This window comes from Zosterops lateralis, assembly GCF_965231275.1.
Source record: "Zosterops lateralis genome assembly, chromosome: 1".
Taxonomy (NCBI): domain Eukaryota; kingdom Metazoa; phylum Chordata; class Aves; order Passeriformes; family Zosteropidae; genus Zosterops; species Zosterops lateralis.
The window spans coordinates 27,452,076-27,524,164 of NC_139762.1; the positions used below are offsets into that span (position 1 = coordinate 27,452,076).

Sequence of the window (72,089 nt, forward strand, 5' to 3'; positions counted from 1 at the left end):
TCTTTCAAGCACATATGTGTGTTAACAGTAGAGCACTGCAAGGCTGCTAATTGCAAAGTCACTCTGGAGGTTATGTTTTAAAAATCCACTAACTCTGAAGAATTAGGACAATCTTCAGCAGTCTAGCAAAACCTGTATCCGTATAACAAATTTATATGTGCGTCTTTCTTTTCTGTAGTAGGAAAGAAGTGTATTTTTCCTCATCCCTTCTAAAAGTGACTACAGATTGCCTGAAAGACAGTTATCAACCATACCTAGTTTTGCTTGGAAAGGAAGGCCATCGTTACAAACACCTAAAGATAATCCCTTAGGAGTACAACCATCATTTTACAAAAATATGAGTAAGATATGATACTCTCCAATAAAATTTTGATGCTGTACTCTAATGCTCTGATTTATAGTTACTTAATATTGTGATAAATATTCTTGCAAAATTATTTACAGTGGTAGATAAAGTGTCTGTTGTTTCAAAACTGAGACAATATGACAAGCCTTTGAAGCGATTTTCATACAGTTTGAGTCCCTTAGTCTTGGAATCTTCAGATGACATTGTGACAGCATGTAACACAATTTAGAAAAAAAACAGCTAAAAGAATAAAACAAGCAGAGGGAGCATGAATCTTGTCTAAGATCATGATACATATTCTCTCTAAATGTGTGTGTGCATATATATATATCTATATCTATATATCTCAATCAGATCCAAAACCATGACAGATTACAGAAGAGTGCAGAATAGAAAATCTAAAAGCAGAACTTGTGGCTACAAAAAGGATTAAATTAAATAGAAAAGATAGATGTAAACAATAACAAGGCAAAACAAAAAGAGATTTTGAAAACCAAGTTCCTTAAGTCCTTGCCAAATACAGAAAAAAAATCCTGGCAGCCTGCTGGGGAATCTGTAGCACTTATATACAGATCAAGATCTAAAATGAGTTCTCAAGGAGGATGAGGATGCCACAGAGAAAGAGAATCAATTATTTCACTCAGTGTTTTGTTTAGAGAGGCTTATGACAATCTAGATCCTATCTTCTGGGTAGGATAGGACAGATTAATTATTTCAGCTTGTGGTGCCACCATTTAAACTTTTAGAAAGAACTGATGGAATGAGTATCAATATCTCCATAACTAGATATTTTTTGTGAAGAAATCAACATAAAAACTGCCAGAGTATGAGATGTGGTTTGTAATTTATCTACTGAATAGCCACTTCACACTAGGAAAGAAGCAAGGTTGCAAAAACAGTAACAGATTAAAATTTAGGGAACTGCAGTCTAGTAAGACTGAAGTTTTTAATGAGTAAATTAGTTGAAACTACAGTAAATAATAGGTTCAGTAGACATTAGACATTTCATATGATGATAAAGAATCAGATGGCTTTTCTAGAGGGAAAAGAAATTTATTAATCTACAAGAGTTCATTGAAAAATCAAAAAACATGATAGAATATTTGGTTTTACTCACATTCAGGAATCTTAACATGTTCCCTAGCAATGAATCTTAACCAGCCATGAGCAAAAGCAGTGTTCCAAGGGATTAACAAAATATAAGAGAGGGGATTTTCATTTGCTTTGGAAAAAGGAGGATATTAGAGGAATCCTGAAGAGAGATGTTCTGGATCAAGTTGTATTAACTACAGTCAGAAGTGATCTGGAAAAAAAAAAAAAAAAAGGTGAATGAGAAACTTGCTAATAATGCAGTTTCTTCAGGTATATAACACCAGTTTCAAATATTAAAATCTTCTGCATTTCTGAGTGCCAATACGGAAGCAAATTTATTTACTGGATGCAGACCAATCACCCTGAAACAAAACAGAATACTGAACATGCATGAATTATGGTGGAATCCATCTTCTTTGTTGCTAAACACATCTCAGAGTGCATCTGAATTGTTTTTCCAAAGAGACAGATGTATATTACAGTTCATAACGGAAATTACAGAGACTGGAACAGAAATCCTTAAACCCAAGAAACTAGTGATGAACTGCTAGCATGAATTTTATTCTATTTCAGTCAATCCCTTCTCAAAACGGTATAACTGAATTTGATACCTTAAAAGGAAGTATAATCTGTATATTTAGAGTTATTGAATGACCTCTGCATGGGAGGCGATGAAGCAAATTAGAAATCAACTTGAAAAGGAGACATGACAAGGTGAGGTATTTGATAGAATACTTGTCATGAAATACTTCATTAAGTTTCAAATATTTTATCAAAGGATTTTGGATGCCAAAAATATAATTATATTAAAGGGAAACTAGAACCAATCATGAACTATTACAGGTAGTCATCAAGATGCTCTTACTTATGAACCTTGGAAAGTGGATGGGTTTATCAAAGGGATTAGCCTTTTTAAACATAATTTCTCTATAAGAAGTATTACTATCATTTATTCAAGTGTCACTTTGGGCTAAAAAAAGACTATTTTGACTTAAAATGGCTGTTTGTATGCCTTTTTTGAGCATGAAAAGATATAAATATTTTTACATTGAACAGTTCAGCTGTTTTTATGAAAATGTCTTAGAAATTCTCTTTTTCAGATGCAGTACAGTTATACATATATGATGGCAGAAACTAGAGGAGGTTTTGTGTTTGTATGGTATTATACCTCACATATTTCTGATTTAGAAACAGTTGAGAATGTATTGCCATGATGGATTGGATGCCAAAAACACTCACATGAACAACAATAGATCACAGGTGATGAGCATCAAACTCAGGTATAGGGTATAATACTGGTTCCTCAATCATTTATGATGCAGAATAAAATAAAAATCATTCAAGCTGATAGCTAAGTCTATATTAAATTTTATTCCTAAAAATGACACTGTGAAAAATTTTGACACTGGGTCAGGTGTCCGGAAATCCTTTCAGTCTTCGTGTCCTGTTGAGAATGAGATCAAGAGGGATGTCGTAGCCTTTTTACCCAGGTATTACCAAAATTTTAATGAAAACATACTAAAATGTCTCCTGGTGCCAGTGAATAACAGGCTTCATAAATAATTAGACTCCCTGGGATATTTCAGTTCGACTGCATAAAATGCTTCGCAAACATGGGCAGAATTTATTTAGAAGAGGTAAAGTTACTGTGATTTTAACAGAATATGGTATAAACTCCTTTCTAATCTTGTCTTATCAAATGGCAGTGTATTCAGAGGGTTAATGGAGAGTTATATAATATAGTCATATAAAATATGAACATCGGTTCCGCTGATGACACCAATACAAGCTTTCTTAGCTTTTTCATACTGAAAATGCAAAATGACTATTAAAGTGTAATGGCACAGAACATCTTGTTTAAAAAAAGAAAAAGCCCTTTACAGTATTCTTGTTTATAGATGATATTTATTGCCTTTGTATTCTTATGGTGCGCTTCTAAGTCAATTGAAATACAAGTGCTAATGAAACCTCCACCATAACACATTCATTCTTTTTTACACCAAATGAGTCTACTACAAGATGTAAATGACTTACATATATCTGCTTCTCAGGTTTTATTGTTTTAGGTTAATTTATTCACTGTAATATTCTTAATGAAAGTAATGACTCTTCCAGTAGTTTGTATATTCATATATTGCAATTTTATTAAATCATGCTGTGAAAGTTCACACTGGCTGCTTTAAACATTCCTGAAGTTTCATGCTATACTTAATATATAAATGTAATCTTCTAGTAGATTATCAGCATAGTGTATTTTGTTATCCTTTGCTCTTCCTAATTTGTTCACACCAGGGTGTATCAGTGTGCTCTTACAGACAGGGCTGTAACATTCTTATGCATTTTGTTAGCACATTTTGTTAGCAAACACAGATAAATTCTTCAAAGCAAAGCCAGCTTAACATATATAATTATTTTCAAACGTATTTTATTGTTATGGAGGTTTAGTGTAAATTTGCTGCTCCAGATTTTTTTAAAAAATTCTTATGTCAGCTTCAGTATTGACTTTTCCTTTAAATGCTCAAAATTAATCTTTTCAGGGCAAATTAAGAAATAAAAAAAATCACGTGACTATCATCCTTTCACCTGCCTTACACAACTGTTAAATTCAGACTAAAACCAACATGTAATCTAAACTATTGGATAATACAGCTCTACTTGACCAAAATCTCCTAGAACTCTTTTATTACATAAACAGCTTGCATTTTTAAAATTATTAAGCTTGTTACTTCATCAGTACTGGCAGCTCTCACTTTTTAAAACCTTGTCCAAACACAAATTACAAAACATCAGGCTTCTAAGAAGGAAGAATTAGTAGGAACAGTGTGCAGAATAAAAATCTGATTATCAAAAAGCTTAAGTGAGCTGCCCAAGGATACAGCAGGCAACAAGAACTTCTGGTATCAATAAACCTTTTCCAAGACACTGGACTACATTTAAGCCCAGGACAATCTATTTTAACAGAAAATTGAGTGTTGAGATATATGCTTACTACCTGTACTATAGTTCTAAGACAATATTACCAAATTGTCTGAATATCTTCCATGTGATGTCATGCATCATATACAACTCAACACAAAATAATGTTCTCTTCCTTAAAACAGCATCAACCACATCATTATTCTCTGCTCTTTCCCAATATGTAACTTCCCAGGTTTTGTTCATATAAAAAAAGGCAAAAAAATTGTTAAATAAAAGGTTAAAAATGCAAAAAATTAATCCTTAAGAAAGCTGTAAGTAGCTGTTAGTTTTTTACTGCATGTTCTTCTCTTGCTTCCTCTACGTGTAAAACAGGAACTACTCCATGGAAGTAGTAAAAGACAGCAGTACTCACTGGTATGTCCCCTGTGTTACTGTTGAAGTACTGCAAACAGCCTTCACCTTCCATCCCATCCTATGCCACTATGAAATTGAAGTGTGATGGCATTGATAATCAGTTGGATAGTGCAAGTTATATTTTAAAGTAATAAACTGCTAAAATAAAACATACACTTCTGATTGTAGTGACCAAAATGTGCCCTGCCATGAATGTCAATTTTTTTACATTGCTTTTTTTGTGAGATCCTTCACATGGGGCCAATCAGCCTTATGTAATTACAAATACAGGTGCTCCAATAAGTGTCCATAGAGTTGGAAGGAACTTTTCATAGATGGCTTGTCATTTAGATGAAAACCATTCTGTTTTTTTGCTCTTGACTCTTTTTCTGGTTTTTCCACTAATGTTCTGAGACTCCCTTAGGGATTTTAGATTGATAGTCAAATCCATAAAGTAAGGTCATAAAAGCTTGGTGCTACCTAACTTCTTGGTGCCAGCCTCCAAAGCAAAATCTATGTGAATCATTCTACAGGAACTGGAAAAGTTAGCATAGTCTATATTATTTCTACATGCACTTAAAATATCTTTTAAATTACAAGCTAAACATTAATTATCTCTTGCTGTGTAGATTAATGGTTGTAATATTGTAAATTTGAAATGACACATTCCTAAATTATTTCCTTCTCTTAAGAGTCCAAACATAGAGACCTTGCTTTCCCATTTTATCATAGTGCCCTGATACGTATATTATTATGTATCAATGAATCTCAACGTATTTCCAGACATGGAAGTCTAATCAGCTGGATTATCCATGAAAAATAACAAAAAATATATGCAGAAAAATCCAAATCCCACTCAAAGCCACGGGAATGTCTCTGATATCTTCAGGGGACTTTGGATTCAGCTGTCACTGGTAGGTGAAGGATATGGTTATACTTTGGAAGAGTCATAAATATAATTTGATCACAATCCTGTTAGAAATCTTGGATTGTCTGGTGGGCATGCTTTATTCTGAGGTACGCCTTCAAAACATTTTGAAACGTGGAGCTGTTCACATTTTAGAAACAACACCTGCAATATAATTTGGAGCTATTTCTATGCAAAATCAGCTTCCTGAACAGCCCAAGATAAACAGTTTCAGGTTTTCAGTGTAACTGCTAGAAACCGTTCATCTATTTTTCTTCTGTCCCTTCAACAAAAGAACAAGCAATGCAGAACAACATTCTCTCTAAATGTTGAAATCGTCCAAAAAATATATGTGTGGGAAGTTCTCTCAAAAGAATTATTTAACATATCACTCCTTTGCTCAGAATGTATCTTCTATTTTCCACATTATTTATTTCATATTAGTAGTAGTTTGATGGAAATTGCTGTCTGCAACTCTGTTTATATAATATAATAAGTAATATATTATGAGCACTGAAGAATATATTATGGGCACCTCTTTTAAAGTTAGAGCTTCTTTCTAAAGTTCTTCATCAAAAAGAGTGATTTGGTTCTGGACATTGGAGTTTTTCTGCCTTAGAGTCAGTGATTACATCTCTCTGTCTGAGACAGCTGGGTGCCTGTCAATGCCTGCAAATCTAAGCTTGAATTACTAAAGAAGTTTAGGAATCCAAAACCCACTGAAATCATGTCATAAAAGCACCATCAGGAATCTCTGCTTTAATTATCAAAGATATATGGAGAACAGCCCCAGTGGAAAAAAAACAAACTAGCCATGATTTCCAAAGTGCTGGAATACATATAAAACCAGAGTATTTCTGAGACAGAATGAGAAATATTTTGATGAGAGTCATATTCTATTCAGAACAGATAAGTATACTTTCTAAATACTTATACGGCATTTTTCATCTTCCTAAGTACTCTGCTGATGTTAATTAATCCTCACAATGAGGTGGCTGATAAATTAAGGTGGATGAAGAATTCACAACAATTAATTTATCTAGGAAATATATTTATTTACCTTAGTGGGAAGTGCTCAAGAACAGCCAGGGAGTTTTACTCACTTATTTGTACTTCATAACAATTGAGTTAAAATTTTATGCAAATGTAATTCAATCAGTGGAACTATTTAATGTGGCTGGGTTTGATGAAGAAGCTTCAATAAAATAGCTGTCTGATTTGCGTTGCTCTTGAACCATCAACACTCCCAGGCTCCCCACATACATCTTGTACATGCCTGCTCCCCAGTAACGAACAAAGACCTAGCTATGTAGGTTGGTCTGGGGGAAGAAACCTGTGATTTTAACTGGATAGGAGCAATGACAAACTTCCAGTTGATCTTGGATATGAAGGATTGGGAAACTTTCCCCCAGAACACATCATGGTGCTCGCACAGCTCACTTTCAGTCAATGTACAATGAATAGCACCCAATTTAACAGCTCTCAGATTTAACATTCATGGACATTGCCTGGCATTAGCTGGTATTTAATATTTGTAGACTCATCATTAAGATGAGCTCCCCATGTTATCTTAACCTGCAGTTCCTGCTACTGCTGCTGGTTGTATGTTGTGACTTGCAGCTACAGACCATTACACGCTGCATGAGAGCCCCAGCGGACGGCAACACACGTAATTCACAGCTGCTTGCTCTGCTTCGAGTCAACCTACTCCTGCTTCTTTGGCACTACCATTTTAAAAGATAATGTCAGAAAAAGAAACAAAGAGGCAGCACACTGCTGACGGAACAAAAAAATTTATATTTTTCCAGCACTTTAAACAGCAGGTGAGTTATATATGGAGTAAAGTAGGAAGGGTACATGGCAGCTCATAAATTTGTCATGAGAACTTCTGTGCTCCTTGCCACAAAATTACATTGTGGGTAATGGGAATATTGCAGTGGAACCTATAGAAATATTGTAATACTATGAGATTTTGCTAAAGAAAGCATCTCATCATTTGAGAAAGAGTTCTCAATTCTGCAGTGGAGAAAAAGACACCTCCCTGTAAAAGTGTACCTTCTGTAATAGCCAAATATAAAATTTCCATTATGAGAAACAAGTGTGCTTGAGAGCAGAAAATGAATGCAGGCAGGAAACAGTTGTGGTTTCTCTGCAGCACAGAAATAAATTAATTGCAAAAGTAAAGTGAAAATACAAGAATAGTAGCAAATCTTGGTCTTCTTTCTGAGGTGCCCAAGTTAAAGGTCTACTCAATAGAAAGAAACAGGCACCTTTAAGAGAAATTTTGCATACTGCCAGCAGAGATTAATGCCATTTATTTCTTTTTGCTTACCCTACAGAGATCTCAGGTTGACCAGGTTCCTAGGTGCTTCTCTTGGGTAAGAGGTGAGAGTGTAGAAAGCCTCCCTCTAAATCAGCTTTGATTTGCCCAGAGCTACCAGGGAGATTTCCTGGTGCTGGAGAATTTGTCCTGCTGCACCACGACAGAGTGCTGCTGGAGAAGGGAGCTTCTCTGTGCCCTCTTCTCTGCATAGTATTCACATAATAAAAATAATAAAAACCCATATAAGAACAGGCATTAAATACTTCTATTTTTTTCTACTTTTTGCAACAAAACCTTTAAAAATTGTACTTAAATCTTTGAAATTCAAAATAGGTCCTTTGAAATATTTTCCTTAAATGGAATTCAAAGCTTCTAACTAGCTTTTGATTTCTCTGCTATATACTTTGAAGTGATCATAAACACGACATATACTTGGTTATCTTCCAATGTACCTCTCCAGCATTAGAACAAAAACAAGTTTCCAGGCTGAAGTCAGATTGACCCTGGCTTTACCCTATGGTTGAAAGAAAGGTTTAAACCTAGTCCAGTTACAGCCATGGAAAACGGAAAACAATTAAATGTTTCCTAATTGCATTATCCCCTATTTTTGAAGTTAATAAAAGCATAATCTATTTGTACCTGCCATCTGCCTTAGGAGACAGCAGAAGATAATGAAAATATTTTACTATCTATTTTCAAATTATAAGCTGTTGTTTCCAAAGAAAGTCAAACCCCATGTATATTATCACTTTATTGTTCTCCAGGGACTGCAGTCACTATAGTGATTGTAATTACATGGCTTCATTAACTTTCTACATTCTACCTGTTATGGGGGTTTCACATTAAGAAAATTTGCATATACAGGAAATGAATACCGTTTGCAAGAAGCTAATGTCATTAAACATTTAAGCAGTCTCTCTCAAGTAAACAAGGAATTTTTGCTAGAAAATCCTTTTAGTGTGCATTTAAAACCAATGCAGTCTCAATTGTCACTTTAAAGAAAAACATACAAAAAGCATTTAGAGTAAGCAAGAGCCATCTTAAGAAAACTGCTTTAAATTTGGAAATAATTCAATTACTCTCACAATCATTACAATGCATAATCAGATGTAATATCCTCCTGTCAGATTAATACTAAGTCATGGTTAAGAGGGTGTATGTGTGCTTATGATATACTCTAACCAGTGACCTATATTTTAATAGCACAACCCAATGACGACTTTCATTTTCCATCCAGTAATTGCCTAATTTTTGCCATCAACAGATTATACATAAAAAAAACCTTTTGATTTTTATTTAAAAATTATATTTTTATAAAAAGCAAAGAATCAATAAGAACAGAAATTTAACCCTGTGCTCTAGGAAGTGTCATGGGTTGACCCTGGCCAGATGCCAGGCACCTACAAAAGCCTCTCACTCACTCCCCTTCTCAGCTCTAGAGAGGAGAGAAAATACAAGGAAGGGTTTGTGGGCTGAGATAAGGACCAGGAGAGATCCCTCATTAAAGACGATCAAGGGCAAAACAGGCTCAACTTAGAGATATGAAGTGAATTTATTACTAACAAAATCAAAATCAGTAAAATAAGCCCTTTAAAACACCTTCCCCCCACCTCTCCCTCCTTCCAGCTGCACCCCCTACCCCAGCAGTGCAAGGGGACAGGGAATGGGGGTTATGGTCAGTTCATCACCTGTGGCTTCTCCTGCTGCTCAGGGGGAGGAGTTGTTCCCCTGCTGCACCGTGGGGTGGCACAGAGACAGTTCTCTGTGAATCTCTCCAGTGTGAGCTCATCTCACCAGCTCCCTGTGACCTGCTGCAACGTGAGCCCATCCCGTGGGGAACAGTCCTCCCCAGACTCTGCGGTGTGGGTCACTGCTCCATGGGCTGCAGTCCTGCAGGGACAGGCTGCTCCAGCCTGGGAGCAGGGCCCTCTCTCCATGGGCCTCCCACAGGATCACAGCCTCCTCCAGGCACCCACCTGCTCTGGTGTGGGTTCCTTCTCCGTGGGCTGTGGGAGGATCCTGCATCCCCATGGCTCTCCACGGGCTGTGGGAGGATCCTCCATCCCCATGGCTTTCCATGGGCTGCAGGGGCACAGCTGCCTCACCTCAGGCTGCACCACAGCCTGCAGGGGAATCTCAGCTACAGCACCTGGAGCACCTCCTGCTCCTCCTTCTGCACCAACCTTGGTGTTTGCAGGGCTGTTCTCACATGTTCTCACTTCCTCCTCTTAGCTGGCTGGAATTAAAACTACGCCACAACTTTTGTTTTGATTTCTTCTTAAATGTGTTACCGTAGAGGTGTTACCACCATTTCTAACTGGCCCAGTTTTGGCCACTGGCATATCAGTCTTCAGAGCCATCAGGGATTGGCTCTGCTGGATGTTGTGGGAGCCTCTAGTAGCTTTTCACAGAAGCCACTGCTCTGGCCTCCCCACTACCAAATACCAGGCAATTCAAACCCAAAACAAGTAGTAATACAGATGTTTCTTAGTCTGTCACATTTTCATTTCATGAGCTTGATGCAAGCCCACCAATACCAAAGGACACGGGCTTATTTTTTGTTTGCTTGAGCCAGTTTTTACTCAGCATACCTAGCTGCTGACTTCAGTAGATACAAAATTTTAGAAACTTTTTTTGGTTTGAAGCTTTTGCCTAGTCCAAAACTCTTACTCTAGCATTCATTATGCTTTAACACGTGTGCCTACCTCTTTTAAAGTATCTGATCTGATTCTTATTTAATCTCATTCTGTGTTGTGTTTCTAACACTGCGACCATAGTTGTTGTCTTTTGACTGTGATGTTCACATTTCTGAGATTTTTTAAATACTATACCAGGAAATACCAGTGGAGCACAGGCTTTATTGTTTCCTTTAGGAATCTTACAGCTCTATGCAATTTTTGGGGACAATTCTTTTGATGTAAGTAATTTTCTTATACAATGTAGGGGAGAATAAAATGCGTAACTGCCTTTTGTAGATTCTACTTTAAGGAATTCAGAGGTTCCAAAGTGAAGAATAGATATTCTAGTACCTAATTTATCGGTGCTTATTGGTTCTCATTCTTCACACTTTCTCCTTAGTATCTGTCTGAATTAGACTTTATCTTTAAACTTCTTTCTTTTTCTAATTTTCAGTAAAGCAAAAATACCACAAAACTTTTTTTTTCCCCTGGGCTATTATTGCATTTATATTTGGTCAGCACTCTTCTGTTGAAAAATGCTGTAAAAATATAAAGCACAGCCTGGAGCTGGACTTCATCCTGCTGATGTGAGCATGAAAAAAAAAAGCATGAGAAGGTCCACCAAGTTCCTTGTTGTACCAGCTCTGAGTGCAGTATCTATCTTGTCCTTACTCTGAATACAAGGATTATATTAAACTGGTAGCCATCCAGCCATTTTGACGGGGGAACAAAGAAAGAAGTAGACCAAAATATTAAGAAGGAAGTCTGAGGTTCATCTGTGAATCAACACAGGTGGTTAAAGAAGCTTCTCTTGTTGCATGAAGTAGTAGCACACAGCTAATCAAGACCATGGATTTTGTGAAAATTTCCTGATCAGCTTTAGTAGGAAATTCAGTGCATAAATTCTCCTGTGGTTATTCCAGTTAGGTGTAGTGGTGTGGTTTTGGTTTTATCAGTTTTATTTATGTATTTTTTCTTGTATTAAGTTCATTTTTATAAGTTATAATGGTTTTATAAGTTATAATGGTTTGCCCCATGCACCCATATTCCACCCTTTTTGGTTTTACCCCAACCCCAGTTCTATGCCAGTCAGAAGTTATCCAGCCCCTGGGCCTTGTCTGTCACTTTGGGATCTCTCCCAAAAGTCTGGAAAGTTCCAGGAAAAACCCCAAGTGATTGGACAAGACTTCAGCTGTCTCCCCACCTGAGTTATTAATTTGTTACTATGTGTGTCATTTATCCAGAGAGCCTTGCCCCTTTGGCCCCTGATTTGTCCCCAGTTAGACCCATCCCTGAGTTCCTCCCCCCAGTAAAAGGTGCTGCATTTGGGGGTTCAAAAATATTTTTTCCCTCGCTTTTCCCCCCGCTGCTTCTGCTGAGGGGTGTCTGCTGGGGCAGATCCCCTGATGAATAAAGCCAGCAGTTAACCCTGAACAGCCTCCTCTTTTTTCCTGCCGTCGTTGCTTCACTCCTTCATGCAAGACAAGAACTCACAGGGGTCGGTGAGGTTCATCCTGCTACCGAGCCGTGCCCTTCACTGTTTGAGGTGTCAGGGCTGACTGAGGCAGAGAAAGACGCCTCAACAGTTAGGCTGTCTTATTTTGCAGGGAAACAAATGAGAAGCACTCACACAAGCTCTGAGTAGCTAAGAGTGGTGAAGTTTTTGGGCAGTACAGTTGGTCTGTGCTGTAAGGCCTTCCAGTCTGGCTGTGCAGCACCTGGTCCTGGGCTCTCTCCTTTTCTCAGGATGCCCTAACATTGCAGGGAGAGATGGGCTTGGGTGAGGGAAGAGTTTTTCTTCTCTCCCCTCCAATGGGGTCATGAGCTCAGTGGGAAGAGAGGGAAATGTAGTAAACGAGGTGGTAATGACTCAGGAACTACAGTGTGAAAGGGCTTACATGTGAGGGAAGTCCCCAGTACTCAAACCCTTCTTCCAGAGTACAGCAGATAACCCATACATAACTTCTTCATAACTTCTTTGAGTTTAGGTTTTCTTGCCTTTTCACCTCAGGATTGTTAGTTATTTCTCATTTATGAGCTCATTTTCTTGGTAGGACCCAAATGCTTCCCTTTTTTTTTTTTTTTTTTTTTTTTTTTTTTTTTTTTTTTTTTTTTTTTTTTTTCCTTTCATTTAATGCCATCAAAGTTTTTTTCACGGATTGACCTCACTTTCTCTCAATTGAGAATTAGATTTCTTGTTTGCAACAGTTCATGTTAATGGCTTCTCTTAATGGCTTCTCTTACATCCTTGCCTTTGGCAGTATATTCTTCAAAATATATGATGTACAGAAGTGACTTTCCAATTCCATACTACAAGTACTCAGACATTGTTTGAAATATATTGGTTTCCTAGATTGCAGCTATTGATCTAACTTTGTTACTGGAATGTAATGGTGAAAAAGCTTTCTTCTCTCAGCTACGTAATTTTTTTCCCTACATCTTGCTTTGCTTAACTTATTTCCTGACTTACGAACTCTGTTTTTTTTTTTTTTTTTCATTCTCAGCAGTTATACTTCCTTTCCTTTAACAGCTGTTCTTAAGGAATTTCACTGTTGTATATTTATCTGTGAGCTAGACTGTTTTACTCTCTTGGTACCTGCTGTCTTTACTTGAAGCCTCTAAACCAGTAATTGGTAACAAGTTTCTCTCAGTGGGTTTTACACACAGCTGCAAGGCAGAAAATAAACAGTTCTTTCAAGTTTACACTCTTATGGTTACAGCTGTATACTAATGACTTCCCCAGCTTGCTAATGCAATTTTTAAAGAGATATCATCCTTTTGCATTAACAGATTTCTAACAGCCTTACCACAATTAAGGCATTACCTTGTAATGAAAGCGGTGAGAACATGACATCAGAACAATTTCCTTCCTAATTAAAGTATCTAATTAAACTAGTCAGTGGTGTGTAAGTCCGTAGCTTTTCATCAAAAAGCAATTCACATCCCAAAAGTTTTTTAACTTATTATAATTTATTTTAAAATTGTGGTAGGAATGCCCAATACATTTTCACTCCTAATTATTTCAACACTTAAATAAAAAAAATAAATTGTAGAAAAAAATTATAGTGTGATTTAGGATTGTTCAGAATTTTCATATTTTTTGAGCAGAAATATTCAAGTACATATAACAGGTGGAATACTTTTGCTTTTACTAAAAATGTATGAACATAAAGGCAGTAAAAACAAAGACAAAAAAATCAAAATGCAGTCTTTAACTAAAGGGTTCTGTGCTTTTCTTCTTAAGTCTTTGACCAAAAAAAATCCCCAAAGAAACACTGTTTCTTAGAAAGTCTGGGGAGGGTAAAATAAATGTTTATTCAGGTATTCCAATCTTAATAAGCTAAATCATCACCTAATACAAAGAGGAATGTGTGTTTTGCTGAAAATACAACTTATGCATAAACTCTGTGTATATGCGTGTGTGTGTAGATAGAAAAGAAAAATAAAGTTAAATAGAATTAATGCACCTTTTGTAACTATAGTAGTTCTTTTAAGTGTGGGTGTTTTTTTTTTTGGTTTTTTTTTTTGTTTTTTGTTTTTTTTTTTTTTGGTTTGGTTTGGTTTGGTTTTTTTTTCACCTTCTAAAGAAATCTTTTCAAAGGTTTCAGAGATTTTTCTCTCAAGCTATTCCATTACTGGCATCTAGTTTGGTTTGGATTTTTTTACAGAATGAAGCAGCAATTTTAGCTTGGTCTTGTTTAAGCTTTATATGTGACTTTCATCTCCTAATAATACTTCAAAAGCTTATTTAACAAGCTCAAAAAGTATCCACAATATTTTATACAGGTATGCAAATCAGACTACTAAAGGCTTGGGATGCTGGGGAAATGTGGTTATTCCCATCATTAATATAGTAGCAAGAAGAAAAGATTCATCCCTACTGATTTTGAATGGTGGACATTGTGATTGTACAATGGAAGAGGGATAACCTCCTGACTTGAGAGAGTACCATGGTTGCTGATATTCCTGTATTCGTCTACCCCTAGCACTGCAGCAAAACGGCAAAGTGCTCAAGGTCACATGGAATTGAGTTTGGGCTCTAATTTTATGCTCATTCATGTCATATCTATAAAATAGGTCTGTGTTGCTTGTTAAAACAATGCTCTGTGCAGGGCATCTTGTAAGTATTTTGGAAAGAAGTATAAATCCTTTGTCTTCCTATGTCAAGAACAAAAGAAGAAACACCTAACAGGAACAAGGAGGATCTGGTACCAACTGCAATGTCTGAGTTCCTCGACTGCAGCTGTCCATGGCATGTTGATGGATGGGAAGGCAAGGCCAAGGTGTGAGAAACCAAATGCTCAAGTGCATCGTCACACAGTGGCTGTGTGTTAGCATAAATTTGAATTTCCTTTCTAAGAAGCGCGTGCAAAGCTGGAGGAAATACTATATTAAAACATTCACTCCGATGAATTGTCAGCAGACTATATTAAAATACATCCTACCAGATACTCTCCCTTTAAATTCTGTTAGTCAAAGGCAGAGAAATGAGACTAAAAACATAAATCCACGATAACTGCAGATTTAAGAGACCAGAATGTGTTTTTACAAATTTTCTGTCATTTAGGTAACTACCACCTTCTCTAGTTCTATGTCCAGAATGCCAGAGGCAAAGTGGAAATGGCAGCTTATTTTTTTTCTTTTGAAATGCTGTTTCCATTACTTAAGATGTTATGTGTTAGATGTAAATAAATCTTTAATTTCCTGTCTTCAGGGAACACTATCTCTTATTTGACTCATTACATTGAAGATGTAATATGCATGGACCATTTGAGGTAGTAGAAATAAGATTTCCCAGAGAATGGAAAAGAAAGCATGATTTTTAAAGATTTCATTCAGTAAAGTATTCTGAAGGGCATTATTTTGTACTTTTTTATTAGTTTCAAGCTAGGAGACACATGTTTATATTATTTTAAATAAAGTAGTACTTTTGTAAGTAGTATCCTGTTGAAATGACTGACAAAAGATAAATGCGTGACACCCCTACTTCCTAAATGCAAATTCTAACATCAATATTCATGGAATAGTGCAGTCAATGAAGTTTTTTGAAATTAGAAACATCATAATGGTGACAAATAGAAAACTGGACAAAACTACTACAGGTGTCATGGTACCTTTGGCTCTTGAACAGAGTATTCTCTCTTTTAATATTGATTACAAGGTAAGAAGCATTTGATAGTCTGACAAAATGAGAACACCATCAGCTTGACCACATTATACTGTTGCATATAAGAATTCTTAAGGCTGTTTAACAAATGATTTTCCCCCCCACTTTTCATTAGAGGCCTTTGTTGCCATCCAATCTTGATTTTAGAAATTAAAGCTAACAACCAGATTGAAAGAAAACAGAGACTGACAGCATGGGGCACAGTCTCAAAGCCACAACTAACAGCATGAGGCAAAGCAAACCTCAAGCTATTCCAGCTCTTAGAGAAGGAACGGGGGTGGGAAAAGCATTTGCAGGAAAACTCAATTATAACAACCCACAGCTATGGTAAAGCACTTGTGAATGTTGACACTAACGCTTTTTTCTGCTTAATGTTTTAATTAAATACCTATAAGCCAACTCTTCTCCTTAGTCAGTGTCAGAGCAGTACTTCTCTATGGATAAATGTTTACAGCAAAAACTCTGCTGAGGGTTTCAGCAAACAAGTCTCAGAGAACTGAGAAGGCTTTCAGCCGAGGCACTTGAGATCAAGAAAGCACCAGTGATTAGAAACTAGCAGTACAATAACAGGACGATTTAATCCACCCAAATGTCAGTCACTGGTTTACAAGTTGGAAATCCCATCTTCATCTGCAGACAAAAGGGCACTGGTTAGTCATCTGTTTAATTCTCTTGCTGCGGCATGTCACTTGGATGTTGAAGGAAAATCCCTTGATTCAGTCTGCCATTTCTGACAGTCTCCCTCTAGACCATATTAATAAGCTTTTTAGAGAAGTGAATAGAGAATAATCAGCAGGCAGCCTGCACTCAAAATGGAGACAGAACAGACAGCAGAAATGCCTTTTTTCCTTTCTAGTTATAGTGCATAGGTGACCCTTCTCTCACAGAGCAGCAAATAATTTAGACTAAGATTGCCTTTGAAAGCCACAACATAATTAACCACTTCATGCATGTGATGTCTGTCTAGCTTCAAAACCTGCTTTGCAATGGAAAAGATTCAGCTGCATTTGCATTAGATTTATGAAACATGTTAACAAGTAACACAAACAGATAGAAAGGCTGCCTGGCATCCCAGAATACCTGGGGAATTTCAGTCAGAAAACAAACATGTTACTCTTTAATGTAGGCTCACATCTCATTATAAAATCACAAGTGGAATGAGACACACTTCGCCTTTGTAACTGTGTTTCCAGGAGGCAGGTAAGTGTGGTGCTACAGCCAGTCCTGCTAAAATCTGCATGATTTTAATATATTTTGAAAGCAAATAATTTGCTAGATAATGGAGGTCTTGCTGTGGACATTTCCTGTTTTTCTCTATTAATAATTTCTCTATTGCCAGCTGTAAATTGATATTGTCAATAGCTTTGCTTAACCTATTGTGCTCTGGCTGTTTTAGTGTGTGGCTGAAAACAAAACTGTTTCAGGGTAATCTTACTTTCTTTTGGGAAGAATTAGCTGGTAAGGCATTATTAAACACTGAGAATGAGAAAACAGAAGCCTTGGAGCCCTAAAACCCCTTTTTATTTCACTTGAAGATGAAGGAAGTAAGCACTATTGAAAAACAAGTTCAAGATATGCACTTAGAGACAAGAAAAGTGAAAGGAGGTTAAAGGGAGAAGGAAAGAAATGTAATCCTGTATGATGTGGTAAGATGTAGGTAAGGCTCGGGGAGGAATTTGTCAAGCAGAAAATTGACAAAACCTGCTATTAATTATTGTGCTGATGCTATCAGTGGCATTACCATAATCAAAAAGTGAGGCGTGAACACAATTCATGAGGCACTAGGTCGCTTGGGGGTTAAATCATTTATTCTCAAAGGAGATTTCAAGAAAAAAACCATAATTAGCAGTAAGACAGAGCACAAGAATTATTTTATATAGCCCATGTCGTCAGTACTATCTCAGTGACAAACTCAGACACTCTTCTGCTTGTGTGGAAAGCAATAGAAGAAGATGGAAGGAGACCTTTTCTGCCAGCTGCAGCTACCAGGAAAGAAGACTGTATTACACTTAAGCAACTTTTTGTTATAGAAAACTTAGGTTCTCTTTAAAAATCTAAGTCCCATATTCCAAAATACCATGGATAAAGGAAAAGAAAAATGCTGGATTGATTACTTCTATGAAATACTTCATCTTGTCCAGGGAGATGGTGGAGCCGCCATCCCTGAAAGTGTTAAAGAAGCAACTGGACATGGCACTTAGTGCTATGATTTTGTTGAAGGTGTTTGGTCAATGGTTGGACTTGATAATCTTGGAGGTATTTTCCAGCCTTAATGTTTCTATGATTCTATGATCTTCATTTTCAACAAAAGCATCTTCAAGAGAAAATGTAAAAAGAAATTAAAAACAAGACCAGATCCTCAGGTTAACCATGTAACTTAACTCATTGCCTTGTAAATTTAAACTATTAAATAAGGTGAGAAAAATTCAATATTTACAGTAATTGTATATTAGAAGTCAACATTTACCAAATATTATAGGCAAAGATGAATAAATAATGCTGAAAGTGTTTGCAAATGTTACTTTGAAGTAAAACAATACATTCACTCTGACTCACAATATATATTATTCACACACTGCAAACATTCATGCAATCAAGACTCTGTTCATGATGGTATTGTAATCTCTTATCCTAATAACAATCTCCATTACTATTCACCGTAGAGAAAGTCATATGAGAGTGTTAAAATATCCTGGCTTTTCTGAGATAGAAATGGGCACAAATAATTATGTGACTAGTGATATAAGAAAAGGGGCAAATTGTGCAAGGTATTTATGAGGAGTGTCACAATTAGGAAATCTAAAGATTTTGTTGGTTGGTTTTTTAGTGTCTATGTTTCTGTAGCCAGAATGGAAAACTAACTATATAAACTGTCTGTATTCTTGGTCCCTTTACCACTTTAAGAAAGCCCATGAAAATCCTTCTCCCAGGAGGTGTCCAGGAACAATGGCCAATGAAGGCAGTGGGTGTTGCCCTGCTGGTAAGCAACAATCTCTGGTTAATACGCAATTAGACGACTTTTGGTTCTAAGTAACCTTGCCAGATTAAACCATAAATCAATTTTTCTATTTTCAAGGAAATCTCAGTGAAAAAAAGATAACATTCCTAATGAAAAGCAGTATTGGAAGAGTAGAAGATGAAGCCTTTTGTGATTTTATGTGGGACTGACTAAATTTTTCAACATCTATAGTACATTATAATGGGTGAATGAATGAATGACTACAAAATTTTTATAAATCCCATAATATTCTTATCCATGCAATAGCATTGCTTGATAAATATTGATAACGTGGAAGCAAACTAAAGGGAGACCACCAAATAATATTAGGAGAGGTCTATCCAACAAAGATGAACATGTACATTTGAATAGTGAAGAAAGTAAATTCATTTGTGCTTCTAATTACTGTCATCATGAATGACATCAGAAAAAGGGATCAAGTGCACCCTCAGCAGGTCTGCAGATGACACAAAGAGCTGAGTGATGCATTTGGCAGGCCTCAAGGGTGCAATACCATTCAGTGTCACCCAGACAATCTTGAGAACTGGGCCCATGATATTTGACCATGCCAAGTGCAAGCTGGGTTTGCCAGGACAAACCCTGCTATCAAAACAGGCTGAGGGGTGAATGGGTTTGAGAGCAAATAATGACTTGGAGGTGCTGGAGGACAGGAGACTGAGCATGACCCAGCACTGTGCACTCACAGAGTGCCAAATTCAGAGATCCAAACAGGTCCTGGGTTATATCTGGAGCCCAGTTGGCAGCAGGGCAAGAGAGAGGATTCTGTCCCTCTGCACTGCTCTGGTGAGACCCCACCTGCAGTGCTGCATCCAGCTCTGGGAATCACAGCACAGGAAGGACATGGATCTTATGGATCTGTTGGAGCAATTCCAGAGGGAGGCCACCAAGATAATTAAAGGGATAAACCACCTCTTCTGTGATAAAAGGGTGAGAAAATTGATATTATTCAGTCTGGAGAAGAGAATGCCCGTGGAAACCTCACAGCAGCCTTACTTTGTTACCTAAAGGAAACCCATAAGAAAACTGCAGAGGGACCTTTCACAAGGGCATATAGTGATAGGAAAAGGGATAATGGATATAAACAAAAAGAGTGTAGGTTTAGCCTGGATGAGGTATTAGCCCCACTTGTATTGGTGAGGCACTAGAACAAGTTACCAAAACAAGTGATGGATGCCCCATCCCTGGAAGTGTTCAAGCCCAGGTTTTATGGGATTTCGAGCAACTTGGTCTAGTGGACAGTGTCCATGGCAGAGGGGGTTGGAATGGGATGGTCTTTAAGGTCCCTTCCATCCCAAACCATTTTACACTGCTGCAATCTTAGCGTGTACAGAAGCAGGAACCAAACAGGTTGTGCAACATAATTAATCACATTGGTGTGAAAATTCAAATGAGATACATTTGACTTGTATAAGAAAGGTGAAAGCTAGCAAAGATATTAACAATAAGGCTACTAGATAGAAAGCCTTTCAGAAAATCATAGGCACATAGACACTTTCTGACCAAGACATCCTGTATTTGTTGCAGTGAAATTCTTATTCTAGAGCATCAGTTGGGGACAGTGAGATGTAGCGCAGGACATCACTGAGGGAGAAGTATCTAGAAATTTGAGGTCAAATTCACAGTATTTTTCACGGGAAACTACTGAATTATTTGGAGAGGAACATTTCACTTCAAGCTTAAGATTCCCTGAGCTGTTACAAAATTAGAGAGGAACAGGCCTCTCTCCATAATTATGATGTGGTTGTATTTTGATGTCTCCTTAGTCAGTTGATTACAGCAGTCCAGGATGATAGAAACCACTGAAAGAGACAACTGCAAAATTAAATTTGTGTTAGAGGCATATAGCTCTAGTTAAATTAATTTCTTCCCACTTACCAATAATGTAAAAGACAGTACTGAAGGCTTGGAATATTGTATGACTCAAGAGCAATATTTTACTTCAGGAGACTAAAGCAGCAAACCATAAAAATTTAGTCTCTTTGCTTCATTTCTGCTTTCTTGCTTGCCTTCAAGTTTAAATAAGAAACCATAAATACTGTTCCTGAAATAAAATCTTCACACACACAAAAAAGCCCCTCTAAGTCTTTGTTAAGTCTAATATCTGCATGCAGTCACATGACTGTTTAGAATTACTCACTGGAGCAGCTGCGAATGCATATGAAATGAAAAACCTCTGTCTTATGTATGAGGAATATAAAACATGCTGGTACTTGCTGAATACTTAGTGTCAATTCTCCACTTTTTCTCATTATTGTAATTAAAATTGAATTACAGTTTGCAGAGAGCATTTGCTAAACCATGTAGTTATTGGTGTTTCTTGCATAGGATAAACTCACACGGAGAAGTGAGTCTTTTGAACAGGATGCTTAAGTGCTCTTCTGATGGTGACAATCAGTGTCCTCAGTGTGTCAGTGACTCTAGCTGGATTTACTGAGGCTCCATTGAGCACTTTTTGCTGAATTCTTATGCCCAGCTGGCCCATGGTCCTATTTGATCACTTCAGCACTTGCACCATCTGTTGCTATTGATCATCCTAAAGTATGTACAAAATATCTCCTAACTATCGTAGTTATGTGTGAAGGATTGTCTGACGTGATCAATTTTTCATCGGTTGGAGCAGTTTTTACTAATTACAGATGCATTATCTATGTACAGTTTAGTCGATTCTATGGCCAGAACTGTCTGGGAGGAGTTTCTGGAATGAGTACGTTCTCCACCCAGGATGCTAATAATTTTAGTTTCAAATAGTGCATAGAACTTGTACTATGTACTGCTGAATCTGCCTGTGGGAAGCTCTAGATCTGTCTGAAATTCTCAGCTGAATTATTGTAAATGTTGGTCAAATGCTTTGTATTGTATCCTGTAAACTCTTTGTATTAGAAGAGGAATAAAACTGGTAAAGCAATAGAACCTTAATCTGCTTTAGATACAGTAAAACAAACCAAAAATATTTCAGACAAAAATATTCTTGGTGTCTCTTTTTTTTTTTTTTTTTTTTTTTTTTTTTTTTTTTTTTTTTAGCCCTGATAGTGCTTAAATCAATCTGATGTTTATTTTCAAACAATTCTCTTCTGTGTAATGATTTGCACACTTCATCAAATAAATGTACAGACTAACAGAGATGCCATAATGTCAGCCATTGGAATTCCATTAGCAAAAGTCATTTGCTATCCTGAATCATTTACTATCCTTACTATCCTATTACATCCATTTTAGATTCAATTCCTTTGAATTGCAAGGCTTCTTGTCCTAGACTGACCCAGCACTTAAGTGAGAGACTACACACCTGAACAAAACAAATTAGATTTGGTCTGTGGTTCCTGAAGCATCAAAGAGAGATGAATTCTCTTGTGTTTGCTTTTACTTATTTATTTAGTGATGAGATTTAATGTTTATGAGTCTCGTTCTAAACTTTTGTAAATGCAACTGAATGAAACTTGCTCAAATTGGGTGTTACTTAAGATACCTTGCAGGCTGGTCTCATGCAGATGATGTATTATTAATGTTTCTAACTTAATTTTTGTATTAATCAATGGCAGGAAAGGTTTCCATGAAGGTATATAATATAGGATTTTTTTCCCCTGAGTATTTTTGATAAAAGTAATACAAAATGTATTAATAAATCAGTATTATTTGGTTTTATTCAAAACCAAACAATACAACCAAATTATACAACTAGAGAGAAAAAAAAAAGACTCACATGAATTCAAATGGAGACCAATAAAAAAAAAAGATTAATCTTATTAAAAATTCTATACATAGTCTTAGGAACACCAAAGATTACTCTTTTGTGTTGTATGTCTTGAAATATCCTCTGCATTTTCTCAGGAAGTAGTTTCTTGTTTGATATAAAAAGCACACTTTAAAAATACAGAGAGTAGTAAAGAACCTTGTAGTAATTTTATCTTGCCCTTGAATGTCCCTAATTGACTAACTACTTTTACCTCACCTCATAAAGGAAAGAAGGATGATGAGGAACAGGCAATGGTTTCACAAAATCCAAATCAAGAGAAAGATGACGGTGATTAATGTTACCTACTCCCCCCTTCCCATTACACCCCTGCAACCTGTATTTTCGAGTGATTTATATATTATGGTGGCTCACTGATGCTTATATTTTAATTGGGGTCCTGTAGTAGTAAGGAGAAAGTAATAAGGTACTCAGATTCATGTGGGAAATATGCAACTGCAAAAAGTGGTCCCTCTTGTTCACAAACAGACAGATCCTGACATAGAGACACATTGGTTACTAATGGAATTCAGAACTTAGCATGATTATTATGCTACCAAGTGGAATTCTAAACAAATTTTCTCTTCAGAGTGTCACACACAGCTGTCCTTGAATTTCCATTCAGTTTTAAAGTGAAACATGAAGAACTAGGTTGAAAGGTATGTAAGTTGCACACTTTTCATGTGTAGAATTGTCAAATAAATAAATAATTCAATAAATATATGTAAAAAACATATATGAAATTACAATTTTTCCTGGACAGCTCAATATTAAGAAATCTCCACATTATCTCTTAGCTGCACACACTTTTGATGAGAGGAATAAAAACCAAGATAACTTTTGTAGAAAGAAATGAATGCTTCCATTTGAACAAATGTTATACCTGGAAAAACATACAAAATTTTCAGGCACAATAACTGTGCTTAGGTAGGAAAATTTGATTCAATATAGCAAAAAAATAATTTGTAGGATTTCTTTCACTTTGAGATTGATAGACAGCAGCCTACACTTTTCAAAAGGAAATAGAGGCAAGATGATAAAAAACTTTGTTCTTTCATATCTTATAGAAATAATTGCGATAGATGGCAGTGGAACAATCATGGAATGGTAGGATCATTTAGGTTGGAAAAAAAATCTCTAAGATCATCAAATCCAACTGCTAATATAGCACCATCGTGTTCACTGCTAAACCATGTCCCTAAGAGGTCCCTGCTCTATATTGTATCAAGTCCTGGCTGATTCAGCAAAAATGAATGCATTTGAACACCTATGAGCTGCTTCATCTTTGAACCAGGAGAACTAACTTGTGGACTGTTCTGATGTGGAATATTTAGGAGTTTACATGTGTTTACAAGATTTAAAAGTAAAATTCAGGAACAGTAATGAAACCAGTAAAAAGGGGAAGAAGTGAAGGCTGATAAAATGCTCATGTGGTGCTACAGCTTGGGAAATGCCTAAGATGGCTACTAATATTACAGATTGCTGTTGCTAATTTTTTCTCAACAGAGGGTTTTTATAGCATTGACTATAGAAATTAAATACCTTAAGTGGAAGCCAAGCCTCTTTGATGTTATGACTCTTCCGTATCAGTAATAAAACAAAAAAGAAGGTAAAACTTCCTCTGAGGTCTAGTAGGATGGAAATTCTGCTTATCATTGTAACTAAAGATTATGCTCTCATACTGTATATTAAAAGGTCAGAAAAGGCTCCTGCTTTCTTTCCTTACGTGAAAGCAGTTATGAAAGCAGGATGCATATGGTTTTTAATATAAAATACATTTTCCACTTTATAGCTAACACAATATGGAATGAGTACCCATTTACTTGATGGCTGAAGATAGGAATGAATAACAGATTTTTATTTAGCTTATCTATAGAATAGCATGAGGAACCAAGAGAGGTGTTTAAGCAGATTTCTGTTAATATAAGGGTACATATGCCTAATTCTCTTAACTACATTGTGCTAGATCAGGCTTTATTCTGTGATCCTTCCAATGTGCATAATAGCATTATAATAAATGCACCTGGAGGTAGAAATAACTAAGTCATCTAATTCAAGCAGATGCACAGAACTGCACAGGAGCTTTTTTATTATCTGAAATGAAAAGATAAACATTAGAACCTGGCAAATGATAGTATCAGAAAGTGTTATAAATAGCACAGATCTTTATAATTACTCAGATCTTGGCCAAAGACCTAAATTGAGCTTGACTGATCTATCCTGTTCTTCTTTAGGCATATTTATGAGAATACAGACAATTAAATGATCAAAGGAGAAAAACACTGATGAAGAGATCTTTTCTAGTCAGATATTAAATTTCTAGGATGACCTTTACTTTCAAAACATTGAAGTTTTATGACATTAGAAAGATGTCGTGCTAGCCAAAGAGGATGTGTCATTTTCAAACAGGAGAGAAATCAAGATTAGTTTTTCAAGCAAACAGTCTTTATTTGGAAAAGAGATCTACGTATTTTCTGAAACAAAATATAAAAATACAGTATAGGTTATATCCTATGCTACCAAACTATCAAAACATATACCTCTAAACATATATAAGTACTGTTAATGGTGATTAGATGCAGAGTTTTATGTTGAAGTTCTGGATCAATATTTGTTTTTCCTAAGTATGATGTTTGCATTCATCTTTTTTTTTCGGGTTATACTGCATCTCATCAGGAATTATTATCACTGGTAGATGGGGTGATTTTGATACTGTTGGAAAGTTTTCCCATTCAAAGGGTAGAGAACCTTTCATGAGTTCTTTAATACCTCGTGGTACCATCAGGATATCATTGTAGTGTTGCATCTATTCAGTACTTTTTTATTGTCTATGGAACTGTTTTGTACTGAGAGGAGTTTTTATTGAATCCAGTGTTCTGGGTGAAGAAGATGGGTATTTCAGTAAAGAATACCAATGAATTTAAACCTCATTAAATCTAAAGTGAAGTATTTTACTTTTTGTTTTTGTTCAGTAACTGAAGAATACTGGTTATCCATACAACCTTGCTCATACCAGCTTTAATCCACTGAAACATAATATGTGGATGAACACAAGCAAAGCATTTTACTTAAACCATTCTTTGTAGAAATCACAGAAGTAAAAAGAACAGCAAAACCTCTGCTTTAAACTTCAGCTGCTATAGAACACCAAGTTTCAAACACACCAAACTAGCATGTTTCCATTTTTCGTTAGCTTAAAGGAGATGGATTTTTCATCTATGTTTAAGTGACCAGCTTGTCACTTAAACATCTCCTAATCAGAACATGAAAGTGTAACTTTAGAAGAAAGTTTAAGTTGTATTGTATCCTTAGAGTACCCTGGAATACTAGGGATATGTATTTCAAGGGAAAGACTGTATATGTATAGGTATAGGTATATGTATATGTATATGTATATGTATATGTATATGTACAGTCATAAATTTTTCCTTTTTTTCTTTTACTTTGGAGATCAAAATGTGCAAACAAAATCCAATAAAAATCTATAACGCAAAATTAAATGTAGACCTAAATCGCTTTAACTTCGTCACAGTAAATGCTCAATTCTTTGAAACAGGTATTTAATGCAAGCACTATTGAAAAGCCAAACAATACTTCTAGAAATAACTTCCCAATAAGAACCCCTTTCTGAGACCTTACAATTTGATTTGTAATACTTATAGGTTGAACATTATTACTGGACAAATAAGGCACCAGAAAACTTTGATAAGGTAGGATCTGGCTGATATCTACATGAGAAATGTGGCTGCCATTTTGTTTAGAGAAATTTTTATCTTGAGAGAATAATGTCAAAATCATATCAGATTAATGGAAATAAAAATATTGTATTTGTCTCATGGGCTATTACCAACATCTCTGCAAAACTTTTCTGACTATATCAGAGAAAACCTCCACAGTGTTGTTGAATTTTCTCCTTAAAAGAACTAGAGCAATTTTCAAAATAATTTCCCTTATGTCCTTCTTAATTTTTGTAAGTATGTGGTAAAGACATTAGAGAATCAGAAAGTACGGGGTACACAGGTTAATAGTGATGAATATCATCTTAGTCCAGTGACTGGAAAGCTGGAGAAGGGAGAGAAGATGTTTATAAAGGCTTCTGTGATACTGTGTAGTGTGCTAATTCAAAGAACTGGTTTAGAAATATATTTAGTATTTCAATCTTATGCTTATAAATTTAAAGCATAGACTGTCAGGTACAAAATGAAATCCATTACCAAGAAAATCCAATGCTCTAGTGTTATAAAAGGTTCTACATCACACATGTTCTGGTATATAAAAACATTTGAGTGAAAACACTGGAGATTGTGAGAAAGACATATCAAATTATGTGGAACTCTTACAAAGCATGATGAGTGTAAAAAAGGATAGAAAGGATAAGATGAAAACTTTTCAGGAAGTTTATATGGTCTATACAAGGTAATAGGACCCTTAGGAACTGGCTGGACAGTCACAGGTAGGGAATAGTTTAGATCTGCCCCTCCATGTTTATTAGTAAAACAGAAGACAACTATTACTGATTATTTTGCTACAAGTTCTGTCCTTTATTTTGGGTTCACATTATGTCCTGGGAGAGATAGAAATTAGAAACTTCCTCATGGCTTGCCCAGAGAACCTGACACGGAGTTGGTGTGGCTTGGGGGTGCAAAGGCTGTGGACACCAGAGTGATCCATTACTGCTCCACCTGTGACTGCACGCTGAGATGGAAGGGCAAATACAAGAAATGTGCTGCTGCAAGTTGCTTCACTTTGGCCAAACAACAAGCGGTCAGGTAGCAATTATGCTTTGGAATCTCTTTCAGGACTACTTTATTCAAGATTTTCTCTAAAGCAGAATGAACCATTTTGCAGAAAGCAAGGGAATGAGGGCAAGGGTACTTTTCAAAGTACCTGTGTTTTGTAGGAGACAGTGCTGGTTAGCTCTGATATTACCACTTCAGAAAACATTTGCATGTTTTCTTAATTTCACTTGTAACATTAAAACTATCTGCAATGGACTCAGTAAAAGACATAAACTAATTCTGCATTTCAGGTGCAGGGACCAGGATCTTCCCTTTAACACAAAAGAATTCTGTGTTATTAAAGATATGTTACTTCAAGAGGGAACACAAGTAAAGAAATTAAATTGGCCAGGAAAGTTCTAGACTATAAGAAATCAGTATTTTTATTTTATGTTATTTTATGTTATTTTATTTTATTTCCACCCAGGAGCAACTGAAAGTCAAAAGTATATGGAAAAATACTCTAAATCTTTACATTCCATATTTGTCCAGTGCTTATTATCCAGTTACTGTTTCCTCCTCCTTATTCTTTAAATAGAGTTGTCCTGGGGAACGTACCATCTGCCTGATGTAAACTGCCCCGTTAATTCTCACCTGGCTACAGCTGCAAAACAGATGAGAACAAGGAGAGGGAGTTAATGAATGAACCCTGGTAAAGATCTCAGCAGGGTGCCTCCTTTAATTCAGACCACGGTGGTAGTTAGTATGACAACAAGCTGTTACCACCTAATGATTACGGTTTCTTAAATTCTGAGTTCCCAGTATCTTTAGCCTGGACAACTTAAAACTACTGTTTTGCTTCAGAACCCTGTTGAATATTGCAAAATTCCATATAGGATTTTCACCAGAAAAGGATTCAGCATGGAAATGGAAACAGTTAATGGTCATGAAAAATTCAATTAGTGAGCTGTCAATAGGTTAATAAATAGAAAAAGGCCCAAACACACACACACAAAAACCAAATAAAAACCAACTAACAAAAAAAAAAAACAAACAAAAAAAAAAAAACCAAAAAAAACCAAAAAAAACAACAACAAAAAAAAAAAAACAACAAAAAAAAACACACCAAAAAATACAAACACCTTTTGTATTTAAATATCCAGTGTGTTCTTGAAAATAATAGTTTAAGGATAGCCCACAAAAAGTTTTTTTTATCAACTGAATATATTGTAGACGTTCTAATATTATATTTAATATATTTTCTTGCTGTTGAGTAATATAAGGTGTGAGATAATCACCTTATATGTGGTAAATGACAGTTGTTATACAAGGAAAATATCAAAAGAATTGGTTTAAAAATGCACATTATTAACAAGAATTAGAACAGCTAATAAAGAGTTACAATAAAGAAAATTCTTGGATGAGTATGATCCAGTGTGATGAAGCTGAAAAATATCTGAAATTTAAAACAATAGAAATTCAGTTTGTTCAAACATGTGGCAGTACACAGTCTTAAACATGACTATGTACTTAAAAATGATCCTTCTGAAAAGGTTAGGCATCTGTTGCAGTGTATTTTTGTTCCCAATGGTTTGCTCTGTTCACCACCCTCCCTGTACTGCTGTTTCAGCCCTAAGTTGTATCCTCCACCCAGTTGTCCATCTTGCCCTAGACCTGCCCGTTGATACAGAAAGTTCCCTGTCCCTCCTCCCACTGAGCTGTCAATCCTGCTTGGTACCCTTGCTCCTGGAAACCCCCTGGAAATCCCCTGTTCCTCCCAGCCCCATTGGTTTGGTTGAACTGTTCCCCGCCCCCTGTACATCCTCACTGGCTGAAGTATTGTAAACCCCGCCTTGTGCTCCTCCCCAGTCCTTTCCCTATTGGTCAAAGATTTGTGCCCTCCCCCTACAACCTCCCCTGTGTGAAAGTCTCTGCACAGAGGGGTTCGGGCTCTTTCATCCCTGGACCTTCTTTGGAAATGCAGCTCCTTGGAAAACATATGAAGGACCTCTCCCTCGAATTTGCTTCTGCCTGCACCTCAGCACATCCTGTGCCATAGAGATCCAGCCCTGCTGTTTCTCAGATCACTCCTGAGGACAGCCAGCCTTGACGTGCTGTCAGGAGCTAGTGGGTGAATCCATGGTGCTGTGTCAGGCATCCAGTTTAAAACTATAAAAGTTATTTACCTGATTTTGGACTGGTGCCTATTTTAGAAATGACTGAAGGCTTAGATACACAAGATTTTGAAGAGGGAAAACTCACATTCACATGCCAGGTGGAAAATCTGTACCCTTTTTCATATTCCTGCTGTCTTTCATTGCCAGTGAACCTTGCATTGGTCCTATGGAAGGCTATGCATAAACATTTTCCTCACATTAGTTAAGCTGTGGTGACCTGTTAATCATTAGGGAGAGGAATCACTCCCAAGGTTGGGTGGTCCTAGTTAGTTTGGATACAGCAGTGATTTCTCCTTTATCACTGAACTCAGAAGGGTGGGGGTGAAGAGAAGGAAGGACATTTTCTGAATGATTTCTTGCTGGAACAGGCTGGAACCATCATTGTGGATCCAAATCTTTGAGACCAGAAGTGGTGAGCAGAAGGGGTAAGAGCACGTTGACCTGTACCCTTAAAAGCCCTAGATGGTCTGATGAGTCACTGGTCAAAAGTGTTAAAGAATGACATAGTTACTAAGGGTTAAACTGTCCTTCTGGTGAAAAAGGATGAAAAATGATGAAAAATTTAAGTGAAATTTTCTATGGAAGCTAGTAGTTAAATAAGGCTACAGTTTTACAGATTGCCCATTTAAGTATAGGAAAAGAGGGCATGGTCATACTTACACCCACATAGGCCTGGGTCTCTAAGTCTAATGATGCAGAAGTACTCTATGACAACTCACTGTTATTATCTACTCGTATTTATTTTGAAAATAAATATTTTTATGAAGGTCAGCTCCTCGTTTCTGGCTGGCAACTTCTTCTCCACTTCATATAATGGAGAACATTTCTTAATATCAGTGTTCTTTTCCTTGCTGATTAAACTGAACAATAAACTCCTAATTAGGAGGTCTTGAAAATCCTGGTTTTGATGTTAGCTTTGCCCGTTATTCACTGCGGGAGGTGATAGGGTAGTGAGGGTGCTTGTGAGTCATCCCCAATGCCCAAACTGCTATGCAGGATATAAAAGACATGTGCAGGAGAAGAGAACTAGTCAGATTTGGAACCTACTTTTACATCATTGTTACCCCCAAGATGACCTCAATTCATTAAAAAAGTTATTTCTTGGGAAGTGTCTTAAAAGGTTGTTTGAACTTTTAAGCTCAGGCTCAGTTGGTATTCAGACTATACCTATTCTCTACATTATTTGGGGCCATGCTTTGAAGTTTTCTCTTTCTCCTGGGTATTTCAGCTAATATGGTTCACTGCAAAATGAGAGCACAGAAAAATACAGTATCATCATATTACTTGTCTCAGGCTTGAAATGCAACAAGAAACTTAAGAAGAAAATACCTCTTCTTACAAATTAATATAGAGCTGTAAATGAAATCTTGAAGACAATGATTTGAAAATTGTTTTAACTTAGCAATTTTTTTGTCTTTTCTTATGATATATGCATTACAGATTACACTATGAAAAATTTGGTTTGTATTTTCACTGTATGTCCACTACTTAGAAGTAGCAAATTTTGCCACTGGAGTATGTCAAATAGTATTTAATCAGATTCACCATTTTTGTTTTCTGTGCCTTTTCTCTCACGTTTCATACATGTGCACAGACAGAGTTGAGCATTTCCTTTGTCACTTTCCTGCAAGGTGTAGCAGGAAATTCACTGTTGGGTGGCGGTGCATACATGACTAATGGCCTGACCAATCCAAACAACTTTGGAAGCTCTGTTTGAATGATACCTGAGACAAAACTCAGCTTGTTCCTGCAATGTTCTGAATTCTTTACTTTTCATCCTCACAAATATTTCATATCCTATCAGGTCCTTATCACATTTCATAATTTGACATGACAGCTGAATTTAATTGCAGGTTGTTAAAGTATCTAGGCAATTTAAAAAAACGGTTTCACTGAAAAGAAATCTGAAAACCAACTTGACTTGTAAGTAATTTTCCAAATACAGTGATTTTGATATGGATCAGTTTTTGTATAGAGGCAGTGATTTGGCTGGTCTTTCTCCAGAATGCAAGAGAAAGCTCTGTGACATCAAAAGGTCACATGGGCAATAGTTTCTGTTGCTTTCTCTTTTGTCCTAGTAAGACCATCCAGAGGATCACTGTTTTCTCCTACACTCTATTTTCCTAGTCTTGGATGAAAATATAATGAAAACTCCTTTACACATGGTGCACAGTTCCTTTTTGTTAATTTTTGGTACTCAAGATCCAGTCTTTCAGGTTAGTGGGCTTACAGCAGAAAATTCAGTCTTTGCCTTGTTTGCCCTAGAGACAGTCCCAACTAGAAAAGGGAATAAAAACATTTTGTCTGATATCACAGGTGCTGAGCTACTCATGAAATTCATGCTGTCACTTCTCATATTCATTCTGTCACATGGGAAATGTCCTTCTAAAAGCACTGCTATAGATAAGGCATGAAATAGAAGGGCCTGTAAGCCAAAGAAGGCAAGTTCAGATCAAGAGGGTCTTTGTGACAGAATTGTTCAGTGCCCAGTGGAAGACTGTGTCAGACAGGCAGGTGTCTGCAGAGGCAGGAGGAGAATTGTCTGTCAGTGCCCCAGCACTCTATTTAAAAGACAAGCAGTGCTTTATTGCAATGATCTCATCCACAGTTCAAAACTAGATTTGGATATGAAGTATTTCAAACATATTTTACTATGTTAAAAATCTACCAAAATGTCTGTTTTTCTAAAAAATATTTACAAGTGAGAAACATTTTCTATGTCAAAGCATCTCAATCAAGACTGCTAACCAGCCATATTTTTTAAATTTATATAGTATTTTAAATATTATATTTAATATGATAATATTTTAAAAAATCTATTTAGACTTCTTGTATTTACTTCTAAGCAGCAGTATTTTGGAATTGATCTGATTTTTTAGAGTTTTTGGTTTTGAAGTATTTTGTAAACTTCTTTGTATTTTCAGGCTCAGAAAAAAATGAGTGAGGGTTCTGTTTAAACATCTATTAAAATCTCTATTTCTTTTCTTTGTGTGCATGGAGTGTGTTTTGTGGGGGTTATTTTTTATTATTACATTTTTAAAGCAATTTGTGTGTTGTTATTATGTGCCATAATGACATCTATTGCAGCAAAGTGAGACAATATCAGACAGAAATCATTAATATTTCCTGGATTCAAATCTGAAACTCAGAATTATCAACAATGCTTCATTGGTTTGAATGCTTCTGTCTTACAGCATTTTAGAACTTTCATACCAAAAACAAACAAACAAACAAAAAAGCAATTTAAGTCACTTATAATAAAAAAAAATCGAAACTAAACTAAACAAAACTAAATTCTGTGTACGTGTGCATATGTAAAGTGGTGCTTTGTTAAACCAGAATTAGGGAAAATAGAATAATATTTCATGTAATGACTGCAGTTAGTAGTCTATATGTGATGAAAAGATGAGAAGACAAACTAAATATGTGGGTGTTTCTCTGTGTACAAAAGAGGAAGGGAGATTACAAACTGGATTTAAAAAACCCCCAACAACCACTGCCATCAGTACTGAGCAGAACTGCCAAAGATGCCAGCTTCATCATTTGCTGCAGCTGTGCACCTGCAAATGCCACCTGGATTCTCTGTCACTGCAGCAGTTTCAGAAAGGTCTGAATATTCAGCCACTGAGTATTCTCATGTTTTATCTACAAAATATTCTAATTACTTTTGCTGCTAATAAATGGCAGAGGGAAAAAAATGCCTCTAGGATTTGGCTCTGTGAGCAATAGGGGTTGCTGTGGTTAAGAGTAACTTAATCTACTGTGCCAACAGCTGCATCAGTAGACTGCATCAAGCAATCAAATAAGGATTAAAGAAAAAGTCACATTGGCTTTAATTGTCTTAGTTTGTCTGCTTGGCATACATTGCAGAAAACGATTAATTCAGGCTGTTGCTAACAAAGAATAACCTCTGAAAGTTTAGCATTTATGAGCAGTCCAGCTGAAATGCAACTTCCTTAAACTTTCTTTGCATTTTCAATCATAAGAAAGGAAAAATAATAATATATCACTGTTTTTCTCAGGGAATAGCTATTAGATATTAATACTATTAACATTCAAAAGAAAAATTACCTGTGCTGTAGACTTAGATTTATTTTAAATTAAGTCATAACACTGAAGTCTGCTGAACAGTAGAAAATGGGAGAAAGTAAGATCTGACAATCAAATCAAACAAGTTATGGCAGCCAGCTATTGGCTTGGTGATTTGAGACTACGTGGGTTGGCAATAAATGGAGTAAAATTCAAAAGGGAAGACGTGCAATGTTACAAGACTATACCTACATAAATACAGCAAATTTTCTCACTGCTCTGTAAATCTCCATAGTTCAATCCCCTGGCCATCCTTTCATCCTGAAAGGTCTGCAGAAATAAACCCAAGACTTAGTTTATGATTATGGAATTAAGCTTATACTCTAGAAATGTGGAGGGATAGTTATTATGACAAAGAAACGTGAGAAGGTTTACTTCTGTGAAGGATCTTACAAACATCAGGAAGAAACCAGTGTGGTACAGAGGGAAATGCAGAACAGTATGGAGTAGCTCAGTGAAGAATAACATATGATAGGCTCATCACATCAATTATATTTTTTATGCTCTCAAATTTGTCACTGGGGATCATAGGGAAACCACAGGATATTCAGTATCAGTAGTCATGATGAAATACAATTAGGGCCCAGATAAAGGTTTTACCTGTAAATAACTGGGTGATAGCCAAGCACCAAGACAACAGGACCAACCAAGACAACAGGAAGATTATGGAAAGGAATATGGTTTGTAACATAAGATGTCAATATTTAGATCATTCTTTAGGTTATGTTTGAGGTTTGATGAAGTCTGCTAGAAACACCTGAATTTTAAAATGTTATGAAAGAAAAAGTGGCATGATTTATATATTGAAAAGACCCAACAACTGAAAAAAAAGAAATGGAGGCATATGGTCTCAATGTTACAGGGCCAGGAACAAATAAAACATATAAAGCATATCAGAGAGTCTACAAAGAAGTTTGTGAATTCATTTTTTGTTCACCCAAATTCATCAAAAGGCTTTAAATAAAAATGATAAAGAATGACACTTTTTCATGTAAATCTTTCCCTAGAGCTGTGATTGTCATAGACAGTGGCCCACACTTAGGCAGTTCTTTTAGTAGACTCAAAACTTCATGTACAAATATAACTAAACAATCAAAATAATTTCACACATTTGAATGATAATTTTTATTGAATATGGAATTTTGTAATCTTACTACTTCCCCTGGAGCCCCTGTAGTGTTTAAAATAAGATTTTACAGCAGTATTCTGCACTATGTGTACCTTGATTACTTCTAGCCGTTGTCACATAGAGCCATTTATACATAGGGATTTTTTCCATTTTGTCATATATAAAACAAAATACACTTGAAGTAATTTCTTGTAATTTTGCTTTCCAATGTGCTTAACAGAAGACAATAAAACAGGAGAAAACAATAAAACCCAGTTTTATCATGTGACTTTGAGGACTCGGTGTGCTCAGTGCACCATCAGAAGGGGCAGCATAAAGTAATATTTCCTTCACAATGGCCTACGTGATGAAGAATTAGCTCTTATAATTTAAAACACCTCTTCCATGAGTACTTAGCCAGGTCCCTATTCTCCTTTGTTTTTGACAAGGACTATCTCCACAAAAGCCTTTGCATTTCTCCAAGAAGACAAGTTGCTATCAGTGAGGCTGCTATGGGAAAAAAGACAGATATTTTTTGTTCCTTGCAGACAAAAAGAACTATATGACCCAATCTAATAAACAACTTTAATTAAGAACTTCTTGGGAATTCACAATTAGATATCTTTTTCAGGTAAAAATCATGTTCTTTACAAAATTTGGATGCTATTTTCTCAGTTTATTGATCTTAAAAAAGACCCCAAAAACATTGTCTGAATCTTTTGGCGCTTTGAAGAAATGATGCTTTCTTTTTGGTCTCTAACTTAAATTATAATCTCCTATCCTTAAGAAAAAAAGCAGTGGGCTTAAGTCTGTAATTTACAGTGTGAGCAATGGGGCCATAAAGGTAAATAAAAAGATAGATCTTGCTTGTCTCTTTTTACACATACATGCACAAAGATGTCTTTTCCTCATCCGCTTCATAAACATAGTGATGACAGTAAATGGTCTTTTATGGCTTTAAACACATTTCTGAATGCTGATTAAATACATTTCTGATGTGAATGCTGACTTACATTTGTCCTTAACTTGCCAGAGTTGGTCCACTTTTCTTTCTCCTATTCCCTGGCAAAGCCAAACAGTTCTGAGGAAGCCTAGTCTGAGGGCCAGTATTAGAGAAAAAAAAGTTTTGTGCTCATTGTGTTTACAGACTGCAAATGTTGCAATCACCTCCTAATAAAACACTATGGACTAAGAACTTCCGCTGTTAAAAGGTGAAATAAACCAAATGTGTGGGATATGGAAGGAATTTTGTTATAATTTATTGTTATATTATTGTCAGAGTTTAGGTAAATATTTTTTAAAATGATATCATACAATGAATATACAATTAAAGAGTCTTGTTTTTGATCCCAGTGAAGAGCAAGATAAAATATTAAGCCATGCTTCTTGTTCCTTTTTCAAATGATCCTTACCTGCTTTGCCAAGAAGCAAAATTCAGAGAAGAAATCAAAGTTCACAGGTAATACTATACAGAGTCACCCAAAGAACTGGCAAAGACTCACAGAGAAGGGTCAGCCCTTGAGATCTTTTCTAAAATACGATGGCTTCCACTCACATGTATCCAACCAAAAAGACTGAAGAATGTGTAAAATACGTGAGATACAATACATGCACCAGCACCTGCTTGCAGATATAATCACTCATTTGGAAGCTTCTCTGCTAGTCACCTATTTACAGTTGTGTCTATACTTTTTATGATAAAATGTAGATGTCTTTATGGTTCTGTTCAGAAAGTGTTGACTTGGCCTTCAGTAAGTGTTCCTCTTCTAGAATAGTTATTTGAACAATATGTATGAAGTCATTGCTGCTTTTCTACCACTAAGATATGGGAGCCAGATAGTCTCCAAATCTGGGCAACACAACTTCTATTTGTCAAATGCACCCTGAGGCTCTGAGAGTGTGCATCTGTCACAGCTATAGTGCAACTGGGTGGGTCTGACTGATAGTGATTGAGTAAAGTGCCAACATAACTGAGTAAGATTGAAGATGACTACGCCGATATGCTTGAATTGGCATTAGTATTAATGAACAGGACAGCACATATCTTGACATGAGTAAGTGGTCACAGCCTGGGAGTGTGGAAGTGAATATTAGCTCACATGACTTGGTGTAACTCTGCATGAGTGTACCTGTGACACATGAATGATTACTGGAAGTCAGTATCGGTGGGTGGGAGTAGCAGTGTCACTTTATATAAATGAGTATCCATGACAAGGGGCAATTTAGTTTCTGCCTAAAGATTTCCTGTTGGTAGAGAATAACCTACCATCTCCCAGTGACAGAATATCCACTCCCTTCAGGCAGTTACTCTCTACTTTCCATTAAGCTGTGGTATTTCTTAAAATTTCTGAAACTACAGATATGTATCACTCTGATTAAGGTTGGAAAATAAAGATACTGTCTTTAATCTTGGTTTGAATCCGAGCCTTCATTATTGTATAATTTGCTCAGTTTCCCTAATAGATTATATCTGTTTCCTGATTGATGGGATATTATCTCTCTTTCATGCTCCCTGTCAAAAGAGACTTCTGAAATTATTAGGGCATAACACTATCTATATGTATGCATGCACATTTATGCATGCATGTATGTATGTATATATGTTTGCAGTTCTTAAAAAATAAAAAAAATACTTCAGAAAAAAGTAAATCTAGGTATTAAATAAGCCAGATTTCAGGGTAGTAGAAACCTCTTCATGCAGCACTAAATTTACAACTGGAAACCTGAATTTTTGTGAGGGTACCTTAGCCCTTTTGAAACTGCACTGGAAAGAGCTCATTTGAAAGGGAAAGCTCCCAGCTTTCACCCAGACAATCCCTGGCTGACAGCCATCCTGTCTGCATCAGCAGACTGAACTCTTGCTGAAGCTGCAAGAGTTAAACAGTAAAGTTTGCCCAGCTGTCCCTAAGAGTGAGCTGGGCAGCAGCTGCTAGCACTAACCAGCAGTCGATCTCAAATGCTTCTGAATCAATTGGACACTCTTCTGTGCCAACTCTGGAATCAAAATGCCTGGTATGGATATGGGATGAGTACTCAAGGTCATGTGATTCTCCTTCCAGGCACAGCGATGCAGTCTGCTCCCGTGGACAACTCCCAGTGTTTAACAAGAGTCAGGAAGAACTGATCACTCCTGATGATCCTGCTCAGGGTATGGCTCTCTCAAAACTCTTTTTTTTTTTTTTTTTCCTCAGCAGAAGCAGGTATCTACTACCTCCTTGACACAGCGCAGGATTAACAGCAATCAGTTAATTCTGTTAATGTGTTAATTCTGCATCTGCACTGCCCCAAGCAGAGAGTTAAGAGCCTGTTTTTGGTTAAGAAGCATGTGCATAAAAAGACTTAAAAATTATGCAAGATTTTCAGTAAATGTGGGTTTTACAAAATGTAGCAAAAGAAAGTAAAGTAAGCCGTTCCAAACCTGATACCAGCAACCTGAACTCTTCTTACCACCAACTGTCAGGACAGGTATAATTCTCCTCCCTTTATTCACATGACAAAAAAAAAAACCTCATGCACACTCTTGCACTCTTTTTATTATTCCTAATACTCTCTTTAGTCAAGCATCCTTACTGTGAGTTTCTTTAAATTATAATCTTCCAAAGTCTGTGGAATGCGGCACCTATTTGATGAAAATTAGAGTTGTTAAATTAGCAAAGACTGACTGAAAATAGGATTATTTTCTCATAATAGAAATCCTACTGTACCAACAACTACTTTTAGAGAATCCTATGACAAAATATTTGTATTTGAGTATTCATGTTCCTATATTTTATTTTCCCAAATAAGACTGAATTTATAGATATTGTGGTGTCTGTGTATTTCTTATTGAGAATATGGACCTACTTTATATGCTTGCAGCCCTCAACCACAGAGATCTCAAATGTATAGGGACAATTTAAATATGTTTTCCAAAATTACTTTCACTAATGTGGACTTTGTATTTTTGATGACTCCTCCCCTGTTGCTTCTTACAAAGGATGTGAATCTGTATCATGATGAGGCATCTGTAGACCACCCACAATACAACATTCTGCATCTCCCTTTCCTTGCCTGGTATTCACCTAGAGGCAATATATTCAACAGAAGGGAGGTAATGGATTTTTTTTAACCCTTGGTATTTAAAAACTTGACAATAGTAATTATACAGAATACACAAGTGTTGAAAAAAGATTCCTTTTACAAAAAGGAAAGAGTAAAAATTTCGTCCATGTTACTTCCCTTTTACAGGATGTATCCACTTTCTTAAAAGTAATTTTCATCAGCCATTTAAATAAGTGACCTTATAAATAAGACTACATGTAAATCATGAACACCATCGTGCAGGAAGATGACAGATTTTATGGATTGGTCATGGCAAAAATGGCAAATTTCACAGTTTGTCATGCATTAATGGAGATAGTTACAAAAACATAAAGTCATTTATAGTGGTAAAAAATTATATTGAAAGGGTACAAGTTGAATTTTAACAAGTATAAATCATAAAGATATGTGACATTCTGTCAATGGATTTGGGAAAGATTGTTTTAAACTGGTGAAAGACACAAAACCAAATAAAACAACAAAGTAATTGTGGTGGGTTCTGTCAGAAAGAAAGCCAAAAATAAGACAGAAGAATGCAACCACTTAAAATCAAATTCAGTGTGCTTGGAGTAGTTAAATTTGCACAAAAGTGTTCAGCCTGTGTGTTGTCATGAGCTCTGATGCATAACGTAAACACAGGAACAGTACAAAGACTTTTTTTAAGCCAGTATAAATGCAAGATATTGTGGAACGTAATCAAAACTATTCTTACAGTAACAAAGTTGTGTAATTAAAGCTGCCTTCTGAAGTGCAAAATCTGATCCAGCCACCTGTAACTGTGTCACTTCAGTCTGTGATATTTTCTGATTAATCTAAACAGAGCTGAACCTTAGTGTCTACTTAGCTGGAAAGCCAAGAGGTCAACACATTTAAAAAGTGTTGGCTGGGTTTTGGATTCCCTGGCTTTTGACTGTTCTTTCTGAGTGACTGCTTAAATTTTCTTACCATTAAAACAATATTACTGACTCTAGGAAACCGTCTTGATTTTGGCTCTCCAAACCTAGAATTTCTTTTGAAAATGTGCTGATGCTCAGATGTGTCTGAAGCAGGTGGCTGGACAAGAGACCTTCTGAAGCTCATTCCAGCCTAAACTGTTCCATGATTCTCCCTGAAACCTATGTATCAGTGCTGAGCTGAAGCATTTCTCTATGAAGCAGCCACCCAGTAGGCTGAAATTATAGAGCTCACCACTGTTTTGTGACCTTTCAGCAGAATTTACCTAATTAGAGAGATTCAGAAGTACAACATATCTGAAGTTAAAAGCAGTCGTAGGTCAGCCAGCAGTGAGACAGCAAGATAATACCATAATTTCAACAGCTTCTAGTTATGAAGCAAAGGCCCAGATGAATGTACATCTTCTGACTGGATCCAAAGATAGCGTGATGAAGTATTTGGAAGTTTAATATGTTGGCTGGACAAAAAAGATGGCCTTCTTGTAATTTTCTTTCCAAAATATAATGTTTTTGAAGCTTATAAATCTGCAGCTTACAAATTTTGCATCTGTATCAATTCCCCAAAAGACTTTATGTTAGTTTATGACATCTAAAAGAGCTGCAGAACAAGACTAATGTAGCATCTTCTGCAGCAAACTTTTTCAGTGGGTGACATAAACGCATTTAGTTAGAGAGCTTTTTCAAGAGACTGTCACAATAATTTGAGACTGCAGTAGGCAATCCACTACAATACACCTACAGGAATATGTTTAAGACAATGAACAGTTAGACTGCAACTAAAAATACAATATTTATTAATTTTACATGCTTCATAAACATGATAAAATGCTTCTGCTAATGCTCTCAAGATATAATGTAGGACTAGACACAGTGCTCTCTTGTAAACTGGACTAATTTTACAGTGAGGTTCCTTAATTCAGTGGTAGTATCACATAGCATCTTAAAAATTATGCTGCAATTTCATTTGAAATAGAAAATAAGCCATGTAAGCAGAATATGTACTTTATTTTTACCATACTGTTAGTTTATTTTGCTTTCTTTACCTTTTGAGATTTGCAAAGTAAAAAACTCTTAGATTAAATCTACCATTTTTGAGACTTGTGTTTGGTGGCTTTTTAGCCATTTTGTTAACAGGAAACCTGAAAAATAGACATATTAAAATCTTCCTGCAACGAACTCTTTGTAGAAATCTAGGCAAGCAAATGAAATTCATATTCTACAAATTTAATCAGAATTATCATGGCTGTACTGGTGCAAATTCTCACCACTAAACTTTCTAAATAGTCTCAAAAACAGCAATAGCACTACATTCACATGATCTCAAGCAATTAAATCAACAAAATTTAATGAACTACCACTTTTTCTGAGCCATGGTAATGGTTGCTTATAAATGAGTCAGGATGAAGACATTTCTGTTTTGTAATGAGTACATGGAGGACGAGGATGTAGAGATGTGCCTTGCACACTCTGGGTGACTGATTGTTGTGACTTGGGTGTCTGCTGAACACAAGCTGGATGTGTGATTGCCAAGTGCATGGTGGATGCGTGAGTGTCAGACTTGTGATAGGCACTTAATTGTCCCAGAACATCAGTGAGAATTTCTTCATGGAAAGGATTGTCTAGCTTTGGAACAGGCTGCCCAGGCAGCTGGTAGATTCACTGTCCTTGGAGGTGTTCAAGAAATGGCTGGAAGTGGAACTTAATGCCACAATTGACAAGGTGAAAATCAGACAAAGGTTGGACTCAGTGGTCTTGGACATCTTTTCCTACATAAATGGTTCTGTGATTAGCATGTGATTGACATGTGAAACCCTTGTGACAGCTGCGTGATGAGCATGATTAGCATGTGCTAATCATCCTATTGCCATGTGTCATGTGTACCCCAGGCATGCACCATCAGTGTGCCATCCATGAGCCATCTCAGGTGGTGACCTCTCATGGTGCCAAGGGTATTCCTCATGGTGACCTCAAGGCAGAACAAGAGATCTCTCAAACCAGTCTTCAATCAATTGGTTCTCTTCTAGCTTGTTGTGAGTACAATATGAAATTTATTGTTTGAAATACGGAGGAGTATGGTAATGCATGTTGTTTATTGACTGTTAATTGTTCACATACTACATAGGGAGAAAAAACTCAAAGGAAACTAGGAACTGGAACCTAGAAGTAACAAACCTAGGGGAAGAAGAATCAAAGAATAGTATGTACAGTCAGCAAAAATGGCTCAACCCACGTGTAATATCTTGTTATGTTGCTGTAAAACAGCTACTTCTCATTGGGAAAAACATAGACATCTGATTCACATTCTGCAGAGCTGTGATCTGTACACAAATTCCAGAAGACATTATTTCAGCAGTTAATCATCAAGCTTTGTTTTGTATGTTTTCATAATGCTTAGAAGAGCTATGTACACATATATCCATATATATATATATAGAGAGAGAGAGAAAGATAAAAACACACACGTGTAAAGATATAAGAAATATGAGCTTAGATGTAGCCTCTTACTCCCACAGCAAGAATAGATTCCAAAGTATTTCCCAGAGTGACAGTGTTCTATACATAGCTATAATATTTAAATTGACTTGTGACAAAAAGGAAGAATGGGTTCCAGACCCAAGGGTACCTTTGAAGAGTGAAATCATAAAGGTAATGAACCTAGATTTAGTGATGAATACAGACTGCTATCTTTCATTCAAAATGAAATTACTGTCACCAAAATCTATTCTTTGTGCCATTTTCAATTCTTGCTATGATTATTCTCAATAGAATTAGGTACTAAAATTACAATTCTTCATATGTTTTATAAATCATTGTAGTAGACTTGAGTATTTTGACCTTTTTAATATTCCTTGGTTTGATTTGCCATAGTGCCTATCTGTTCCATGTATCCCATTATTTTACTGCCTCTCTAACCTATGGGGAAGGGGATGAAGCAGCTGGCCAATGAAGATGTAGGATATTGTAAAGGTCAAAGTACTAACATTATTCCTAAATATTTTGGAGCATACTTTAAGTATTAAAGTTCTGACTGCAGTTTCTTATTCCTAATATTAAGCAAAGAGCAGAAAATAGTACGAATCTTTCTCAGTATGTTAAGTTGGTCAAAATCAAAGTAACTATAGGGAAACTGTAACACACTTATTACAACTATATTACTGAGTGTGGGCTCAAATTATCTCAGAATTATGCATTTAAATCAATACTCAGAGTAGGTAGGATAAGAGTATTATGCTTCTGCCTTGGATCCCATTCCCTGAGCATAGATAGCTCATATTTGAAAGTTTTCTTCAGATGTGTAGGAATGTGGAAGAATTACTAATCAGTTACTAATCAGGAGATCAATGATTATGCTGTGTCTGTGTGGAGTACTGCCCAATGGACAGTTTTTAGCAGTAATATGTAAATGTAAAATGTTAATGGCCTGCTTACCTCCATATTTCTGAGATTTGAAAGAATCTGGACAAGACAAGATAAAATTTGAGCGCTTGTTTTCATAGTTCTTCCCCTTAAGCTGGAAGCAGTGTGTACCACTGCTTCTGTATTGAATCTGCTTATACAGATTATTTAATCCTTTTACATGTAACTTACTCAAATTATTTAAACAGCGCAGCTGAAGCTTCTGTATGTTGATTTGTAACTTCCATAACACAGCCAGGTTAACTGCTAACATGTGATGACTTGCCTTGAAAGTACAAATGAGTTGGCATGGTGTTACACAAAAATCTATTAGTAAAGAAAAACACTATGGAAGTAGTGTCAAAATTATGGCAAAGACATTTGCTTCCCAACATAACTGGAGTCACTCCAGAAAGAATATTAATACTCCCGGATGTGCATTGTGCTCTAACAGTTCTTTTTAAAATGCTGACCTTTGTAATCATAAGTCTGACTAAAATCTGCATGCACACACATAATCTCAACTGCAATAGAACCTCCCATATGAATGTAATATACAGGAACCTCCCATGTGAATGTAATATACAGGATCACGTGTGTTTTAAGGCACATTACTGCCATATTATTGTACATAGTGTAGCATATATCTTTAAAAGAGAAACAATCATTCCAACTATTCTGCTAAAAGCTCTTACAATAATTTTCTATATTTTCAGTAAGAAGGAGTACTAGTAAAATTAGAGGTCAAATTATCATCAGTTTGAATTTTAAATGTCCAAAGAATATTTGAAACATATGTAACCTGATTCCTAAAGTTAGGCCTGTTGATCTATACTTGAAAGATATACAACAATCTACAAGTTATCAAAACCAGTTTGCGTTACATGACCTTTCAGTTGAAGTTTATCATTCCAAATGATGAGCCAAGGACTTCAGTTTTGCAGGATATTATGAAAAATATTTGTGTTCTTGTCTGACTTTTCATCCACCATTACAATCTTGCTAACTTCAGCACTCAAAATATTTGTGTTCGGGATGAATTGCAGAATGTGACTAGAACTTCTACTGAAGTCTTTCTGAAAAGTGATGCTTTGTACTCCATCAGCTCTAAGGAATATTTAAACTGACTGTGGGAGGTTATATGCTGTGAGAGATGAAGGCATATATCATGAATACAATTCATGTGTTAAGAAATCCTTACTTCCTTTCTATTTTCTTCTGTTTCTCTCATCTTAGAAAATTCAACAGGGATTCAGTGGCAGCTTGAAAAACATGTTTAATCTGGGTTTTCCTTGCCATCACTTATCCCTCTGCCTCAGCCTTTAGTTTTAGGTAACATAAAGATTGACTTAAAAGAGTATACCTGAGGTGTTTATGGTGATCTCTGCACATTGATTTAATATAGTTTATCAAAATTTCATGATTTTAGAATCCAGATAAACGTCCTATAAAGTAGATGATGAGGTAACAGTGACATTTCCTAAACAGCAAAGTGTAGTGAATTCCTATTAAAGGAGAAGGAATATGTATGAATTAACCCACAGTGGGTTTAGTGTTTTAATGGGTAGGGGTGACGGTCTCGCCGCAAGCCACTGAACAAATATCAATATAGATTATTCAAGGTACAGTCATCAAGACAAAAATGAATTAAATCTAAAATAAAGTGTAGTTAAATGAATAATTGGAACAAATTACCTTCTAGTCAGAATCCTGTGCAAAAGGGATTCCTCAATACATGAATAGAAGTGAGCCTTGTATCTGCTGGTGCTATTGAAGTTACCAAATACTGCCTGAAGGTAGATCTTTGAAAGAAATGTTTTTGATGGAGACAAACATCTCTTGTATTACTTGGTGTCAGTGCCAGATACCCACAGGACTCTACCCACAGGACAGTCAGGACCACATGATTCATTCTTCTTCCCTTATTTGCAGTGAGATTTCTAGAAGTAAGAACAGAGGTGTATGCAGACTCACCAAGCAGCACACAGCCCATGTGCTTGGGCTCAGCGTGGGGCCAGAGTGAATGACAGGGCATTAGCAGCACTGAAGTCAGGGCTGGGACACTTACACCTCTACACCTGTAAATCGTGGTGCTATATGAACTAAACTAGAGGTAGGAGTGCTCCCCTGTATGTCTGGATTTCTGTTTGAAATTTGTGAGAACTGGCTATCAGCCCACCTCTTCCCACACAGTCAGGGCACAGAGCTGTTACTCAGGATTCAAGTTCAAGAGTCAACAGTTGAGAGCATGTGTTTGTGTATTTTTCTGCAGTATTAAAATTTGTGTGTAGGTAGCAGGAAAACTATATTTATTGTCAGTCTGGGGAACACTTGTCAGAATGTAACACCTTTGCCATTTCCCTTTCATACTTTTATTAGGTGCTATATATATAAGCATAACTTTATAATTAAGTAGATTGTGATAACAGACCTCAATTTCCAGGTTGTAGTGCCCTTTTAATTCCCTGCATGATGTCCTAGTCTAAAAGACATTAATAGAGATGTTCTGATGTTGAAAAGAAAAGTGAGGGAAATCAGCATTAAAACTTAGCAAAGTCCTAGGTAGTAAAAAGCCTTTGTGCTGAAGATTGTTCTCCCACAGAGTAACAGAATTTTCTTACAGCCTTTACAGTCATATCTCATGCAGCTGAAATATCATAATCAAAGCTTTTTGTCGCCTTGTGTTGAATCTACTGTACTTGAAATCTTTTTATTTAGTGAGAAACAGTGTTTCTGTCCTAAATAATATGATGAAAGCATTCAAAATGTCAAATGAACCTTCACCAGCTAAAAATATCTCCACTTTTTACTATTACAATAGTACAGGGAATTGCCTGTAGGTGACTGGAATGATTAAAAAGGAATAGAGAATACACAGTGGTTGCTCCAAAGGGACTGTGAGAGTTCATCACACTGTCAGGTGTCACTGTTACTTTTATCCCCAATTTCCTAACCAGGATGGTGTAGTACTTTGTTCAGGATAGGTTTGCACTGTCAGGAAAACTACAGTTTTGTTCAGACTTCTTTGTCAGTTGCTTTTACCTTCCACTTGCTATCCTTTCCATTCTTTCCTACGTGAAGGTAGTGTGAGCTTCCAAATAGCTGTTCCACAAAGGAAATGAGCCTTACCAATCTGTGTACATGTCAGTCCATTGTTCAAATTTTTAAGAAAATTGCACATTTGAAGATTAATAATCTGTAACTTAAGTAAATAATCTTTTGTGCATATCTCTAGTTTTCCTAGCATCATGAGGAATAGAAATGGTTACTGGAAATATCTAAAGGAAAATACCAAGTAAATATTTTTTAGTGACTACCACTAAAAATTGGTAGCTTTTTGAAACTAGATCTGTTTAAAGTCTTGCATGCTTCCTTTCAGTAGGACATAAAAGTATACTAGTATTTAATGCTTTTCCTAGCCTTAAGAAGTCATTAAGGATAAGATATTTCATAATGTCTCATCAATCCACTTATCTCTTGACATAAACAGACTTATAAAGATGAGAAAGGTTCCTGCTCATGGTAACTGTTAAGAACTTTGTGATATTGCCTGTTTTCCTATTAAAATGCCACTGGATTCTAAATAACTCTAAATCAACTCATACAGCTGAGATCAACAAACCCATAAGAAAAACATATACTGGTAGGTGGCACATTTATCCACAGTCAAATGCACTTAGAATATGCAAGGCATGGCAGGAAGAGTCATCAACAAGAAGCAAATAAAGAAAAAGAACATCTAGTTCCTACCATTAAGAGGACTGTTTCCCCTCTGTATTCCTCATGTGTTCTCCACTGGAGCATAAAGGAATAGAGGTCTGGAATGGATTTAATTTTGCACGAGTGAGAAGAGAGTCCAGAAATGGGAAAGAAAGAAGGAAAAGAAAAGCATTTGGGGAAGAAAATAGGAGCAAGGAAGATTAGTCACGTGGATTTTTAAACTGTACTTTGGCTCTTAGTCATCTTGCAATAGGGAAAAGTTTAAGAAAACCTTGGCTTGAGATGGCTATGCCAAGTGTCTGGTGAACTGTGACTTGGCATAACTAGCTGGACACGCTGCCATCCAACTATAGGCTGTCTGCTGGTGGCTACTGACAGTGAGTGACAGAGATCTCTTTGTCATGCTTTGTAAGGACCTATGGCTTACACAGGTCTTCATACCATCAGGAGGAATCATTAGTTTCTGCATTTGGAAACCCCTCTGGTCAGGGAAGGAAGATACTGAATCTTTATGGCTGGGCCTGGTTTGCCTCAGAAGATGCAGCATCAGTGTGTACACAAAGGTTTTGGTAGTGGGGGGGCTACAGGGGTGACTTCTGTGGGAAGACACCAGAAGCTGTGCACAATATAAGCAGCTTCAAGACAGACCTACTGCTGGACAAGGCTGAACCCATCAATGACACTGGAATTCCCTCTGGGGTAACACATTTAAAAAGAGGAAAAAACTGCTGTGCTACAGCAGCTGGGAGAGAGGAGTGAGAAGATGGTAGATGAACAACCCTGAAGATAACAAGGTCAGTGAAGAAGGGAGTGGGGAGAGGTGTTGCTGGCTCCAAACTGCAGTTGCTCTGCAGCCCTTGCTGAAGACCATGGTGAAGCAAGCTGTTCCCCTTCAGCCCATGTAGTTCCATGGTGGAGCAGACATACACCTGCAGACTGTGGAGGACCTCAGACTAGAGCAGATGGAGGTATTCTGAAAGAGACTGTGACACTGTGATTGGACCAGGCTTCTGGCAGGACCTGTGGACCTGTGGAGAGAGGAACCCCTGCTGGAGCAGTTTTGCTGGTGACTTGTGACCCCATGGTGGACCCATGCTGGAGGCCTCTGTTCCTGAGGGACTGCATGCTATTCTTATATTGACCCACAAGCCTTTCATTATGTTTTCTCCCATTGCTAAGTGAAGGTAGGAAGGGATAAAGAGACTTCCTGGGCACTTGGTGTCCATCCGAGAGCAACCAGTCCCTTATCTCCTAGTGTGACAGGTGACAGTATTGCAGGAGATATCCTTCATCAGGCCACTGATGAACTGCCAAAATAATTAGTAGCACAACCGCCTCAGAAAAGCCTTTCAGAGGACAGTCCTTATTTTAATTAAGAAAGACAACTGTTTTTACTTGGTGGTAGGAGACCCACACACCCTTAACTTCAGGGTCATTCAGTTCAGTGTCCTTTCTTAATGCTCATAGTGCTCTTTCTCAACTAAGATATATTACAGTAACTACTTTGTTGCCATTATTTCAGAAAAGTTGAATCTAGTCATTGTACTAGGAGGCAAATTTTGAAAATTATTAAGTCAGGCCAGGCAGTAGTGCAGGGTATTCAACTAAAGTCAATCACAGAATCACAGAATTCACAGTCAGAATCACAGTCAGAATTGGAAGGGACCTCTAGAGATCATCTAGTCCAACCCCCCTGCCAAGGTAATTAAAGCTATTGGAGATTGGTCTTTAAGAATGCCGTGTTTTAGGCAACATGAAAAGTTTTCAGATTTCATTCAATGCCTACAATAGTCTATCAAAGGAAGATTCATGGTGCAGAACACCAATCACTCACTTCAGGTAAAGAATGATACAATTTTATGAGTTTGAAAATTCCCCTGATAGCCACAGAGTATACACTTAGAATGTATTCTTTGATGAATAGTATTAATACTTGTCAAAATAATGAGGATGATGAACAGAAACTACTGAAAATGGTCACCATATCCTTAAACACAGGGGCTCACACTATTGAGTGATGCTAGTTTCTCTAAGTTGTCATTGTCCTGAAATTTCAAAGTGATGAAGAGCAACTATTTTAAGCAAGTTCTTTAATGTTGCAGAAATGGGTGAAATACATCAAACAGGATTAGATTTGAAGTAGTAGCAGCTTTTCCTTAACTGCAGCATATAATTACCCCATAATTTAAAACCCACATAGTTCTTGGATAGTGAAACACAAAGCAAATAGAATTTCCTCTGAATAAATACAATTATATAATTACATGTGATATGTAAAAAAATAAGTTTTAGAAGTTTTTACATTTAGTCTTTTCGATTGTTTACATTCGAAAAGCTTACAAAGACTATGGACGTGTCTATCTGTGTATCATAAATACAGATTTAACAGGAAAGTTCCTCACCATTATGAGACAGAATTAATATTTGGAAGCAGCCTTTCCTCTAACTAGGATTATTTCATAAAAAAATATTGTTTTCCCTCTTTATCTTAAATTTATGTGTACAAGTTGGCACTTTCAGTCATATTTACTTTGATCAAGAGTCTGTCAATCTTCTTCCATAAAGTAGTGTGCTGTTTTGGGAACACTGCCTCCAAGGTATTTCTTGTGGACAGGATAGTTCAGCAGAATTTGAACATCTGTGTCACAGCTTTGTTTCCTCCAATAAAGGTGAATGTGTCAGAGTTCTCTTCTAACACTTTGGAATGATGAATCTATTAAATATTACATCAGGATTTCACAGGTAGCTTACAAAAATGGCATGTTTTTTTGGTTTATTTATTTTTATCATAGCTATATCCTGTGGTTATCCAGTTAAAGTATTTTGGCATTTGCATTACCCCAAGATTCACTGAAACTAAAAATAAATCCCAGTCACAGTAAACATAAAAAAATATAACTATGATAATTCTTCCACAGCTGTGTACCAATCCAGGATTACTTGTTTGTATAATTTAAATTACATCACAATAAAATTTTATTTTTTAAAGTGTTTAAAATTAAAAAGGAAAACAATAAAAAATGGTTTTACTTCCCAATTTTCTTAAGACGAATAAGAAAAAATGAGACACAGAAGTTATAAGCATCTAGTTTCTAGAAAGTCTGAAGACTCAAGTTATAAATGTTTCTTAAAAGGAGCACAAGAGTACGTGCAAAGACGGTGTGTGGCTTGACCTTCTTGATAAAGAAACCTTTACTAGAAATGTTAAGACATCATCCCTCTAGGTCCTTAACTCTTTTACTCAAAAATATTGTAAAAGTTTCCTTCCTGATGCTGATCCAAAGGGAAAAGAATCCGCATTCTTTAATTGTGCACTGTTTTTAAAAGTGCAATCTAAAGATCTTGCTTATGTTCTGCTTCACGTAATAAACTGTGTCCTTGTGTTGTGTGCATCTACAATAATGAAGAATGGCTTGAAATCTTGTTTTATATACAAAAATAACAGCTGCAATACATTGTTATGGCTAAAAACTTGTAGAAAACTTTGAGATCTAGTATATTATGGAAAATATTTTTACTCCTTATCCTTGAAGAGCACAAAGCTATGGCATTTTTAAAGACTTAACAGGGAAAAGGTGTCTCTCAACCAAGCCTGGATGCACACCTTTAGATTAGGAAGGAACTGATAGATATCTTTATTGAAAATTAGCATTGCCTTTTGATATGAAATAATAGTTTTAAAAATCAGTTAACTTATTGGTTTACTATTTAGTTTGATGGGATTTACATTTAATGGAAGTGTTTGTATCATGACAATGTTGTGATATCTCACTGTCAAGTGGTGCTAGCAGAAGGGAGAAGACTGGAAAGAAAGCAACTTTGGACCATTTTCTAAAGCAAAATATTTCTGCTATCTGAGAGGTCCAGATCCCTGTTTGATTTGATGATCTGCTTATTACCTAGCAGACATACAACTTTTTCAAAGCAAAACAGAACACCTTTGCATTAAATTTTTTAATCATTCAAATTTCATCCTAATACAAGAACACTTTCCCAGCTACGTGGGCTATTGCTGTGACTGATTAAAGCTTAAGTCTCTCAAATACATTTGTTTAAAAACTATTAGAATTATAATACTTATTGTTGCTGTTACTTCCTCATTATTCCATTGTCTTTTGCTATATTTTATGTCAAAAAATGATCAGTCGAATGTATTGCCTGTCTTGTTAAATCTGCTTGTCTCTCTCTTGCCTGTGCCCTTTTGCTTTCATCTCCTCTTGCTGCAGTGCAGAGCACTGGGTTTAAGGTGCCAGGTAGGATTAAAGGCATCCCAGGGAGAATTCACTTTTGAAGTGGCAGAAAGTAAATGCTTCTTATCAGCTCTAAGTGCTCCCTGTGTCATTGGCTTTCATGGCAGTGGCATGTCATTTGTAAAGATCTCTTATTTCTGCACACTGTAGTGGAAAGTAATCTGTCAGCTTTTTACCAGTGTAACAATTCACTGGCAGAGGCCGCTCTTGGTGGATAATAGTGTCTGATTAGTGGTAAATTAGTATCATCTACTATTCCCATAACAGCAGAACACATGGTTAAATATAATTTTAAAGTATATTATACAGTTGTCTGGCTGATTATATTTTGTTTTTACAAACGTGCTGTCCCATGTCTGTGCCTCGTTTTCTTACCTATGTGTTTCACCTGCTTAGGAAGGGCAATGATCTCAAGGGTGAATGGATTATTGAATAGCAAGTCCCAACTACTAGCACTGTACACTGATTCAGAAATAGGTTGTCCTGGACACACTTGATGAGGAAATTTATAAGGAATACAAAGATATGGTGAATAAGTATTTGATGTACAAAACCCAGTGAATTTATCAACCTTCTTTGCCCATGAGTATTTATAGGTAAAGCACGAGTGAATTCTGAAAGATTTAAATCTAGATTGCATTGTTAGTTGCCCAGGTTTAATGATATTTTGTTTCATTATTATATGAGAGAACATTCTGTTGTTATACAACATATTCCAACAGATATCCAATTTTGCCAATGGTCATTTACACAATTGAAAATCTTGTTCAGAGACCATGTTCACGTATTGCATATAAAAATATGATTTTCCAGGAGAGAAACCTGATATTTTCCAGCGTTACTTCTTTCTGAAAATAAGGAAATGGTATACACGCAAATAAACTTAGTCCAGTAACTTCCTCTAAATTCAAACTATTAAAGACAAAGAACTGATTGTGCTTCACTTACAATGGTAAAACAGAGACAAACCTCTTTAAAATGACAAAGTACCTAAAATTTTTTTTCAGTGATCAATAACAAACTCCATCATTTTTTGAATGTCAAAAATGAAATTAACTGATAAAATAATAATAACAGAATGTACCAAATAAAAAATTTTGTAGAAAACAGCTGCTGTTAAACTGTGCTAAGGAAGACAATCAAGACTTTCTAAAAAAAATAAAAAAGCAATATTGTAGAATTAGTTAAATGTAGATTTAAGGCTCTAGAAAAAGCCAAACCTATTTTTTTTCATTATTCTGATTTTCATAGAATTGTAGAACAGTCTGGGTTGAAAGGGACCTTAAAGACCATCTAGTTCCAGCCTCCTTGACGTGGGCAGGGACACTTTCCACTAGACCATGTTGCTCAGAGCCTCATCCTTGCACACTTCCAGAGGTGGACCATCCCCAATTTCTCTGGGCAGTCTGTTCCAGTGCCTCCCCACCTTTGCAATAAGGAATTTCTTTCTACTATCTAAACTTTCTCTCTTTCTGTTTGAAACCCTTACCCCTTCTCTTGTCACTCCATGCTCTTATAAATGGTCTGTCTCCATCTTTCTTGTAGGCTCCCTTCAGGTACTGGAAGGCTGAAATTAGATCACCCCAAAGCCTTCTCTTCCACGAGCTGAACAAAACCAGTTCAGACAGCAATTTAATTAATTAATAATTAATTGACTAGTTTATTATTTCTCAAATTACTTTAATGTTATTAATTCATACTTTATTTATTATTGTTTTCAACTGCTAATTTAAACTTCCTTGTACTACTAAACTTTATATACAAAGAGCCCAAATGACAGCATTAGGAAATTTTTATAAGATTCAGGTTTAACTCTTCTTTTTTTCTTTTAAAAGGAAAAATTTTAGAAGATGATCTGACATTCCGTTGTATTTTAAATTATTCTTTTCTATGTATTTTAAGCAATCTGCAAATGTAATGCCTGTGCTACCCACCTTTTACCCTCATCCATCTGAAACCTCAACCTTCATATAACTTTGAATTTCTTTAATATCTCTCTATATTTTTTTCCATTAGTGGCAGTTCTGGATGACTTAAGTTTTACAGGCTCTTAACTTTTCTAACTTGGCTGACGTAGTTTCTCAACAGTGACAAACTTGCCATGCATCAGAAGATATATATATGTTTGGAAAATTTAGTACCAGCAAACCAATAAAGTCTCTCTGGAGAAAAGCTTGCCGAACATCGCACAGGAGCAACACATCAATCAACTTCTTAATGCAGTCACTTTACTGCTTCCTTCTTTCCCTTTATTTATTTATTTATGTATTTAAAGAACTAGGCCAGGGAAAACAATTATTTCTGTAAAGTTTTATATTTACATTAATATTGTGCATTAATCTCTTTATATATATTTATTTTATTGTTTATTTTTCAAAATAGGGTTTTTTTTCCCTAAAGGAAGTGAGAGAATTCTTCAAGAAGGTTTGGTTGGTTTTTTGTTTGTTTGTTTGCTTTTTAAATAAATGTAAAGAATATTAAAAATATTAGAATAGATTTTAAAATTTAGGATTAATAGCAAAATCAGTAATGGCAGCTGCATTTTATGCCTGTGAAAATTAAAGATATTTCCTTAAAGATTTATTTGATTTTCTTCATTTTGTCTTGATTTTGGTTATAAGACTCAGTCGAAGAAGAGAAAATAAACTTTTTCTTGTGAATAATTAAAAAACTCCAAACAAAACCTAACAAAATAACTGATTCGGTAAGGTGAAATTTATTTCCAACACGCTCTTGCCAGCTACCAGATGTTATATGTGTACTGTTGCAGTAGTAATTAATGGTGAGAATAGCCAAAGAAATGTTAAAAATGGACAAGAAAAATTTAAATTAGTTTTGAAAGAATTTGGACACGCTTGTAGCAGTAACAAGATACATGATGGCTTTACTCATCACGTCACTGTGACCCACTGGCCTGCTATTTGCTCTTTCCATATCCATGAGATAAATCACTGGGAATTTTTTTAGTTAACTTTACTGGTTGTTTTGTCAGTAGACATGATGTTTGCTGGTGTCCTTAAGAAGTGTAGCGCGTATTGAGGTATTTTCTCTCTCATCTGCATGTAGTTACACATACATCACACTAAGGTTCATCATGTAAGACACAGAAACAGTCCATGGAAACAGATCAGAACACAGGTCTCCTCTGCAGGTGTCCTGATTTGTTGAGTGGGAAGAAATCATTTTTCCCATTGCTCCTTTTTTATGGACCAAACAAAAATACTGAATCATTAAGGAAAAAAAATTCAAAGCCACAGTGAGAGAGTGAAAATGTGTGACTGCTTGAAAAAGTGTGTTGACTTGTGGGGAAAAGATGCAGGCTTGAGTCCTCTCATGCTGGGGGCACTTTACAAAGGTCCTCTAGTCTCTGAACTACAGAAAAGATGGAAGTGCACAGGCACCTCTTTCTTGTTTCACTGGAATATTTAATAAAAGCATTTCTGCTCTCTGTGTTGTCTACAGAGATTACTCCTGATGTGGGATTGGTGCTAACAGGTTCTGAGGATCCTGATGAGACATATTCATGGCCTTGATGCTGAACAGCTTAGGTGTGTTAAGGTAACAGAAGTCCTTCGTATTTATATAAGTAAAGAAACTTTATAGGGGATTTAGTAAATTCTGTTGATGAAAACTGAGATATGTATAGAGCTGAGGCATCCAACAGCTTACTGTTTTTCAAAAGACAATTGACCCTTTAATGCTTTTCATAACAAATCTCATCTAAAAATATTCCAGGTAACCTATTCACCCCGTTGCAGTTGATTGATACTTTTCTACTGGTGTAGTTGCTTTCTACTTCTCTTGTCAGCTAACACTCAAACCATACCACTTTGTTGTCTGTAACATGACAGGTCAGATGTAAGGTCCAAGAAAGTCAATAGCCCTCTTTCAAATTACTTAAAAGCAGTATAGATAAAAATCTAAGCTTACAGTTCAAATGAAAGCTGACACATAAAAAGTAAGTTTATTCTTCCTTTTTATAGAAAAGGAGCTTCACAGGAATAGGTCTCAGATGTCAATGCCATGGTATGCATGAAATTCTGAATGCAAGTGGGTTTTCTTTGTGCACAGAATTACAGTACTCGGGAGAGGCACCCTCAGCCACTGGAAAATGGATATCAATGTTGGAAAATTAGGTAACAGAATATGCTGCTCTTGCATAATTTGGTTTCTCATCACTGCCTACAAGCACAGCCAGTGTTTACCAGTGTGATGCTGAAGGATGCAAATATTTGCTCCACAAACAATAGGTGGGCTTTTAACGACACTAGTTGAAGCTCTTGAAGTTATCTGATTAGGACTTGTGTGCCCATAAAAGTGCAGAAATTAGAAAAAAGCCTTGCAAATGTATTCATAATGAGAAAGAGGAAAGGGGTTGTGTTTGGGACATGATTAGCTGGTAATCAGTAAAGAACAAACTGATTATTAGCTGTTCAATTCCTGTCAGTCTTAGGGGATTCCACTCAGTGGCCTAATTAAACTGAGTTTGAAGTCCTCACATCTCCATTCAGAAGCAATTTCATTATACTATTCAGTTCTTTGCATGAGCTTTGCCTTCCCCCTCTTTAATCATATGTTTTGCATTTGTGTAACACCTTCCTTGATTAGTTTCTCAACAGAATTAGCTTTTGATAACTGCATGGCTTATGAAAGCAAATGTCACATGTAAGACAATCCAGATATTAGAATTTTTTATCAACACCAGAATGAAAAAAAGAACAAACCCAAAACTAACATAAACATTTTTAATTAAGATTTTCATTAGATGGAAAGTGATTAGCTCTTTAAAAGTTAATAATTTCTAAATTAGAAAGTTAGTTGTATTTTTTTAATTACTGGTTTAGTCCATGTGCATGACTACTAATGGGTTTGGTTGACTCCAAAAAGACAGCCACAAAAGTTGAACTGAGAATCTCACCACTACAGCCCAGCTGAAGGACCAAGTGGTGCAGTATACAAACCTTACGACAACTGACCTGTCCCTTTTCCAGCAGAAGGCCTATGACTTCTATATACCAAGTACTTAAAGAAAGATGGATAGGCTAGTTTGGATCTGGATTATCCTGAAAATTTCCCCAATGCTAGAACTTTATTGATGCTTAAAAGACAACTTGGTATTTTTTCCTTCAATTATTTGGTGTTTCTGTCTCATCTGTACCTTCTACTCGTTAATGAAATTGGGGGAAAAAAAAAAGACAAACTTGTAAGAAATGAAGAGATACAGATGTATAATTATCATGCCATGATGATATACTGGAAACTTGAAAAGAAAATTTATGTCTGTTTCTTATTTGAATGTTATGACCCCCTTTATGCAAACTCAACTTTTACTCCTGGCTTTTGGTTGTGGTGTTTTGCATTTTTTGCTTGTGTGTGTGGTTTTTTTTTTTTTTGCCTTTTTTTTTTTTTTTTTTTTTTTTTTTTGTGGTTTTTTTTGTTTGTTTGTTTGTTTGTTTGGTTTTTTTTTATTGTTTTTGTTTTTGTTTTTTTTTTTTGCTTTTTTTAAATAGGTAAAAATTTAGACTCAGAGAAGAAAAGAAATAAATCCCAAATCTTTCTTCCCTTGAAAGCATAATAAGGGGAGTAGGGGTATATATTAGGTTCAAATGGTGCATTTTTTAAATCAAGATGGTTGCTACTATTGAATTCATTGGGTTTTCCAAAAAGTTGGGATGGGGAGTATAAGCTGTCTCAGTGGTTATTGTCTATAAAAGATGTAGTTTAGGTTTCACAATTTGAAGCAGATGAAGAGAGATTCTTGTGAAGATGTTTGCGTTAAATATATTGCATTCTATGAAGTTATGTTGTCCAGTAAAAACATGTATCAGTTAGTGTAAAAGGGGATGGGAACATTGTAGAAATTGTTGCAAAGTGTCACATCCCAGAACTGTGAAACAACACTGTAAAGGCATTCATGGGGGAGGAGGTTTGTTTGTTTGTTTTAGTTGGATGCCTGCTTCCGGTATCCTGTGTTGGCATGTTTTTCTTCATTACTGTTCCACAGTGTGTGATTCATTCACATCAGAGAGTTGTTAATGAAGTTTTGAAATGTAGCAACTGTTAATTAAATCTCAAAACATTTCTATAGTTAACTGTTGTAGCTGTAATGGTTTTAGCAGGGAAATCAAGGCATATCCTAAAGGTTGAATGGTGGAAGAGCAGAGATAAAAAGCCAGGAGTCCTGTCTCCCTTGATGTCATTTCATCCACTCTTTTTGTGACTTCTAACAGGCAAATAACATTTACTTCAGAAAAAGATGCATAGGAGAATTAAAGCATTTCATCAGATGTGGAAGAAAACTCATATTTGACAGCATGCATTTCCGAAGAGTGAAGGGACTATTTTCACTGGTATGGTGGTGATTCACAGTTTTCCTTTCTCTTTTATAATGATGTACACAAATAATGTAGGAAACCACTACCTGTTTGACTGCTGAAAGGCCTGCATTGTCAGTCCATATGAGTAATGTCAGAAATTAGTACTAGTTTAGCTGACATAATGTTGGAGGGAGGCTGAGGTTTATTTCAGTGCAAGCATCTTTTAAAATTTTTTACCTACTCCATCATGCCTCTTTAGCTGAATGAATAGACCCTCTACATGGGCATGATACAAGTTTTCTCAGATTTATTGCTTTCTTTAAGATACTACTTAAATTATCTAAATTTTTGCCATATCCCTTAAAAAGCAGCTTTGGATGCTAAATTCTTATGTATTAATTCTCTAAACGATTGTTTATTATTCAAGAGAGTAAAAAACGTTTATAAAAACAAAGCCTTACACTATTTCAAATGCTGAAAATCTGTATTGTTTGCAGTTCTTCTTGTACAGTGCATCATTCTATGGGTAAATTGATTGAATGTCATCTAACCCAAAGAAATGTTGGAGTAGATCCTCAGATGGTGTAAATCAGTGTTGGTCTTGCCCTTTTCTGCAGATCTAGCTGGAAATGGGGATGATTTGGAATGTTAATGTTGCTGCTTCTGGGAGGTATATTGATCTGTTCTACTTAGTAAAAAAAAAATTAAGGAAATGAAAACTATTTGTCAGTAGAAGAAGACAGTAAGAAGAGAAGATGCTCAGCTTTCATTTGAACTCTTATACTGAATAACTTTAGTTACTGGTCATGCACTGAAAAAAAAAGGAAGGAGCTATTGGTCTTGTAAGAAGAGTAATATTCAATCATCACAAAGGCCCCTGTGAAACCATTTAAACAACTTTATTGATTTTTCCCTGGTTGGCAGTGTTTAACTCAAACAACTCTCAAGGAGTACAAGCATCACTGCAGGCAAATTATCAAGTGTTCTGGCCTCTATCACTCTTTGGCCACCACTGATACCACTGCGAGTGACAAAAATGAGCATTTTTCCCCCTTCAGTCTCTGCATTGTTCTGTGTTAAGCTAACAAAGACAGTGTGTTGCTTCGCGTATCTGTCTCTCAGGTCAGCTCAGCGCCAGCTGGGCCGCCCTGCTAGCTGTGATACACCCAACAGTACCTTCGCGTGGGTTTTTGGTTCCGCAGTCCTTTTGCCTTAACTGTCTCGGCCGTGGTTAGAAAGAGGGGACACTCCAGGCTCAGGGAGAAAAGGTTTTATTCGGGTAACTCAGGGGAAGTCCCTGGTTCCAGGCCTGTGCCTCTGGGGAGTGACCCCGGGCCTCGGTTACAGGGGGTTTTTGTTCCCCCAAAATCTCAGGGGTGGATACAGGTTACAAGACCAATCACACAAAGCCAGGTGGGTAAGGTCAAAATGCAATACACAACATTAACAAATCAGGTGGATTTGGGATGTGGCCCTGGGAGACTCACCAATCCCTGTCAGACACCTCTCCTGAAAGTCTGGGGTCTGGGGGATGGTGGACATGTGGGGGAGAAGTACAATGGGATGGGGGAAAACACAATAGGACGATCGAAACCCAGGGCAGAGGATTAGAGTTGTCTTGGCAACTCTTATCAACCTCTGATAAGCACATTCCAAGACAGAAACTTTACCTGGCTAGGGTTAAAGTCCAAATCACATCAAACCTACAACTAAGAAACTTATGATACTATTCCAGCACCCCCACACCTCCCCCTTTTTCTTTTATTTGTGTCACTGGTCTGGAGTGTACATATCTGAATCACATTCGCTGCTGGAGTCAGAGTCCGGTGGGAATTCGATGGCAAGTGTCACTGAATGCACTGAGGGGGCAGTAGTGGGGAAAATTGCATTCATGATCAGGCTTTTGACCAAACCAGAAGCAATGGCTACAATTAAGATGATGAACAGAAACAACAGTCCGGTTTTGATCCACGAGCTGGCGATGTTAGAGAGTCCAACACCTTTAAAGAGGTTGTCAAACCAGTCTCCTGTTTCTTGTTTGATGGACTCGACCATTCCTCGCAGCTGCTGGATTGATGTTTTGATGATCTCAGCCTTAGATGATAAAACTCAGCAAAAAAGGGTTAGTTAAACAACCATCGAAAACACTCCTCTGGGGGAAACAGCTCTTCTGCTTCCCCTTCATGACAGAAAACCCAGGAGGGAAGAGTAATTGGGCTGGGAGGACTTGCCTCTAGGCCCGCATCCTCTTCCTCCTTTTTCCTCCTTCTCCAGGAGGCCACAGTGACCTGGGGTACTTTCATTTCCGAAGCCTTGGGAACATAGGGTCTCACATTTCTGGAGGGGATCCACCGCAAACCGGTGGGAGTGGAGACGCAGGCGTATCCACGTCCCCAGGTTACTAAATCATGGGGACCCTGTATTCTCAGAGTTTCTGGATCCTTGACAAGGACCTTTGGCCTTTCCCGGGGCTCTAACTGTGAGCTCCCACGGAAATGCCTTGTCACCGGCGGGTTCATGGTTTCAAAGGAACAGTTAAGAAAGTTCAACGTGAACAAGGCACGGGCTAATCTTACAGACGGTGGCTCAATCTTGAGAATCGGTTGCTGCTGGCTGAGGACTCTTTTGAGGTTCTGGTGAGTCCTTTCTACAATCGCCTGACCTGTCGGAGAGTGGGGGATCCCAGTTTTGTGTTCCACTCCCCATTGTTGCAGAAAACTGCAGAATTCTTTGGACCTGTATGCTGGACCATTGTCTGTTTTCAGGGACTTTGGGATGCCCAGGACAGAGAAAGCCTGGATGAGATGCTTGATAGCATCCCTAGCCTTCTCCCCTGTGTGGGCAGAAGCAAAAACAGCTCCTGAGAATGTGTCCACAGAGACGTGCACGTATTTCTGCCTCCCAAAGGGGGCAAAGTGCGTGACGTCTGTCTGCCACACTTCACAACTGGACAAACCACGGGGATTCACGCCTGTGGGCATGGATGGGATGGCATACCTGTGACATTGCGGACAACCAGTCACAATCGCTTTGGCCTGGTCACGGGTTAAGTTGAACTGCCTGACCAGACCTGGTGCGTTTTGATGGTGAAGCTGATGACTGATTCTGGCTTGCTCAAAACGGTTTGGCAGAGGGGCTACCTCCACAGGGGCAGCGAGAGCATCGGCTCTCCTGTTTCCCTCTGCTATGAAGCCTGGGAGCTCTGTATGCGACCTGGTGTGCATCACATAAAAGGGTTGCTTTCTGTGGGAAATCAGTTTGACCAGCTTGGAAAGCAACTTAAATAGAGTGACATTGGAAACCTCCTGCAGCACAGAATGTTCTGCTCTAGAAACTATCCCTGCAACATAACTTGAATCTGTTACCAAATTGAAAGGTCCAGGGAACGTCTCAAATGCTCTAACGACTGCGGCCAGCTCGGCAACCTGAGGTGATCCTTCCACCTCAACCACCTCTGATTCCCACCTCTGGGTGAGGGGGTCCCGCCAAGTCATAACTGATTTGTGGGACTTTCCGGACGCGTCAGTGAAGACGGTTAGAGCCTTAAGAGGCTCCTTGCTTTGGACACTTTTTAATTCCAATCGAAATTGGGCATCCGAATTGAAAATTTTGTGGGCAGGCCGATGAATAGAAATTTGACCAGGGTAGTTATCTAGGGCAAACTGCAGCGCTTCGTTCTCTTGAAGCAGATGCTCTAGCATAGCTTTTGTAATTTGACCAGATTTCAATTTGATTGGCATGTGAATGCACTCAAAGTCACAACCAGCCAGTTCCCTAAGGCGCATTCTGGCTTTCCTAATCAGGTCAGCCATCAATTCTTGTGGCTTTGTCATTCTTTTGGTCCTGTGGTGGCTCAGAAAGACCCACTCTATAATAGAGAGAGGATCTTCTTTGCCTTGGACCTCCCTTGATTTTTTGAGGGTTTTGTTGTTCCACTGAAAAATCATCCCATGGAGATGTGGCAGCTTTCCTAAGATGATGAAACGAAAAGGCAGGTCAGGTTTGCATCTGTTGGCCTGTCTGGTGGACAATGCATGTTGAATGTTATCCAGTGCAATTTTTGCCTCTGGGGTGAGGGCCCTGGGTGAACTCAGTTCAGCTCCCCCTTTTAACAAATTGAAAAGGGGGGCCAGGTCTTCGGTAGAAAGGCCTAGCCAAGGTCTCACCCAATTCAGAGCTCCACACAGCTGATGGACATCTGCAAGGGTCTGAATTTGGGTTTTGATTTCCAATTTTTGAGGAACAATAGTCCTCTTCCCAATTTCCAGCCCTAGGTATTTCCAGGGTGGCATCTTTTGAATTTTGGATTCCTGTAGTTCAAAACCTGCATCAACCAGTGCAGCCACGGTGAGGTCAAGGGCATGCGCCAACAGGTCATCTGTTGGTGCAGAAATCAACACATCGTCGAAATAATGCTGGATTATCACTTGGGGCACCGCTGCACGCACAGGTGCGAGCAGGGAAGCAACATACCTTTGACAGATCACTGGCGAAACTTTTAGACCCTGCGGAAGGACTCTCCACTGATACCTCTTTCGTGGAGCCTCTCGGTTCAAGGTGGGCACCGAGAATGCAAACCTTGGGGCATCATCAGGATGGAGGGGAATGTGAAAGAAACAGTCCTTTATGTCAATTACAGTCAAACTCCAGTTTTCGGGGAGCATGCTTGGGGCAGGCATCCCTGGTTGCAGGGATCCCATGTCCTCAATTACCTCATTAATTTTGCGGAGGTCATGGAGGAGCCTCCACCTGGTCTTATCTGCTTTCTGAATGACAAACACTGGAGAGTTCCACGGTGAAGTGGTCTCTTCAATGTGGCCCTTTTTCAGCTGTTCTTCCACAAGCTCATTGAGCGCCTTTAACTTCTGTTTAGAAAGTGGCCACTGCTCTATCCAGATTGGTTCATCTGACAGCCAATTCAGTTTCTGTATAGGGCGCTCCTCAGTGACCACTGCCTGAAAAACCTTTGGAGGGTCAGGAATATTAATTGTGACTCCCCATTGGGACATCAAATCTCTTCCCCACAGAGGTTCATCAAAATCCAAAACAAATGGGCGTAGCGTGGCTATTTGCCCGTTTGGCCCTTCAATTGTCACTGCCTTTTTTGACTGCTTGGCTAGTTGCAAGCCTCCAATACCATTTACATGTTTGGCAATGTCCTGCAGTTCCCAATGTGATGGCCACATCCTTTCTGGGACGACCGTCACATCAGCAGCTGTGTCCCAAGCTCCTTTAAGGAGTTTGGATTCCCCACTCATAGAAAGCTTACAGAAATCTTTTGGCCTGTTTGAGCCTATCTTTTTTACCACAGCGACAGTGGTGTCTTTGTCGCTTTCTCCTTTGCCACTCTCTGTGGCACTTTCCTCTGGACTAGTCTTTACTACAAGTCCTTGCACTGCAGGGATGGCCTGGGCAATAATTTGCCCTTTTGGTAGGAAGGTGGGTGGGTTTTCACTGCGGAGCCACACAACAAATCGCTCTGGGTCAGTTGTGATTGTCCCAGGGGCGATCTGTATGTCTGAGGGGGTGAACTTACAGTCCCCAATGACCACAAATTTTGTCTCCACCATGTGCCACGTGCCGGGTTCCTTTGAGACCATGGCTGTTTGCCACTGACTGTCCCGCAGGTGAAGAGGCTCAGCCAACTGGAGCCTAAATGGCCCATACCTGTCCGCTGTTGTCAAGGATCCTGATGGCTCAGGCAATACTATGTGCCTCGGTTTCCCTTGTTTTGTCAGGTCCTGTGAAGAGAGAGACAAATCTGATTTAGGTAACCTTTTTTCTTTTTGGGTTGTTTGGGCTGCCCGATTGGGATCGTCACGCTGGGCAGTTCCGCGCTCTCGAATCAGTTTTTTGACACCCTGGTGTTCTTTTTGTTCTCCCTCCCCTCATGTTCCCTTTCCTGTTTTAAGAAATTGTCAAATTGTCCCTTCATTGGACATTGATTGATCCAGTGACCGCTTTTTCCACACAGAAAACACTGGCTGTTAGCACGTGCAGGAGCGTTCTTCTTGTGTGGTTCTGGTGTTTTAGGTGTTTCCACAGCCGCAGCGGTGATTTTATGGCGCGTTTTCCCCTCTCTAAGGGCTGGTTTCTTGCAGCGTGGGACGACGGCACTGACGGCTTGTAGCATCTCCTTGAGAGGAGGTGTCGAGCCTGGTTCTCTGGGTATCAGATTTATTGCAGCAGTGCACTCCTCGTTCGCATGAGAGAAAGCCAACTGCTGAATCACTTGTTTCTGTGCCTCCTCTCCATTAAATTGCTGTTCCACAGCTGAAGCAAGTCGCTCCACAAATTTGACATAGGGTTCTTGTGGTTCCTGAAAAATGTCTAAGTAATATTGTGAGGGGCCATCGGGCCGCATTTTCAGAAAGGCTTTGCATGCTTGATTAGCTACAAACTCAAGGACATTTTGGGGAATGTTGGTAGCCTGGTCTGAGGCTGCTTTCCAATCCCCTTCCCCTAACAGGTGGTTTAGGGTAATAGGATTGCCTGCATTATCAGTTGCTGTGGTTGGGTCCTCCAGCAAACCTGGCAATGCAGCTTTCAGCAGTTTTCTCCAAGTGACCTCCCATAGCTCAAATTCCATTTTGCTTGAGAGGCACTTGAAAATCTGCTTCAAATCAAAAGGTACAACTGTGATTCCACCAAAAGAAGTAAACAACAAGCCTTCGAAATAAGGGCTATGTCGCCCATATTCCTTTAATGCCTTCATGAGGTCTTTAACAAGCGTCTGTGACAACGCTTTCCAGGTGGCTACCGTGGTTCCCTGCCCCCTGCTCCTTCGGTATGTCACCGGAGTAACTGTGGGTACCCCATCTGTGTTTGCACCTCCGAGCTCCTGCTTCTCTCCCTCCCGGACCCCAGCCGCTGCCTCAGGTTCCCAGTTGTAAGCTGGGGGCTGCTCCCAGCCTGCCTGTGGCACGGGCGGCTGTGGCCGTTGAGAGCTTGGAAAAGCATTTCCCAAAAAAGGTGTAGTCGGGGACACCGTGTTCCCGAGTGGGGGGTAGGGCGGGGGCGGTGCCGGTGGGGCTCCCCCTGTGGGAGGTGGCTGCGGGGGGGCGGGCTGGGGCAGGGGCGGCGCCTCGCTCGCGCCGTGGGGGGGCGGCAGGAACGCGGGCTGGGGCAGGGGCGGCGCCTCGCTCGCGCCGTGGGGGGGAGGGAAGGGGCTCCACGGCGCTGTGGGGTGCTGCTGCGGCGGGGGGAGAAAGGGAGGGGGGGCCACGGAGTCCGGTCTTTTCAGCCACTGTCCCGGGAACCCGGCAAAAGCGGCTGCAGCGCCGGCATTCGGTGGGGGGAGGGGAGCGGGCGGCTGCGGTTCCGGGAAGGGCGCCGGCAGCCCCGGCAGGGGAGGGGGGGCCGGCAGCGCCGGCGGCAGCGGTTCCGGGGGGGGGGAAGCAGCAGCCCAGGCAGTCCCAGCACTGGGCGGTCCCAGCACTGGGGGAGGCGCCGGCAGCCCGGGCAGGGGAGGGGCAGTCGGCAGCCCCGACGGGGGAGGAGGGGCCGGCAGTGCCGGCGGGGGAGGGGCAGTGCCTTCACAGTAGGAGTGGGGTAAACCCCACCCCTGGCTCTGAAGGGGCGGGGGAAGAGGCGGGGGAAGGGGCGTGGGGAGGGGCGGGGGAAGGGGCGGGGGAAGGGGCGTGGGGAGGGGCGGGGGAAGGGGCGGAGGAAGGCCTTGTGAGGGAAAAGGGGGCGGGTACAGGGAAGGGCCAGTAGGAGGGGGCTGAAAGGCATTCTGGGAACAAGAAGAAGGGGGAAGGGCACCAAGAGGTGATGGCTGTACCTCGTGGCTGCCGCCATTATGGAGGCATTTTTCTTTGTTCTCTGGGGAGGGGGGGGTCTCTGTGTCTCCCTTCGGGGGTTTCTCACAGCCGTTTTCGCTGCCGGACCCAACCGGGGTAGTTGGGGACTGGCGGTCTTCCTCGGCGAATGAGAAACGGACTCTGGGTTTGTTGGCTGGGGAAATCGGGGGGGTAGTGGGGGGGGTTTGGGCGTTCTGGCCAGCCAGACTGCCCCGGGAACCCCGAGCAGCCCGGCCGTGGCTGCGGGGGCCGGGGGATCCAGGAATTCTCAAAATGCTCGGAGAGGGGGATCCCCGGGGGGCCGGAGCATTTTTTAAAATACCTGGGGGGGTTTTGGGGGTTTTAGGGGATTTGGGGGGCTTGGGCGATTTCGGGGAGGGGAAAAGGGGAGACCTGGGGGGTTTGGGAGATTTCGGGGAGGCAGGGGAATGGGACCGGGGGGTTTGGGGGGACTTGGGAGAGGCAGGGGGAGGGGTATGGGGGGAAGGGACTGAGTGAATGCTCTGAGAGAATGCAACTTTGTTATCTTGCATTCCTGTGATCTCTTCTAAGGCAGCTTTTATTTGCCACGGCCAGAATGCAAATTTTGCAGCCAGGACGTCTCCTGACTTCCCTAATTTTTCCAACTTTTTAGAAGCATTTTCCCAGAACCAAATGCTGTTCACTTGGTCCGAATTAACATTCGGAAAATGCAAAAACAAATACCTAATAAACTTTTTCAGTTCCTTTTTTGAGTATTTAACTTTGGCAACAATTAAAACTCCAATTAAACTTTTAAAAACCTCTTTCTGGGTGGTGTTTAGTCCGTTTCCCATTCCGACTAGCTGTTATCCTTTTCCACCACCCCTTCCCAGCAAAACCACCCCCCAAATCCCTGTGGGCGTCCTTTCCTAGGGGTAAGGGCTTCCTTCGGGTGGACCCCCGGTCCCCCCCTGCCCCGTCCCTCCTAGGGTTCCCTGAGGCTTCCCAAGCCTCTGTGGTGAGTATCCTCCCCTCCCTTAGAGGAAATATACTCACCAAGCCCTCGGGACACTGGAGACGTTGCTGGGGCAACCACAAGCCTGAAGGGGACTCCTCTGGGCAGGAGCTGTTCCCTTCTTCCACCAGGGGTGCTTTTTAGCAACCCCAGTGGCTCCGTGAAATGCTGAAGACCTCGGGACACGACAAGGCGACGTCCTCTCAGAAGGTCTCTGGGTCACAGGGTCCGAGTCTTCCTCAGGCCTCCGTGTCAGCTCCCACGGCACAGCGGGTCAAAAGGCGTCTGCAGGCCCCACAGTTGGCGCGCCAGTCTGTTGCTTCGCGTATCTGTCTCTCAGGTCAGCTCAGCGCCAGCTGGGCCGCCCTGCTAGCTGTGATACACCCAACAGTACCTTCGCGTGGGTTTTTGGTTCCGCAGTCCTTTTGCCTTAACTGTCTCGGCCGTGGTTAGAAAGAGGGGACACTCCAGGCTCAGGGAGAAAAGGTTTTATTCGGGTAACTCAGGGGAAGTCCCTGGTTCCAGGCCTGTGCCTCTGGGGAGTGACCCCGGGCCTCGGTTACAGGGGGTTTTTGTTCCCCCAAAATCTCAGGGGTGGATACAGGTTACAAGACCAATCACACAAAGCCAGGTGGGTAAGGTCAAAATGCAATACACAACATTAACAAATCAGGTGGATTTGGGATGTGGCCCTGGGAGACCCACCAATCCCTGTCAGACACCTCTCCTGAAGGTCTGGGGTCTGGGGGATGGTGGACATGTGGGGGAGAAGTACAATGGGATGGGGGAAAACACAATAGGACGATCGAAACCCAGGGCAGAGGATTAGAGTTGTCTTGGCAACTCTTATCAACCTCTGATAAGCACATTCCAAGACAGAAACTTTACCTGGCTAGGGTTAAAGTCCAAATCACATCAAACCTACAACTAAGAAACTTATGATACTATTCCAGCACCCCCACAACAGTGTAAAGTGAAGTCTGAACCTCTGACCTTAGCTATTGATAAGAAAATAAATGCCCTGTGTGCATACTTTTCTCACCAGTTACTGCCAGGATGACAAATAATTTTTTTAAGGGACTGAGACTGCCTTTATGAAATACATCCATGGCAATTCCTCATTAACACTTGGAAAGGACACATCTGGTCCCCTGCACATATACAAGCATCATTCAAAATAAGTACTGAGTAAGCAGTAGATCTGCTACAGAAAGTGTTAGTGTGCCTAACAATTTATAGGAGCGAGTATAGTAAATAGAAAGTCCTGGGAACAAGCAAGGTTGCTCTATGCCTCTGTGGATACATTATGTATCTATTATATCAAGCTGATTGCAACTAGGAACTTTCTATTTCCCTTCACTTTGTAAAGACCAGTGCAGTGAGAATCTGCTTATTCTTAGAGAAAAATGTGCCCCTTATTTTCTCCCAGCAGGCAGAAACTGATGTTCTAGAGAAACATCTTATTTGGATGTAAGATGCCATTCTTCTACCATATAGAAGCAGGACTTTGGATATACCAAGTGGACTGAGATTCCTGAATCCCTTTTAAAAATAAAAATTACATTTTTAAGGAGTCTTTCCTTCTTGTATAGAGCACAGCAGAAAGATTTTATGACTTAGAGCCAACTTATTTCAATTTGACATTAACTTTTCAAAAGCCTAATTTTAAAAAACAAAGAAACCAAGCCAAACCAAACTGAACCCCAATCAGCACTATATAAAAATATACATATCTGAATAAGGAAGATTTGACTTGAAAGGACAAAAAAATGACATTAGAATAGAAAATGGACTCGAAAGAAATGTATATGGTTTTGTAAAAAGCTTTCAGCACTACACTTCTCACAACGTAGGATATCTAATGAGTGGAAAGTCACTGAAACTTCTTGAGCATTAAATCTTGTGATGATGATGGATGAATGAGGCAATGATTATGATGAGAAAATGGTTTCCTGCAAAAAAATATTAATTTTATTTCTTCTGATTGAATAAAGACAAAGAGTGGATGATACAGTTTAAGAAGGAAATGCTGAAATAAAAATATAAAAACTCATCTAATAATAAAAAGGCAAAAAAGGTAGCAACAGTGGATAAGGAGATAAATTCTCTTTCAAACTGTGTCTTTCAGGAAAGAATTTTTTTTTTTTTTTTTGTGAAAAAGTGTTTCAGCTCATGGTTATTAAGTGAGGCAGCATAAAAAGCAGATATTGGAGAAAAAAAGGTTGAGGAAATATAAACACAATTTTTTTCTGTGGATATTTTACTGAATGTTCATCCAGCTTCTAAGACAGCTTTGTAACACACTTTGCAACTCAATGGCTGCTGTTAGGGAAAACCTGTGGAAGGAAAATCATGGAAGATGGAACAAAAAGCAAAGTCAGTCTACTTCAAAAAAGATAAATTATATTGGTATGATTTGTCATAATAAGCAAAATTCTTAGTAATACTTAGAAAATTCACATTTGCTGAAGACACTGGGGTCATGAACTAAAGCAGAAAGTAAAGAATAATCCATAATTTTTTCATAATTTTTAAATTTACTTGTACAAATATATATAAAAAATGACATCCATTGATATTTCTGTTTATTTATTTTGTTAGTGTATCTTCTCTATATGACAGAATTGAACTTGCTTCAGAAATGTGACTTAAAACTTGAAAATAAGTGAAATTCTACAATGTAATAAGAGAAAAGCCCGAAATGCTTTCAAGAATGACATTAAAGATGCTTCAAAGAGCTTGGAAACCTGAATTTTTCTTTCAGGTTCTCTTCAAAAGACTTTTTTTCTTAAATTATTTTGAGCACTTCCATAGAACCAAGCCCAACTGGAAGCCTAGACTTCACCTTCTGAACTATGCAGCTGATGAACGATAGCTAAGGTACATTTTGTACTTATTTTAAGTGCAATGTCAATTTCTCACCCTTATGAAATTCTCTAATTTTTCTGTGATTCTGTTTATAAACATCATAAAATTTTTGAATCTTTTTCAGCACATCTAGCATAGCAACAGAAAACTATTATAAAAGCAACAGAAATCTGAGGAAGAGTGTATCACATAAAGTTAACAAACTCACCAACATCTGGAAGACAAAAATAAAATGGACATGCATATGAAAATTATTTGTTCTCAAAAGAAAATTTTGACATAAAATGTTTTTGATACCTCTGTGTGGAGTATTTTAAGTGAATTTAGAAGAAAAAAGAAAAGAAAAAAGGAAGAAAAGAAAAGAAAAGAAAAGAAAAGAAAAGAAAAGAAAAGAAAAGAAAAGAAAAGAAAAGTATTTTGTTATTCAGTATTCTGCAGAATTAAGTATGCTTGAACTTCTTTTCCCAGATGGACACTACTAGGACTATAGGCCGATGGGCAATTTTGCCTAAGCAATAGGCAATTATGCTTCCTAAATTAAGGATTTCTGGACAAGAAATATGAAATTCAATACCAGAATCTGGAGGCACTGAACTCAGGATAAATGGCAGAAACAAGCTGAAAGCACCTGTTCTGTTTTCTATTGTCACTGCTGCACTATTTTCTGTTACTTCATTATGGGAAGTATTTAAGCAGACAGCTCAAGAATCATCTGGCCATTTGTAAAGGAAGTGTATTTATATCCTACCATCTCTCAGCTTTGATCTTTGCCTCCAGGCTGTATCACCGTAATGTGCTTTATTTGGAGTCACCCTTGAAAACCGCTTACAGATTGCAACTCATGTTGAATGCAGCAGCATGACTGATCAAGGACCTTTTTCCTGCAGGACTCATGCAAACTCAACTGTCTGCCTATTATTCAAGATGTGTGCTCAAGGTCTCCTATAAGTGTTAGAGTTTTACACTATCCCCTTCATTCTGACCTCAACTTTAAAACAAGTGAGAGTGGGAATTTCTAACTGCCAAGCACAAGTGTCTTTTCAGATAAGAGCAACTTTCTTTTCATCAGAAATGAAAAGAAAGAAGATTTAATTGCCTGTATTCTTCAGTGAACCATAAAACACTTGACTGGAGCTATGATATATGAGGAGCCTTTAGTGGAGTTAGAGAAAGAATTTCCCCATTCTAAGAAAGCCATGGATTTCCTAAAAATCCCCTAAGTATATTTCTAGCAATACAGGGACAAGACATTAGGAATTAGGAAAAAAAAGAGGGCTCTAGAGATGGGTGAAAAATTAAGATTATGTTGCATCTCAGAAACTGGGGTTTGACATAGAAGAGCACAGAAGCCACTGCAGTTTCTTTGAATCCCTGCAGCATTCTAGCCATGTTCCTAATTTTCTTGATAGGTAATTTTTTTTCTCTTTTAAGGTACTGATGTGCATCTTTAAAGTATTTTTTCCATGTTAAATTCCAAGCCTAACTTCAGATTCCCTCTTCACTGTATACCTAACCATCTGTACCACATATACCTAGCCATTCATACCCATCTCTACCACCACCACCACCACCACACATACAGCAAAACCAAACAAAACAAGCAAAAAGAACAAACTCTGTTCTACTATATTGATAGTCTGACATGAGAAAAAAAAAGGAAAAAGAAAAAGAAAATAGAAAAGTAAAGAGAAAAAGAAAAAGGAAAAAGAGAAAAAGAAAAAGAAAAAGAAAAAGAAAAAGAAAAAGAAAAAGAAAAAGAAAAAGAAAAAGAAAAAGAAAAAGAAAAAGAAAAAAAAAAGGAAAAGAAAAAGAATAAGAAAAAGAAAAAGAGAAAAAGAAAAAGAAAAAGAAAAAGAAGAAAAAGAAAAAGAAAAAGAAAAAGAAAAAGAAAAAAAAGAAAAAAAAGGGCTTGTACCAAAATGGGCAGAAGGACAACATAAGTAAAATTCAGAAAGCATAGGAAGTTGTGTTAGTTTTGGACCCTTAAAAGTTGTAAAGGAAAAGATCAAAAGATCCAAATTGAATATCTGCTTAAGGCAGATTCAGATGTTACAATAACTCAACAGAGAAAGGGGAATTCCCTTAAACCTGAAAAATTAGTTTTACACTGAACAAGGGAGGGGTTCTTTAGAAAGTGTGTAGCACTTCTCAGTCCATTAGAAAAATGAAAGCTTGTTCGAGTTTCCCTTTAAAAGTTAAGCACTCATGCTTCTATGATCACGATGATTTGACAGCTAGTTAAGAAACCTGTGCTTGTTAGTGTTCTGACAATTTCTTGTTCAGATATTGTCAGTCAATTCTAAAATTTTTTTAGGAAGCTGTATGAGCTATGACAGAGGTACCGAGCATGAACAGGTGACCTCTGTGAAAGGTGCCTTACCCTAAGTATTGCAAATTCATGAAAGGAGAACATCAAAGGCCTTTGTATACACAAGTCAAAACTTTCATGAATCCACATATAAACTTCTTGAGATAAATAGACAGCCATCTCCACAATGTCACTGTGATGTCATTGACATCAGCATTGAGTCATCATCTACACCATTGTCTCATCATCTATGGCTCATAGCAGAAAGAGTATGAAGTTTATATTTGTATTTGTATTTCCTGCTTCTATTACTCTGTCACAGCAGGGTACTGGGCATTGAGCATTATTGCAAGGTTATATTATTGTCACTACCTTCATGATTCTTATAAAATGAGAATAGCAAACGTTTAATGTTCAAAAAGAAAGATTTCTCACTAATTCCCAAAGCAAACTAAGTACATAAATAAGAAAATTTTACATTTATTGTTAAGGATGCTTTCAATTTTGAAGTATTTTTCTTATTCTTTATACCTATGTGCCCATATTCTCTCTATATAATTCATATATTTAATTTTTTAAACAGATTGATGATTATGCAAATATAAATAAATAACATCAGGTACACACTACAACATTTCCAGGTAAATTATAGGTTGGCAAAATATAAATACCTCTCTCTTGAAAATGTAGGTCTCCATTTTGTTTTGTTTTGATCTCTTTCCTCTCCATGAAATTTGTGATGGACAGCTGGTG

The 72,089-nt window shown here is 38.0% G+C and overlaps 1 long non-coding RNA gene across 2 annotated transcripts; it reads right to left on the reverse strand.

The window, feature by feature from the left end:
* Positions 1 to 1,379: 1,379 nt before the first annotated feature.
* On the reverse strand, positions 1,380 to 47,013 carry LOC310917964. 2 transcript variants are annotated; one of them, XR_014591535.1, is made up of 3 exons: positions 46,846 to 47,013; positions 33,751 to 33,828; positions 1,380 to 1,649 (listed from the first exon to the last, which is right to left on the reverse strand). It is a non-coding gene; the product is annotated as an uncharacterized lncRNA (long non-coding RNA). The 2 variants fall into 2 exon arrangements; XR_014591536.1 differs by lacking the exon at positions 1,380 to 1,649 and adding an exon at positions 17,771 to 18,139.
* Between the last annotated feature and the right edge of the window lie 25,076 nt (positions 47,014 to 72,089).